Source organism: Triturus cristatus, chromosome 6, assembly GCF_964204655.1.
Source record: "Triturus cristatus chromosome 6, aTriCri1.1, whole genome shotgun sequence".
Classification (NCBI taxonomy): Eukaryota; Metazoa; Chordata; class Amphibia; order Caudata; family Salamandridae; genus Triturus; species Triturus cristatus.
The window spans coordinates 1446999721-1447071809 of record NC_140589.1 but is presented as its reverse complement, the minus strand read 5'-3'; positions in this window follow the sequence as shown (position 1 = coordinate 1447071809).

Genomic DNA, 72089 nt, shown 5'->3' with positions numbered 1-72089 from the left:
GATCCGAGTTGGTCGGAAACCATTCCCAAACTGATTTGGTTGGGAAGATTTCCAAACCACATCGGAATCGGGCCTTTGGTATATTTTCAACCACCTCATAATGACTGTCATGAACATATACTAAACCACGTCTTGTCAATGGATTTTTCCACTGAGAAAACTAAAGCTTAAGTCTACGTAATCTACTGCCTTTATTTCAAATACGTTCATCTCAATTTTAAAAATCTTACTCTACCAATATCGTTTACATCCATACAACATCTTTAGAGACAAACTTTGTGAAAAGCAAATTCATGGGTGTGCAGAATAATATTTGACTCTCACAAATAACTATTTTAAGAAAATAGCTGAACAGCAATATCTTTGCAAAAATATGTGTTGAATGACCTATTGTGAATAAGCAAAACAATCAAGGAGAGGGGAAGGAGAATGCTTTGAAGGGGGAAACACTCATACAGCTCATTCTCACTCAATTAATGTAAAATAAAATCAGGGTGCCAATTGAGTGGGTCAGACTCATAATTCCCTAATTTGGCAAGATTAGAGAACTGTGATTACAAATTCCTCATGCTAAACTCCTTGCTGGATATTTTTTTTAAAGGGTGTTTACCCTCACCCGCTACAAGCTGCATGCTTCCGCATCAGGTACCTCCTCACCACCTACATGCATTTAAATACGTAGCTGGCTCCCCTTGAAGCTGTTAGCAGGGTAGAGGCGTTTGGTGAAAATGCATGTGGTACACACTGGCACAATGGTGTGTAGCATGAACAAAGCTATCAATCTTCTGGTTTCCAATGTTTTTTTTTTTAAGTAGAACCTTTTCTTACATAAAAACAACTGTCCTAAAAGATGTATTCAATGCAAGCCTTTACTGAAGTTAAAATGTTTCTGCTCTCGTTTAAGGCACAAAATGGCTAGGGGCATTCATCAGGACAGGATCCTGCCCCTCCTTTTGTCTGTGTCCACCCTCCCCTACATAGTCATGGGATATCAACAACTGGAAAGGAAAAGAGGGGGAAAATAACAATAGCACCTATAAATACTAGTGCAAAAGCTTGTTACAGAGACATGTTAAATGAACAAATTGGAAAATATTTTGCATGATTCCCACATTCATCTTGACACATAAATTCTGTGTCTTCACGTGTTATCCATCAACATATACATCCAAAATTAGTAATCTAGCCTTAGATCAGTGCCTAATATGATCTACAGAGTGTCACTTACAAAAACAATGGTATCCTATCACTGCACACTTCTCACAATGTGTCACTGAAAATCATGCCTGGAGGAACAGCTACAGTCTTCTTGGATGTACAGTAATTGTTTAGCCAAGTAACAAGACAGCAACCCTTGTTGCACTGTAATGCGGAGTTAAGGTCATAAAGTCACATTTGCTGGTATTATAGTCAAAGTCAGTCATATTGTATGTATGTATATGGCATTTCCATAGCGCAAACGTTTTTTGACGGCACTGGAGCAGCATGCATGGTCAAAGACAAGCATTACGTCAATGAGTAGTAGGAGAGGAAGCTGGATTGTGGATGCTTAATGCATTGCGATGTAGTATTCTTTAAAGAGGCGAGTCTTCAACTTTTGCCATACTTAAGGCATAGAGGTAATTTTTTTACCACCAAAATGAGTGCAGCTATGTGGCTTGCCCGGTCCCTGAGTGGGTCTGCTAAACATGAGCAGAGAGTGCCCATCTAGTAAGTCCACTCTTTACTATTGCCATGCACAGGTGGGGCGTTACCTGTATTAGTACCATTGTGACATCACTACATTGCATTCTGTCATATTGCAGTGTATACTAGTATCCACACCCCTTCTGCCATCACTTATCGGTCAATTTATGCAGGGATACACAAATCATTGGCTGATAACAGTATTGAAGGAGGGCCATTAGTTGATATATGAAATCTTACCAACATACAAAGTGCTGGGTTTTGGCAAGATTATAGAATGTTTCCTTAACCGCTAGTTAATGTAGAATTAGTCATGTTCATAACATTAGAAACAGATACATCAGTGTTCGGTGCAAAAAGATTAATGTAATCCCTAAGTTTTGTTGGTTACATGGATAAATGGTAAGCCACAAATTCACCATTACAGTTAGTATATATCAGGTGTCTCAATGGCTTAGTGAGGCTGAGATCTAAGACTAATTGGGTTTTGGTAGTTCAGACCCATACTCAGCAGTAGTCTCTCCACCACCCTCATGTGCATAAGATCAAGTGATGAAATGATAACACAGCTAATTCATAGTATATAGAACATGTTGGGAGACAGTGGTGGATGTATATCAGGTTTTACTTTATTCCAGTGTTTCATAAAAATATGTGACTGAAGATTGCTACCGTTGAATCCTACTTTTTCTTTTTTTGCTAAGTCTTGGAACGTGTAAAACTTTTGTTTTTTTAATTTGTTTTTATGAAAGAAACCAATCAAAGTAGAATAATGAAAGTAAAACAGCCAACACACAGGCAGGAATTGAAGTTGAAAACAAGTAGTCGACTAAACGCCATATAATTTTGTATACCAGACAGTGTTAAGGTTCTAGTGCAACTCTCTAATAAACAAAGAAACACATTAACTGAGTGAATTAAACACAAGTGTGTATCGAAGGAAGAGGTTTAGGAGGGGAGACAAAAGAAATGCGAACTAGGAATAATCTGTCTAACACAGAAAAGCCTGCTTTTGCTGTCTAATCAATCAGTCCTTCCAGGGGGATAGCGCCACAAGGTCACAGGCCAAAACTGACGCTACCCCAATAGTCCAAATGCTTCTAGAGCACTCCTTGAACCTTGCAGAGAGCTCAGCAGAACTTTTCACATTAGACAAGATGACAATGACTGCTTCCACCTTTGCAAAACAATATTTATATCCCCTATAGTCCTCTCTTACCTTCAGAGTGATGCTCAGAAATACTCAAGCTTACAGTCTTTCCAGTTCCTCTTTACTTCTTCATTGCCACACTCTCTGAACTGGTAATGAGACTGAATATGAAGGCAAAAAATTCGAACTACATTAATATTGAGTGGGAAATATTGTGGAATGGAAATATCGAGTGCAAGAATATTGGTGTCAAAAATATCAATTTGAAGGTAAGTAAAATGGATTTTAAAAATATAGAAGTCATTATTATCGTTTCCAAAAATATAGTTGTTTAAAATATCGATTTTAAAATTAGTGTTATGGATTTTAGTAGATATTTTAAATATATGTAATGCATTTTTTTGTAAAAGTATTGTTTATGTTTTTTAATATATGTGATAAATTTCTAGAAGTTATTACAATTTTGCATCTTTTAGGTCCGTAGTCGGTTGTGGGTTTTTAGGGGAATAGGGTGGGAAGTAATTTAATTATATTAATTTAATGATTACTTTTTATTTAATTATATTTATTTAATTGATATTTAATAGTGTTAATTGTGCTTTAAAAGAAATATGGGTACATTTTATGTGTGGATAATGGGGTTCATGGGGGTAAAATGTGGAAAGTAATTTATTTTTAATTAATTAATAATTAGTTGATAATTAATTAATATTAATTAATTAATTGATAGTTAATTATGGTAATTGCATAATTTTGTAGGTGCAGGTTGTGGGGCTAATAGGGTAAAGGATGGGAAGTAATTTATTTTTCATTAATTAATAATTAGTTGTTAATCATTATTAATTAATTCATTGATTGATAATTCATTATGGTAATTGTGTGATTCTATTTTTTTAAGGTGCAGGTTGCGGGGTTAATGGGATAAGGGTAGGAAGTAATGTATTTTTAAATGATTAATAATTAGTTGATAATTAATATTAAGTGATCATTCATTATGTTAATTGTTTAATTACATTTTTGTGGGTGTGGGTTTTTGGTTTATAGGGAAGTACTTTAATTATAATTAATTAATAATGAATATTTAATTAATAAAAATTAATTTGTTGTTAATTATTATAATAGTGCAAATAATCTTTTACGTGCAGATTGTGAGTTTTGTGGTGTTATAGGGTGGGAAGTAACTAAAGTAAATTTATGTCATAATTCATGTTTTTGTTAATAAATAATATCTAAATAAAAGTATTTATTGTATGAAAATAATTTTTGTATTTCATTTATAATAATAATTGATTGAATTTTTTTATTATATGTATTTAACATTATAATATCTTTTTATTTCTTTACATTTTTAATATTAAATATATATATATATTTTTTCAACACGTTTATATATTTGTTTATTTACTTGGTTATTCCTTTTTTTTTATTTTGTTAAAGATATTATGTTTGTTTTTAATGTTGAATTGACTGGAGTGGGAATGGTAAATTTTACCCCTCCACTATCCAACACTTTCCCTACTGTTGCATTCACTAGAGTCGGAATAGTAAATTTTACCCCTTCGCAATCCAACACTTTCCCAACTGTTGTACTGACTGGAGTGGGAATAGTAAATTTCATACCTCCGTAATCCAACGCTTTCCCATTCTGTTGTACTGACTGGAGTTGGAATAGTAAATTTTACCCCTCCGCAATCCAGTGCTTTCCCTACTGTTGCACTGACTGGAGTGGGAATACTAAATAAGAAAAATGTTTTCTTTTTAATGCGGTAAGAAATATATATGTATATTTTAATTAGTAATAATATATTTTATGTTGTAATGTATATAATTATGTGTTTGATTTAGTATATAAATAATAGTATAATTTGCAATGTTGTTTCATTGTAACTTATTTTCAATTAAATTGTAAAATAAGTGTGTTGTTTAATTTTTATTTTAAATTACATTGATTCCCTTTTTTAATATGTACATGTTTTTGGTATATTTAAATATGTTTACATATATTTTTGGTAATATTATGATATGATATGATATCTAAGATGTTTTAAGTTGTGTTATTAATTAAAATGTTAGTTTATATTTTTTATATATGTATAATTATATATATATATTTATATATAAATATAAACATATGCATGTGTGTTTACATTTAAGCAAGCAAGGAAAGCTTTAGTCGGCTGCTTTTTGAAACAGACATAAAAGCACATACAAATCATAAACATTTCATATTAAAGTACAAAATATTAAAAAGCAATAGACATATCACAAGTTATACAATATAAAAATATTTACAGCAATTTTCTAAAAACAAGAGCACATGCCCGCAGGAAGAGGATGCCCAAATTACAACTCATCAGTTACACAACATTTCCTCTGTTGAAGCACCTTCTTTAAAAACATAGCTAATCTCCATGCAGTGTGCTCATCTTCCAGTAGCTGGAGTAAAATAAAGGCTGGGCGACACTGCCTCAACCCTCGATTTAATAAAAGTGGAATTATCCAAACTTTCCTTGGCTCGATATAAAATTTACAAAACAGGACTAAGTGAATAGTGGATTGTTCGGAACTTTTGTCACAGGGACACAGTGGTAGCACATGGGATCAGTCATTCAATTTTGGAAATGACTCTAATCTATGAACATTACCCAGTCTAAGTCTAGTTAAACGGAGTCTGTCAAAGGCCCCGGGTACAAAGGTTAGGTAAGGCTTCATCCCTACATTTATTAAAATATGTTTATTTGTTGTATTTGTTAAAATATGCATTTAAATATTATTCTTTATAAATTAAAGTTAGTATTTCATTTTTGTTTTTAATATTTTAAAATATATATATTTTAAAATTGATACTTAATAAAACTATATTATTACAAACAAGAATTTTTTTCTTATATTTTTGTACTTACCTGTTTAAGTATGGGGAGTCAATATTTTTGCATTCTATATTTTTACCTCGATATTTTTTACATCTATATTTTTGTGGTTGATATTCTGTTAGTGAACCCTCTGAGCTGAGGTCAGGCCTCAGAATTCAATCCATTAACGGACACCAACATCTCCGCGGATTTCCCAAATTCTCATCAAGAACAAAAGATGAACCTCCCAAAATCCTCAGTTCTACCACTTTCCACTGATTCTCCAGGATCTTCTATTTAGAATCAGTTATCATAATGCATTCAATTGCACACGTCCATTTGCTTCTTCCCTTCGATTCCCTTCCACAATGGTTCTAGTTTATTTCACTGGCATTCATTGTTTTTTTGATGAAATTGGTCTTCATGATCAGATCGTTATGCAGACCACTAAGAGTACCTTCTAATTTGCTATGAGGGGAACACCTTCAAAGAGCTCCGGCTTTAGCCAATCTTTCTGCTCCTTCCATTTCATTGTGATGAGGTAAGAGCTTAAAACATGTATCTCTCCTAACCCTAATCTTCCGCAAAGCCATATTTACACATTGTAAATGCAATGGGAAGAGTGGGCTATCTGAAGGTTCGAACTGTAGACAGGTTCTGCTCTTTGTTAAGTGTACGCAGTCAATAGATGCATAGGATATAAGCAGGGGTCTGCATTGGGCTATTACATTGGACTTGCGACTCAGGCCAGATATGATACACCTAGATGACAAGATAGAGAAGATCAAGGTCATTTCTTTGGGGAGTAATCTTCAGCTTTCCACAGGTCTGGCTATTGTAAGGCCCTCAGTACTTCCATCTTCATTGCCCACATACCATCTTAAACAGGGCTGTTCACCATTGAAGCCATTTCATGTGGCTGCAGAAGACTGGGCTTGCTATTGCTGGTGAAGCATATACGGAAATCTCAGTGTATGATGTGATCATAAGCCAAGCCTCCTCTGATGTGAGATCTTTTGCCTTCAAAGATTTATTCCTTTTGGAGAATGTGTTGTGCACCCAGATCACCATGGTGGTAGGGGATATAGAGTTACAAGCTAAAACTATATGGTATGGGATGGAAAGCTAGAGCTCATTGTACAGTGGTCATATTTGTTCCTGGATGGCCCCACCAACATTTAGCATGTTTTAGCTCTTCCATTAAGTACATTGTGTTTGTATTAAAGCACTAACCTTGTATTCTGAATCCAAAGGGAGTGGTACACTCTTCCATCTCTTACTGCCTCCACCCCTGCCCTCATACACTGATGATTTGAGAACCAAAAGCAGAAACTGGTAAAGGTGAGGAAATACTCCAGGATTACTTGTGTGACACTGACACTTCAATATGCCAAGGAGAGATTCACTGCTCCTAATTTAGAATATTACAATCTAGAGGGTCAGGCCAAATATATGTTTAATGGGATACATCCTGAGTTTCGACTCTCTCATGAAATAGAAAGAGATAAGGCAGGGAAGACTCAGTTGACAACTATCATTGCTCTTTGGGTGACCTACCTGAACCTATGCTCTGATACTGTTACTTGCACAAAATATGCCTGGCATATGTTGGCAGCCCTGGTGAGACTGCAAGAATGTTGCTCCACCTGGCTCTCCAAGACTAATAACCATGAGCTTCTGGTCTCTCATGAAACAACAGCTGAGAGACAACTGACAGCACTAGGGCTGAAGATATCATGTGATCTTTTCTTGATGGTCAGATTATCCATTAGACATCTTTAAACAAAAAGACTACACCTTTAGAGAAATGTCCATATTTTGGCACAAATACACATTGAGGGAATGCTTTCTGATCTTTCTAGCTATGCTACCAACACTACTTCCTCTCACACTGGTGTATGCTTTTATGGGTCCCCAAGCGCTAATAACTAAACTTTACAATGTGACGAGTGGGGCATCAAGGTTCCTGGAAGCATATGCTGTAAAGATATGGGAACAAGACTTAGTGGCTGATTACGATGTCATCAGCAAAGGCTCCAAACGGGATTCGGAATCTGCAAATCTGATTCAGGACCTATGTTCCTGACCGAATTGGTCACCTTTCCGGACAACTGAGTAAGATGCAAGGAAGCCGCCTGGGCTGTCCGAATTAGTTCTGAACAGGATTCAGGCAGCCCAAGTCGTTCGAAGCTGAGTCGTATGGCCAAATAGAGACAGTTTACGAACAAGCGGGTACGATGACCTATCGGATAGCCATTACGAATTGCTTTGACTGAGTGTAGTGCTAGAGGCACTCTTGTGGTTTGACACCCTGTGATGACCTTTGACTACAATTATTTTAATTGACCTTAGTGTGTTATTTTACCCTAGCCTGAATGAATGACGTCCTGCATATGTCTTGTTTATCTTAAAGGTTTATTTCTTGTAATCTTGCAGTCTTTCAGTGGGAACTGTCATGGAGTAGAACAGCCTTGCCTAGAACAGATCGTGTGGGATGTGTATTTGAAAGCTTGAGAGAGAGTGAGGTGTGGAATGTACTTTTTGGTCTCGAAGTGCAGTGTTATGAGCAGTGGTGCACAAATGTGCACTGTGTTGTACATTGAGAGATGAAGTATGTGATGCTATAAACAGTGGTGCACAAATGTGCATCGTGTTGTACATTGGAAGTATTATCAAGTTTTTACTATTGGCTTTGACATGGCCTCATGTCATCCTGAATTCTGACTCTGCCTGGCTTGAGCTTTATCTGCGTGCACAGCCACGCTTGCAAATTGTTTGGGTTAATCACGTTCAAGGATTGTTTTTGTGAGAGAGTGTTTAATGTACCCTGGAAGGCTTTCGTGAGCTTCGTCAAGATACAGGCTGGAACATGCAAGACTGTAGAGGGAACATGGGAACTCCTTCCTGCCATGGAAGCTGGTCAGTCCTAGCAAGATTCCTTTGGCGCAGGGGGAAGATTCTCGAACCTTCTAGTGTGTTTTGAGATTTTAGAGTTGAGGGTTGTTGACTTAGAAACTGGGATTTTGGAATCTGAATGGGGACGGACGCATCTACTTCGGTGCAGCGGAACTCTGGTTGCTGAGGCTCTTATCCCTGGCTGTTAATCCCCCGGTCAGGAGTGGGCTAAGATGCAGTGTTTGCACCAGGTGAAGAGTTGAGTTTTGATTATTGCCATTGTGATGCGTGGTTCCAGTGGCTGTGGTCATTTGAAGTGTTGAGTTTTGATTATTGCCTTTGTGATGTGTGACTGAGTGAGGTGCACATCCAAAGCAATAATTTGATGTATCTAGTGTATATATATATATCATTCTGATCTCTTGCAGGACGTCCCATAATATTTGCTTGAGTGTTCTCATATTATTTACTGCTTATTTATTCATGGTATTATTCATGCATTTAACTGTTGCATTTACCAAGTGTGTTCTTATTGCATTCATATAAACATATATATCTCTATGTGTATTTGAATATTGCGCATTTGGCATCTGGGAAAGCCTTTCTGTTAGAGAGCATTGTGTAAAATAAACCCCCAAGCCTTATTCTAAAAAGAGAATCTTTGCATTTTATAAAATAAAACCCTGTTCTAAAGGTGTTGTTGTTATGTCTCCTGCTTCGCCGTGGGTTTGAGCCACCGTGTGGGAGATTCTGTATTATCTGAAAGGCGAAGCAAGACACCAAGACAAGAAAGGCTGTGGGAATCGGACTTCGGGGGCCCGTAGCAGGTCCCCCCGTCAACCGTAGGCCTCCGGATAGGGTCAGTGGGGGTACTCAACGGACTACCCTTTCCAACCATGCACAGTGTGGCAGGCACCATGGGGTGCCCGCCACAGGGTGCAAGGTTTTCACCACCCACCCACATCATAATTGGTTGGTAGGACTCCCCGAATACGAATCGTTCAGAAAGCATTCCTAACACGATTCAGTGGGAATGCTCTCCAGACAACATCGTAATCAGCCCCTTAGATGTGACAATAGTTGATGACATTTGAAGTTAATGCTGTACGGAGAGGCAAAAGGTGTCACTGAACAGGAGGTGTAGATTGTTTATGTATATGTTTTTGTTGGGTCACAGCTAATCCAAGGACTGAAATGTAAGTCTCCCCCAAGATCACCTCAGACCATAGCCTGGTATTGCTTACATTTCCATTAAATAGCAGCAGCAGGGAGCATCACTGGTTTACTTTTCCTCTGTTTATCCTCTTCAACCCTGCCTATCGAACCTATATATCTGAGCGCCTTAGGACATTCTTTACTTCAAACTCCAAAACAGCATGTTGTGTAGGACACCATGAAGGCATTTATATAAGTGGTCACTGTACAGTTCATCCTTGATAATAATAAGTCAGAGCAGGAGGTGGTAATCAAGCTGTGTCAACAAATAAGAGAGTTGGAGCACTGGCACGCTCCAGCAATTTTAGATAGAAATCAAGGGGAGTCAGCTATCTATCTCGAGCTAGTAGCAAGCCGGTGTCTCTTTGACCGACGATTTAGGAAGATGGTTGCTGCCAAGTACCATAAAAAACACTTCAATATGAGTATGGGGAGAATGTTGGTCGAATATTAGCTCATCAGATTTCAGAGAGAAAATCTTACAATATAATACAAAGCATTTAGGAAAAGGATGGAATTATTCACTCTAGCCCTCAAGCTATCGCTGAACAGTTTGCTACCTTTTATAAGGATATTTACAGCCAACAGCAACCAATAAGTCAACCGGGTCTCTTGGAATTTCTACAGGGGAGCTGTCTACCTTGTCTTGATGAATGCCAGGCCTCGGCTCTGCAGGGGGATATTTTCTGTGTCTGAGGTCGAGGCAGTTATTAGAGCTCTGCCGTCCGGGAAGGAAGTCAGGGAAGATATCATTCCGCTTGAATTCTATCAAATATTTATCGGAATTCTCCTCCCGCAATTTATGCACCTGGTGGATCATATCGATAGAGGGGGAGAAATAATGGAACCTCACTATTATCATTGCCTTTCTAAAGAAAGATAGGCCATCAGAGGACAGAGGCTCTTCCAAAAATATTAGCCTCGTGGCTGGCCCCTTTAATCCAGTACCTGGTTTTGCTGCCACAGCACAACTTTCTGTCCGGTAGGGATACTACCAGTCATATAAACATGCCAATTGCTGTATTTGACGTTGTGGAAAGGTTGGTTAAAAGGGTCAGCATGATCCTGTTATACAGAGAGAAGGACTTTGACTGGGTCACATAGGACTTCTTTTGTGCAACGATGAGTGTTTTTGGGATTGGCGAAAGATTTAGTGTGTGGGTACAGTCACTCTATAAAAATCCTATGGGTAAATTAGTCTATGTTTGAATAGTTTTTCCACTCTACAGGATTTTCAGTGCCACCCGACATGGATGCCCACTCCCTCCACTTTTGCTCGCACTTTATATTGAGCCTTATTTATTGTCCCTCTAACTCAATCACGGATCAAATATTTATCTTTGTATATTACATTTTCCTTATACAGATCAAAATGTTTAAAAGTGAAAATCAAATGTAAAGATAACAGAAACCTGAAAGTGATTATAAAGAAAAATCAACTGAAAAGACACACATATCAAGTAAATATTAAAATTAAAATGTAAAAAAGTATTAGTAAATTGATAAGGGTAAATAAATATAAAAAATATGAAAACATCAACTGTAGACTGACCACCTCCCTCCAAGTCTTTACAAATGATATTTCTAGTCCTGGACTAATTTACAATAGTCTAATTAATGTTGGGTATTGTAGCCATATTTTCAGTGCATTAAACAAATTAAACTAACATCTCTAAAATCAATGATTCATCGATAAAAAGTTGAGGACTGTAGGCACTGTCTTTAATAACCCAAAGTGAGATGGTCACCCCAATATGAAAAAATAAAAGTAAAACGTAGTCATATTCAATTATTTAAATAACTAATTTGTATTTTTACATCTAAAACTTAAATCAGAAAAAAGCAATGAGAAAACAAAGAAAGAATTGTCATTGACTTTGAACAAGCCATGATACAAAGGGCCAGATGTGTGAAAGTATTTTGCGTTCGCAAACTGTGCAAATCACAAAATTCGACCGTTTGTGAATGCAAAATGGCCTTTCCTCATGTATGAAAGGCTTCAGGATTCGCAATATAGGTAATCGCAATCTGTAGTGATTGCCTCAATTGCGAATGCAAATAGGGAAACGCAATATACGGTTCCCTATTGCAATTCCCTAAAGCACATGTAAGAAGCTTTTCCTAAATGCAAACTGTGCATTTAGTAAACGCTATTACCATTAACTTAATGTTGGTGGTTACCATATGCGAGATTTGAAAAATGTAAAAAAATGAATTTTTAAAGTGCCATGTAGCACACACATGCCCCTAGGGCATGTGTGCGCTTTACATGTGCACAATTGTAATTTTGGGGCTGCTTCAGGGGGCCTTAGGCCCTCGGGCACCCGTGGCTTTCACCAATTAGGTAATCGTTAATTAGGTAATGCAAAAGCATTCGCACCTATGGGCCTTTCAGCCTATAGGGAACAAATGGAGTCATATTACCTCATAGCGATTCGCAATTTAGTGAATCGCTATTAGGTAATATTAAGAAGTCACAAAAATGTTACTAATTCCTACATACATAGCATTTTGCGATTACCAAATAGTGATTCTGTAAAAATGCTATTTGAGAATCACAAAATGCTTTTTACATACTTCTGGCGCAAAATGTTCTAAGAATCTAATCCCATACAGCAATACATGACTTCACTGTTTCTTCAATCAGGCCTTGTAGAGATAGTGCCTAAGATCATCACTGAGTATAGATTACTCTCCCAATGCCCAATTTGCATATACTATAGACATAACCTAACACCCCTGGACTATGTATCACTGACAGAAGAAGTCACAAACCACTATGACTTATTAATAGAGTCACATATTACCAAGCAAACAAAAAAAGTCTCCCCAACTAGATTATTTTAACACATTAGTTACAAATAAAAATAGCTAAATTCAGTACAGCAACAAAAGTTGCTCTGCTGCGTTATGCTAAGGGGAGAGAGCAGACCAGGGACATATTTACTACTGCTCTCTTCCCATGCACTGATGCACAAACAGGCTGCCTAGAGCCACACGCAAACACCTTTGCACCCTTGTGCAAAGGTGTGTGTGTGCTCTCTAGCCTTAGATTGTGTAAGGGAAGGGGTCCCTTCTAATAAATAATCTGATGCTTAGACATGTTTTAAATGTTTAATACATTGGGTATGTGCTGTAAAGTGCAGCATACATCCAATTAATTGTTAGTAGAGATTTAAGAGTGTCTCCTACTGAGGGGCCGATTCCGATCCGTGTCGGAAGGGCACCAAAAGCGATCCGGCCGGAAAAACTACGCGTCATACGCGTGTTTTCCGCCCGACTCGTACAGCTTTATGAGAGAGCAAGTACGATGGGAGCTACATGAAATTTACCGACCGACTCGTTTCCGGGTCCGAATCGCTCAGTATGTCTCAGTCGGAAGCTAACTGTGGCGCACAATGAATGAGATTCACGACCGAGCCAGTACGATGCACGCGTCGGACAGCCTGCGTCCGGCTCGCAAATCGTCCAGGTGGTTGCCTTTGGGGGTCCACGTCAGACCCCTGTCACCCGCAGCCCTACAACTCGGACACAGGGGAAGACCCATGGGTCTCCCCAACACAGGCATGTACGGTGCGGATGGCACCAGCGCGTACTCACTGTAGGGGGCGCACTTGTCCGCGACGTACCCATTCAGTCAATGGGAGCCCATGTACGCGTCGTACGACCGGCTCCCATTGACTTCTATGGGAGTCCGACCGAACCGAGTCCGACAGCATACGGCCGCATCGTACTTGCTCGGTCGGAAAACAGTCCGGATCCGACTCGGTCGGAGTGCTTTCCGACCTGGATCGGAATCGGTCCCAGAATGTCTGCCAGAAGGAGGCATTAATATTTTTACACAAAGACAGGTTTGTAAAAATAGATCTGGCTTTGAGTCAAAAACTATGGGTGTTAGGTTGGAAATTCCCACATACCACCCATAGCATGGTAGTGCAAAGCAGCATAAGTTGCAATGTAAATTCCTTTAATGCAATTTTTAAGCACAAAAATTGCTTTGTATTGGAATGTACATGCTTTGTCAAGTACTAGTTTACTTCACTTTTCATAACTGTGCAGCAATACAAAGTCTTGACAAATCTGCCCCATTATCAACACTTAACTCCACTTTGTGTCACTTTGTATGATTTTCTGGCAACTGTGTTGATTAATCTGCCACTTGGATTGGACGCATGAAGCGATCAGGTCACAGGCACATACCCAAGTTCCTCATCTCCTGGTGGAATGTATACAAGAATACACAAGAGTATAGTTATGAGGAGGCAGAAATAAACAATGCATTAAAAGGGTGTCACAACATCTTGTGAAGTACTCTTGGAAGGAGAAACCCATCACTATATAATTTCATCAAAATATTTAAATAAGAGCAAAGCTATCCATAATCAAGACTAACACAATAAGTAGCACAAACCTAGACCCACAGAATCTGAACAAATAAGAGAAATATATGACATACACTGCAGTAAAGTTCACCCATTCTGAAACGATTAAAACCATCATTATGTAATCCATCACAAGCACATTGCTTTAAAGCAATTCACAACACACAAAATAAACAATGACCCTGAATAACAATATATAATTATTAATCTTGTTGTATTTATTATAATATTAATTTAATTAAAATAATTCTGAATCAATTCAAAATCAAAATTATAAGTTAAAAAGAATCAGAATGAAATAAAATAAGATAATGTAATAATAGTTATTTTAAAAAAACACAGAACATGACACATTAGTAATTAAAACAAAAATTAAACCTAACAAATGTAAATACATACCACATAAATAATATCAAATGATAACAAATGATTCAATAAGATTTTCAAATACATTTCAAAATAACAACAAATCAGAATATCCATAGTACAATTAGAATATATAAATACACAAATTAATTATTCACATAAAATATACATACACCCACCCAACACTTCAAAGTAATGTAAAGTAAAACAAAATACTTACAAGTCAGTAGCTGAAGACCTTGTACAAGGATCCTAAACTCATAACTAAAATCGTAAATACACAAAACAAAATCCTCTAATACAAAAATCCACCAAACAATGCAAATAATTGATTCATCAAAAAAATCAATAGCACATCTTTCGACTCCCTACAAAACCTGAATAATATATAAAAAGACAAAACTCAAGGAAAACCTCAAAAATTAAAAAAACTAATCTTAAACTATGAACGAAAAATAGTCCAGCCTATATCAATAAAGTATTTAAATTTTTTTTAAATGCAGCCTGTTTTCCTTAAAGAAAGGTCTGGTGTAAGTCACAACCTTTTGTTTTTCAAAATATTTTATATAATAAACAATCTGTGGGTGTTGTCAAATTCCTTCAGAGATTGTCTTGTTTAGCTCCAAACCCTTCCCCCATTGGCATGAGCCTGTGTCAATCACATTTTGAATCAGCTGACATGTCCCAATGCCTTTCTATCTTTTTATTGCATGTAGATTTTTCCCTCTATTCAGTAAGGTATGGCCACTCATCAAGCTTTTTATGTCCTATTCAATTAGTGATATCAGACATGCATAAGGGAATCTTTAGCATCCATTTTCACATGTTTTTGTCAGTGTTAATGTGTGTAGCTCTCAGGCCATTACCGATTGATTGAAAATAGGAAAAGGTAACAGACACACCATATTATTTTTTAACATTCTGTGATGGCCACCATGTGTAGAATCAATGAGGCAGCCATCTTGTTTTCAATATCAGTGCAATGAACAGGGCAGACAAAATTTGGGCAGTGTTACTGCCGCATTTTCTAGAGGTGGCCATGCCCTTGTAATGAGGTAGTCCATCCCTCAGGACCTCATGTGATAAGTCAAGGTATGTAGAGCATGTGTATTATAAGACTATTTGCTGTACCTTGGCGCCAATGTATTACAGCATGTTCTTTCAAGTGATTTGGAGTGTTGGAGTGCCAGTACCATATTAACAGTTGCATGCACATGCGCCTCATGGTGAGTCTGCTTTAGCCAGGCTCTTAAAAAATACAGAATGTGTTCTCAGGTAAACATTTGAGAACAATGTTTCTTTTCTTTTCACAAAGAAATCACCCAACAATGTCACTTTGTGAAATATTATTACAGGGAAGGAAACATGCAATATAAATACCCATGGAAGACCTACCATGGTAAAGGATAGACAATGAAAGTGTACTTCTAATCCGCATTAACAATAAACATAGAGCCCCATATGATAGGAACTTTAATTAAATAATGATATTGCCATATAGCATAACGATCACATCATAGCATCAAAATATAATTGCTAATATTAAATTCCAAAGAACCATGCAACGACCATCGAAGTGACTTGCCTGTCTGGATTGGAGTATGGAATGTGGAAACATTTTTGTTATCAGACAGCCATCCCACTACCTAATAATGTTACTTTCCAGTCTACCTCATTCTGCTTAGTAAGTCTAGGAGAGAAACAATATTTACAAAAAAGGATGAATCACAGTTTCACAATGTAGGGCAATAATACACAGCTACAGCTGAAATCACTTATTCCATTATTCCAACTGAGGACATAAGCTAATGGGATCATCAGTCTTAACTATATATAGAAAGGCACAATAACGTGTAAACTGAAGATGTCTGACAGACACCTTTAGCTTCAAGATGTCCGTGTGTAGTTTAGATTATGACTTTATAACTCCTACCTTTTACAACTTGGGGCCCGATTCCAATGCGGTTAAGAAGTCCTCCTAACAGCATTTGCTCTGACCAAATCGGATCGGGAACATGTCTTTCAGACCGAATCACAAAGGTTTCCAACCGACTGGGTTTGATGCGAGTTATGCATTAGGAATATCCCAATCCAAACCCAACGGCATTTGGAATGACTGAGCCATACAGAGCAGAATTGTACATCTCTACAGGCCATATTTCCAAAAAACTGAGTACGATGCTGGATTCGGACAGCCTTTCCGAATCGTGCCTTCTGACTTGAATCGGCAGTCAGAATCAGACTTTGGGAGTCCATAGTGGGCCCCCTGCACCCGGAGCCTTCCCAATCGGGCCCGTGAGAGTACCCATGGGTCCCCCCTTACCAGCGATGCACAGTGGGGCAGGCACCAGGGGGTGCCCGCCACAGGGCGCCTGATTTTCCCCAGCCACCCCTTCTTCACTGGGGGCTTATGCATTCGGTTGGAACATAGGCTTCCATTGAAGTAAATGGGAGTATCTGGAAGCATCCAGATGCATCGTACTCGGTCGGTCGGACTCTCGCGATCCGAGTTGGTCGGAAACCATTCCCAAACTGATTTGGTTGGGAAGATTTCCAAACCACATCGGAATCGGGCCTTTGGTATATTTTCAACCACCTCATAATGACTGTCATGAACATATACTAAACCACGTCTTGTCAATGGATTTTTCCACTGAGAAAACTAAAGCTTAAGTCTACGTAATCTACTGCCTTTATTTCAAATACGTTCATCTCAATTTTAAAAATCTTACTCTACCAATATCGTTTACATCCATACAACATCTTTAGAGACAAACTTTGTGAAAAGCAAATTTATGGGTGTGCAGAATAATATTTGACTCTCACAAATAACTATTTTAAGAAAATAGCTGAACAGCAATATCTTTGCAAAAATATGTGTTGAATGACCTATTGTGAATAAGCAAAACAATCAAGGAGAGGGGAAGGAGAATGCTTTGAAGGGGGAAACACTCATACAGCTCATTCTCACTCAATTAATGTAAAATAAAATCAGGGTGCCAATTGAGTGGGTCAGACTCATAATTCCCTAATTTGGCAAGATTAGAGAACTGTGATTACAAATTCCTCATGCTAAACTCCTTGCTGGATATTTTTTTTAAAGGGTGTTTACCCTCACCCGCTAAAAGCTGCATGCTTCCGCATCAGGTACCTCCTCACCACCTACATGCATTTAAATACGTAGCTGGCTCCCCTTGAAGCTGTTAGCAGGGTAGAGGCGTTTGGTGAAAATGCATGTGGTACACACTGGCACAATCGTGTGTAGCATGAACAAAGCCATCAATCTTCTGGTTTCCAATGTTTTTTTTTTTTAAGTAGAACCTTTTCTTACATAAAAACAACTGTCCTAAAAGATGTATTCAATGCAAGCCTTTACTGAAGTTAAAATGTTTCTGCTCTCGTTTAAGGCACAAAATGGCTAGGGGCATTCATCAGGACAGGATCCTGCCCCTCCTTTTGTCTGTGTCCACCCTCCCCTACATAGTCATGGGATATCAACAAATGGAAAGGAAAAGAGGAGGAAAATAACAATAGCACCTATAAATACTAGTGCAAAAGCTTGTTACAGAGACATGTTAAATGAACGAATTGGAAAATATTTTGCATGATTCCCACATTCATCTTGACACATAAATTCTGTGTCTTCACGTGTTATCCATCAACATATACATCCAAAATCAGTAATCTAGCCTTAGATCAGTGCCTAATATGATCTACAGAGTGTCACTTACAAAAACAATGGTATCCTATCACTGCACACTTCTCACAATGTGTCACTGAAAATCATGCCTGGAGGAACAGCTACAGTCTTCTTGGATGTACAGTAATTGTTTAGCCAAGTAACAAGACAGCAACCCTTGTTGCACTGTAATGCGGAGTTAAGGTCATAAAGTCACATTTGCTGGTATTATAGTCAAAGTCAGTCATATTGTATGTATGTATATGGCATTTCCATAGCGCAAACGTTTTTTGAAGGCACTGGAGCAGCATGCATGGTCAAAGACAAGCATTACGTCAATGAGTAGTAGGAGAGGAAGCTGGATTGTGGATGCTTAATGCATTGCGATGTAGTATTCTTTAAAGAGGCGAGTCTTCAACTTTTGCCATACTTAAGGCATAGAGGTAATTTTTTTACCACCAAAATGAGTGCAGCTATGTGGCTTGCCCGGTCCCTGAGTGGGTCTGCTAAACATGAGCAGAGAGTGCCCATCTAGTAAGTCCACTCTTTACTATTGCCATGCACAGGTGGGGCGTTACCTGTATTAGTACCATTGTGACATCACTACATTGCATTCTGTCATATTGCAGTGTATACTAGTATCCACACCCCTTCTGCCATCACTTATCGGTCAATTTATGCAGGGATACACAAATCATTGGCTGATAACAGTATTGAAGGAGGGCCATTAGTTGAAATATGAAATCTTACCAACATACAAAGTGCTGGGTTTTGGCAAGATTATAGAATGTTTCCTTAACCGCTAGTTAATGTAGAATTAGTCATGTTCATAACATTAGAAACAGATACATCAGTGTTCGGTGCAAAAAGATTAATGTAATCCCTAAGTTTTGTTGGTTACATGGATAAATGGTAAGCCACAAATTCACCATTACAGTTAGTATATATCAGGTGTCTCAATGGCTTAGTGAGGCTGAGATCTAAGACTAATTGAGTTTTGGTAGTTCAGACCCATACTCAGCAGTAGTCTCTCCACCACCCTCATGTGCATAAGATCAAGTGATGAAATGATAACACAGCTAATTCATAGTATATAGAACATGTTGGGAAACAGTGGTGGATGTATATCAGGTTTTACTTTATTCCAGTGTTTCATAAAAATATGTGACTGAAGCTTGCTACCGTTGAATCCTACTTTTTCTTTTTTTGCTAAGTCTTGGAACGTGTAAAACTTTTGTTTTTTTAATTTGTTTTTATGAAAGAAACCAATCAAAGTAGAATAATGAAAGTAAAACAGCCAACACACAGGCAGGAATTGAAGTTGAAAACAAGTAGTCGACTAAACGCCATATAATTTTGTATACCAGACAGTGTTAAGGTTCTAGTGCAACTCTCCAATAAACAAAGAAACACATTAACTGAGTGAATTAAACACAAGTGTGTATCGAAGGAAGAGGTTTAGGAGGGGAGACAAAAGAAATGCGAACTAGGAATAATCTGTCTAACACAGAAAAGCCTGCTTTTGCTGTCTAATCAATCAGTCCTTCCAGGGGGATAGCGCCACAAGGTCACAGGCCAAAACTGACGCTACCCCAATAGTCCAAATGCTTCTAGAGCACTCCTTGAACCTTGCAGAGAGCTCAGCAGAACTTTTCACATTAGACAAGATGACAATGACTGCTTCCACCTTTGCAAAACAATATTTATATCCCCTATAGTCCTCTCTTACCTTCAGAGTGATGCTCAGAAATACTCAAGCTTACAGTCTTTCCAGTTCCTCTTTACTTCTTCATTGCCACACTCTCTGAACTGGTAATGAGACTGAATATGAAGGCAAAAAATTCGAACTACATTAATATTGAGTGGGAAATATTGTGGAATGGAAATATCGAGTGCAAGAATATTGGTGTCAAAAATATCAATTTGAAGGTAAGTAAAATGGATTTTAAAAATATAGAAGTCATTATTATCGTTTCCAAAAATATAGTTGTTTAAAATATCGATTTTAAAATTAGTGTTATGGATTTTAGTAGATATTTTAAATATATGTAATGCATTTTTTTGTAAAAGTATTGTTTATGTTTTTTAATATATGTGATAAATTTCTAGTAGTTATTACAATTTTGCATCTTTTAGGTCCGTAGTGGGTTGTGGGTTTTTAGGGGAATAGGGTGGGAAGTAATTTAATTATATTAATTTAATGATTACTTTTTATTTAATTATATTTATTTAATTGATATTTAATAGTGTTAATTGTGCTTTAAAAGAAATATGGGTACATTTTATGTGTGGATAATGTGGTTTATAGGGGTAAAATGTGGAAAGTAATTTATTTTTAATTAATTAATAATTAGTTGATAATTAATTAATATTAATTAATTAATTGATAGTTAATTATGGTAATTGCATAATTTTGTAGGTACAGGTTGAGGGGCTAATAGGGTAAAGAATGGGAAATAATTTATTTTTCATTAATTAATAATTAGTTGTTAATCATTATTAATTAATTGATTGATTGATAATTCATTATGGTAATTGTGTGATTCTATTTTTTTAAGGTGCAGGTTGCGGGGTTAATGGGATAAGGGTAGGAAGTAATGTATTTTTAAATGATTAATAATTAGTTGATAATTAATATTAAGTGATCATTCATTATGTTAATTGTTTAATTACATTTTTGTGGGTGTGGGTTTTTGGTTTATAGGGAAGTACTTTAATTATAATTAATTAATAATGAATATTTAATTAATAAAAATTAATTTGTTGTTAATTATTATAATAGTGCAAATAATCTTTTACGTGCAGATTGTGAGTTTTGTGGTGTTATAGGGTGGGAAGTAACTAAAGTAAATTTATGTCATAATTCATGTTTTTGTTAATAAATAATATCTAAATAAAAGTATTTATTGTATGAAAATAATTTTTGTATTTCATTTATAATAATAATTGATTGAATTGTTTTATTATATGTATTTAACATTATAATATCTTTTTATTTCTTTACATTTTTAATATTAAATATATATATATATTTTTTCAACACGTTTATATATTTTTTTATTTACTTGGTTATTCCTTTTTTTTTATTTTGTTAAAGATATTATGTTTGTTTTTAATGTTGAATTGACTGGAGTGGGAATGGTAAATTTTACCCCTCCACTATCCAACACTTTCCCTACTGTTGCATTCACTAGAGTCGGAATAGTAAATTTTACCCCTTCGCAATCCAACACTTTCCCAACTGTTGTACTGACTGGAGTGGGAATAGTAAATTTCATACCTCCGTAATCCAACGCTTTCCCATTCTGTTGTACTGACTGGAGTTGCAATAGTAAATTTTACCCCTCCGCAATCCAGTGCTTTCCCTACTGTTGCACTGACTGGAGTGGGAATACTAAATAAGAAAAATGTTTTCTTTTTAATGCGGTAAGAAAAATATATGTATATTTTAATTAGTAATAATATATTTTATGTTGTAATGTATATAATTATGTGTTTGATTTAGTATATAAATAATAGTATAATTTGCAATGTTGTTTCATTGTAACTTATTTTCAATTAAATTGTAAAATAAGTGTGTTGTTTAATTTTTATTTTAAATTACATTGATTCCCTTTTTTAATATGTACATGTTTTTGGTATATTTAAATATGTTTACATATATTTTTGGTAATATTATGATATGATATGATATCTAAGATGTTTTAAGTTGTGTTATTAATTAAAATGTTAGTTTATATTTTTTATATATGTATAATTATATATATATATTTATATATAAATATAAACATATGCATGTGTGTTTACATTTAAGCAAGCAAGGAAAGCTTTAGTCGGCTGCTTTTTGAAACAGACATAAAAGCACATACAAATCATAAACATTTCATATTAAAGTACAAAATATTAAAAAGCAATAGACATATCACAAGTTATACAATATAAAAATATTTACAGCAATTTTCTAAAAACAAGAGCACATGCCCGCAGGAAGAGGATGCCCAAATTACAACTCATCAGTTACACAACATTTCCTCTGTTGAAGCACCTTCTTTAAAAACATAGCTAATCTCCATGCAGTGTGCTCATCTTCCAGTAGCTGGAGTAAAATAAAGGCTGGGCGACACTGCCTCAATCCTCGATTTAATAAAAGTGGAATTATCCAAACTTTCCTTGGCTCGATATAAAATTTACAAAACAGGACTAAGTGAATAGTGGATTGTTCGGAACTTTTGTCACAGGGACACAGTGGTAGCACATGGGATCAGTCATTCAATTTTGGAAATGACTCTAATCTATGAACATTACCCAGTCTAAGTCTAGTTAAACGGAGTCTGTCAAAGGCCCCGGGTACAAAGGTTAGGTAAGGCTTCATCCCTACATTTATTAAAATATGTTTATTTGTTGTATTTGTTAAAATATGCATTTAAATATTATTCTTTATAAATTAAAGTTAGTATTTCATTTTTGTTTAATATTTTAAAATATATATATTTTAAAATTGATACTTAATAAAACTATATTATTACAAACAAGAATTTTTTTCTTATATTTTTGTACTTACCTGTTTAAGTATGGGGAGTCAATATTTTTGCATTCTATATTTTTACCTCGATATTTTTTACATCTATATTTTTGTGGTTGATATTCTGTTAGTGAACCCTCTGAGCTGAGGTCAGGCCTCAGAATTCAATCCATTAACGGACACCAACATCTCCGCGGATTTCCCAAATTCTCATCAAGAACAAAAGATGAACCTCCCAAAATCCTCAGTTCTACCACTTTCCACTGATTCTCCAGGATCTTCTATTTAGAATCAGTTATCATAATGCATTCAATTGCACACGTCCATTTGCTTCTTCCCTTCGATTCCCTTCCACAATGGTTCTAGTTTATTTCACTGGCATTCATTGTTTTTTTGATGAAATTGGTCTTCATGATAAGATCGTTATGCAGACCACTAAGAGTACCTTCTAATTTGCTATGAGGGGAACACCTTCAAAGAGCTCCGGCTTTAGCCAATCTTTCTGCTCCTTCCATTTCATTGTGATGAGGTCAGAGCTTAAAACATGTATCTCTCCTAACCCTAATCTTCCGCAAAGCCATATTTACACATTGTAAATGCAATGGGAAGAGTGGGCTATCTGAAGGTTCGAACTGTAGACAGGTTCTGCTCTTTGTTAAGTGTACGCAGTCAATAGATGCATAGGATATAAGCAGGGGTCTGCATTGGGCTATTACATTGGACTTGCGACTCAGGCCAGATATGATACACCTAGATGACAAGATAGAGAAGATCAAGGTCATTTCTTTGGGGAGTAATCTTCAGCTTTCCACAGGTCTGGCTATTGTAAGGCCCTCAGTACTTCCATCTTCATTGCCCACATACCATCTTAAACAGGGCTGTTCACCATTGAAGCCATTTCATGTGGCTGCAGAAGACTGGGCTTGCTATTGCTGGTGAAGCATATACGGAAATCTCAGTGTATGATGTGATCATAAGCCAAGCCTCCTCTGATGTGAGATCTTTTGCCTTCAAAGATTTATTCCTTTTGGCGAATGTGTTGTGCACCCAGATCACCATGGTGGTAGGGGATATAGAGTTACAAGCTAAAACTATATGGTATGGGATGGAAAGCTAGAGCTCATTGAACAGTGGTCATATTTGTTCCTGGATGGCCCCACCAACATTTAGCATGTTTTAGCTCTTCCATTAAGTACATTGTGTTTGTATTAAAGCACTAACCTTGTATTCTGAATCCAAAGGGAGTGGTACACTCTTCCATCTCTTACTGCCTCCACCCCTGCCCTCATACACTGATGATTTGAGAACCAAAAGCAGAAACTGGTAAAGGTTAGGAAATACTCCAGGATTACTTGTGTGACACTGACACTTCAATATGCCAAGGAGAGATTCACTGCTCCTAATTTAGAATATTACAATCTAGAGGGTCAGGCCAAATATATGTTTAATGGGATACATCCTGAGTTTCGACTCTCTCATGAAATAGAAAGAGATAAGGCAGGGAAGACTCAGTTGACAACTATCATTGCTCTTTGGGTGACCCACCTGAACCTATGCTCTGATACTGTTACTTGCACAAAATATGCCTGGCATATGTTGGCAGCCCTGGTGAGACTGCAAGAATGTTGCTCCACCTGGCTCTCCAAGACTAATAACCATGAGCTTCTGGTCTCTCATGAAACAACAGCTGAGAGACAACTGACAGCACTAGGGCTGAAGATATCATGTGATCTTTTCTTGATGGTCAGATTATCCATTAGACATCTTTAAACAAAAAGACTACACCTTTAGAGAAATTTCCATATTTTGGCACAAATACACATTGAGGGAATGCTTTCTGATCTTTCTAGCTATGCTACCAACACTACTTCCTCTCACACTGGTGTATGCTTTTATGGGTCCCCAAGCGCTAATAACTAAACTTTACAATGTGACGAGTGGGGCATCAAGGTTCCTGGAAGCATATGCTGTAAAGATATGGGAACAAGACTTAGTGGCTGATTACGAGGTCATCAGCAAAGGCTCCAAACGGGATTCGGAATCTGCAAATCTGATTCAGGACCTATGTTCCTGACCGAATTGGTCACCTTTCCGGACAACTGAGTAAGATGCAAGGAAGCCGCCTGGGCTGTCCGAATTAGTTCTGAACAGGATTCAGGCAGCCCAAGTCGTTCGAAGCTGAGTCGTATGGCCAAATAGAGACAGTTTACGAACAAGCGGGTACGATGACCTATCGGATAGCCATTACGAATTGCTTTGACTGAGTGTAGTGCTAGAGGCACTCTTGTGGTTTGACACCATGTGATGACCTTTGACTACAATTATTTTAATTGACCTTAGTGTGTTATTTTACCCTAGCCTGAATGAATGACGTCCTGCATATGTCTTGTTTATCTTAAAGGTTTATTTCTTGTAATCTTGCAGTCTTTCAGTGGGAACTGTCATGGAGTAGAACAGCCTTGCCTAGAACAGATCGTGTGGGATGTGTATTTGAAAGCTTGAGAGAGAGTGAGGTGTGGAATGTACTTTTTGGTCTCGAAGTGCAGTGTTATGAGCAGTGGTGCACAAATGTGCACTGTGTTGTACATTGAGAGATGAAGTATGTGATGCTATAAACAGTGGTGCACAAATGTGCATCGTGTTGTACATTGGAAGTATTATCAAGTTTTTACTATTGGCTTTGACATGGCCTCATGTCATCCTGAATTCTGACTCTGCCTGGCTTGAGCTTTATCTGCGTGCACAGCCACGCTTGCAAATTGTTTGGGTTAATCACGTTCAAGGATTGTTTTTGTGAGAGAGTGTTTAATGTACCCTGGAAGGCTTTCGTGAGCTTCGTCAAGATACAGGCTGGAACATGCAAGACTGTAGAGGGAACATGGGAACTCCTTCCTGCCATGGAAGCTGGCCAGTCCTAGCAAGATTCCTTTGGCGCAGGGGGAAGATTCTCAAACCTTCTAGTGTGTTTTGAGATTTTAGAGTTGAGGGTTGTTGACTTAGAAACTGGGATTTTGGAATCTGAATGGGGACGGACGCATCTACTTCGGTGCAGCGGAACTCTGGTTGCTGAGGCTCTTATCCCTGGCTGTTAATCCCCCGGTCAGGAGTGGGCTAAGATGCAGTGTTTGCACCAGGTGAAGAGTTGAGTTTTGATTATTGCCATTGTGATGCGTGGTTCCAGTGGCTGTAGTCATTTGAAGTGTTGAGTTTTGATTATTGCCTTTGTGATGTGTGACTGAGTGAGGTGCACATCCAAAGCAATAATTTGATGTATCTAGTGTATATATATATATATCATTCTGATCTCTTGCAGGACGTCCCATAATATTTGCTTGAGTGTTCTCATATTATTTGCTGCTTATTTATTCATGGTATTATTCATGCATTTAACTGTTGCATTTACCAAGTGTGTTATTATTGCATTCATATAAACATATATATCTCTATGTGTATTTGAATATTGCGCATTTGGCATCTGGGAAAGCCTTTCTGTTAGAGAGCATTGTGTAAAATAAACCCCCAAGCCTTATTCTAAAAAGAGAGTCTTTGCATTTTATAAAATAAAACCCTGTTCTAAAGGTGTTGTTGTTATGTCTCCTGCTTCGCCGTGGGTTTGAGCCACCGTGTGGGAGATTCTGTATTATCTGAAAGGCGAAGCAAGACACCAAGACAAGTAAGGCTGTGGGAATCGGACTTCGGGGGCCCGTAGCAGGTCCCCCCGTCAACCGTAGGCCTCCGGATAGGGTCAGTGGGGGTACTCAAAGGACTACCCTTTCCAACCATGCACAGTGTGGCAGGCACCATGGGGTGCCCGCCACAGGGTGCAAGGTTTTCACCACCCACCCACATCATAATTGGTTGGTAGGACTCCCCGAATACGAATCGTTCAGAAAGCATTCCTAACACGATTCAGTGGGAATGCTCTCCAGACAACATCGTAATCAGCCCCTTAGATGTGACAATAGTTGATGACATTTGAAGTTAATGCTGTACGGAGAGGCAAAAGGTGTCACTGAACAGGAGGTGTAGATTGTTGCATTACAAAGGTTTACATAGAGTATAGTATTTCCTGGCATTTATGAAATCTATTGAACTGGCTGTAGATCCCATGTATCCTAGATGTAATTACTTTAGAGTGGACTACTTCCAATTGGCATGGACCTGACCTCCTGTGACTAACTTCTGGGATATAATGATTGAAACCTTCTCTCAGATGGTGACACAGCTGACCTCCTCTACATCAATGGCACTGCTGGGTTATGTTAAATTTAACCATCAACACTCCTTCTCAATTCACACCCAGAGGATATCTGGGCTCCACCATGGACATATCTGTTGGAAAAGGGAATTTCTACACAATAACACTTGATCTCTCTTCCTTGTTCTCTAATTCCTATAACTAATGGTAGTGCTCTCTCCTCTTTTTTGTAAATGATTTCAATGATACTTACCTATCACACTGTTCTTTATGTAACTTGTTAGACTATCGTTTTGCAAAGAAATCAAACTTTACTGTAAGTGTCTCTATGCAACGGGCTCTCTGTATTCTGACATGAAGCTGATATTCCTTAAACTGAAGCATAACAAATCATAAGTAACTATATATATATATATATATATATATATATATTACCTACTGGCGGTCGCCAGTAGGTAGTTATAGTTAGGACCACGTTTCCATAGGAAAACCTCAACATTCTATTTTGAATAACTTTGGCGCCGGTCGACGAATCCTCGCGAATTTCTCAAAATAGGTGGGGCGCTACGCTCCGCTCCTACCCTGAAAGTCTCGGGGGGATCCGTCAAGCGGGGGCTGAGATAAAAGGGGGGTCCCAAAACGCGTTTTTCCCATGCATTTTTCCATAGGACCTTTAGAACGAGCTACAGCCCGAACGGCTGAACAGAATTACTCAAAATTTGGCAGAGAGGTAGTCCCTAGGTCAAGGAAGTGCCTTTTGTAGGTTTGGTGTAAATCTGTTCAGTAGATTCTGAGAAAATAGCCTTTAAATCAATATATATATCTGAGCCAGCTTACGGTACGCTTACCGTACGCTTACGGTAAGCGTACGGTGGCGTGCGCGAGCGCGATTCTGATTGGCTCTTAGATCTTAGTAAACATTCGAATCGGCCGAAACCCGGAAGCGGCGGCCGCCATTTTGTCTCTCGCACTGAGAGTGATTTTTAAAATATCAAGCCCAAAAACATGTAAAGGGGCTGTTTTGACAACTCCCTCCCACATAGTCATGTTGAGGGAGTCCCCAAACATCCCCCAAGTGCAAAAACGGTTTTATTTTTTTTTCGGCAATTTCGCGGGGTACGCTTACCGTACGCTTACCGTAAGCGTACGGTAAAAAAATAAAAATAAAAAAAACACTATCCACACTTACCCCACCCCCTGTGCTTTTGGTGGCCGAAGGCCACCAAAAGCACAGGGCTTATGTTAAGGGCAAAAAACACTATCCACACTTACCCCACCCCCTGTGCTTTTGGTGGCCGAAGGCCACCAAATGTACAGGGCTTATTATAAGGGAAAAAAACTTAGCATTTAAAAAACCGTACTAATTCACTGAAAAAACCATAGGTTTCACACACGTTATAGTTAGGAATTAGCATTTAAAAAACCTTGCAAATTCACTGAAAAAACCATAGGTTTCACACATGTTATAGTTAGCGGAAATTTTACTGATAAAAAACCAGTGAAATTCCCCCGTTATAGTTAGCGCAGGCAACTATAACTCACGCGACTGCAATCTTCTGCTGATGACATATGTGTCTTTATGAAAAAAAAATATTTGTAATATATGTATAGCTAAAAATGTATGGAAGAAGACATGGGCAAATAAGTGTCTAAATACAGTATTAGCATCAGCAGAGGATTGCGGTCGCGTGAGTTATAGTTGCCTGCGCTAACTATAACGGGGGAATTTCACTGGTTTTTTATCAGTAAAATTTCCGCTAACTATAACATGTGTGAAACCTATGGTTTTTTCAGTGAATATATATATATATATATATATATATATATATATATATATATATATATATATATATATATATATATATATATGTGTGTGTATATATAATGTATATATATATATATATATATATTCACTGAAAAAACCATAGGTTTCACACACGTTATAGTTAGGAATTAGCATTTAAAAAACCTTGCAAATTCACTGAAAAAACCATAGGTTTCACACATGTTATAGTTAGCTGTACATTTCACTCGTAAAAAACCAATGAAATTCCCCCGTTATAGTTAGTGCAGGCAACTATAACTCACGCGACCGCAATCCTCTGCTGATGCTAATACTGTATTTAGACACTTATTTGCCCATGTTTTCTTCCATTAAATTTTAGCTATACATATATTACAAATATTTTTTTTTCATAAAGACACATATGTCATCAGCAGAAGATTGCGGTTGCGTGAGTTATAGTTGCCTGCACTAACTATAACGGGGGAATTTCATTGGTTTTTTACGAGTGAAATGTACAGCTAACTATAACATGTGTGAAACCTATGGTTTTTTCAGTGAATTTGCAAGGTTTTTTAAATGCTAATTCCTAACTATAACGTGTGTGAAACCTATGGTTTTTTCAGTGAATTTGTACGGTTTTTTAAATGCTAAGTTACTTTACGCCATTCGTGGCGTGCGCGCCCAGTTAACGCAGTTCGTTCCGTGCGCGCACGGTGCGCTTCGCGCACCTTGCGCGCACAGTGAGCACGCGATGCGCGAACTTTACGCAGTTAGTGCCGTGCACGCACGGTGGTCACGCGGTGCGCTGCGCGCACCGCGTGCCCACGTTATGCGGGATGGGCCATGTACGCACGATGCGCTTCACGCACCGTGCGCACATGGGGGACATATTATGCGCATCTTTGTGAAATTTATTTGTTGTTACGTTCTTAACTCAATATAAGCCATGCACAAATGGTGTCCTTCGGGCACCATTTGCACACGGGGTGGGGAGGGTTTGGATAATTTTTTTTTTTAATAATTTTTACCGTACGCGTACGGTAAGCATAATCGGCAATTTTCGGGAAAAAACTGCCTCTTTAGACATTTTTTGGCTTCGTTTTTGCTGCCCAACTAAGAGAGCGAGAGAGAAAATGGCGGACGACGCTTCCTGGTTTCGACCGATTCGAATGTTTACTAAGATCTAAGAGCCAATCAAAATCGCGCTCGCGCACGCCACCGTACGCGTACGGTAAGCGCACCGTAAGCGCACCGTAAGCTGGCTCAGATATATATATTGATTTAAAGGCTATTTTCTCAGAATCTACTGAACAGATTTACACCAAACCTAGAAAAAGGCACTTCCTTGACCTGAGGACTACCTCTCTGCCAAATTTCAAGTAATTCTGTTCAGCCGTTCAGGCTGTAGCTGTGTCTAAAGGTCCTATGGAAAAATGCATGGGAAAAACGCGTTTTGGGACCCCCCTTTTATCTCAGCCCTCGCTTGACGAATCCCCCCGAGACTTTCAGGGTAGGAGCGGAGCGTAGCGCCCCACCTATTTTGAGAAATTCGCGAGCATTCGTCGACCGGCGCCAAAGTTATTCAAAATAGAATGTTGCGGATTTCCTATGGAAACGTGGTCCTAACTATAACTACCTACTGGCGACCGCCAGTAGGTAATATATATATATATATATATATATATATCTCAACCCTTACCTTTTATTGATGAAGTAACTAACTGAAGCTTTGTAACTATGTGCTCTCTGATGAAGATGAGCTTAGGGCCACAAATACAACAGAATGTCCCGTCCTGTTTTACCTTCTCTGTTTAAAGTCCAAGAAGCCATCATGTTACCAATGGTCCTCAACTGGCTCTGCCAGTGGAAACTTTTACCATACGGATATCGGAATTCAGAAATTCAAACTATTTAGGGGAGATGTTCTAATATACACTTTCCTGTCAGGCACCACCAGCGAAGCATGGTGTTCCAGACCAGGAAAACACAGAAATAACCCCCAGTCAGCCGCAGCCCATGCAGGTAAGAGAGGTGGGGCAGTGGAGCCGGGTTGGGGGGATTTTGACAGACAGTGACAAGGGAAAATCAACTATTTATTTAATTTTCCCTCGTCATCGTCCGTCGAAATCCCCCCTGACCCAGCCCACCGCCATGGGTGTCCTCAGGGGGGGCAAGGAGGGGCACTTCTCCCCCCTGGAGCACCCCTCCTTGCCCCCCCTCGTGTATGTCAGCCCGGGCTGAGATAGCTTCCCGGGCTGGCGACCGTCTTGTTTGTAGCCGCACCGAGTACTTCACAGGTCTTTAAAAGACCATTTACGTGTTAATGAGGCTTTGTTGTTTTTTCACCCCTTCATCTCCACTCTGCCTATGGCTGAAAGGATTAGCCCCCCCCCCAAATTTGTAGTAGCCTCCCCCCCCCCAAAATTTGGGCTCTAGTTGCGCCTCTGGTCTGAGACTAAATATATTTTCACGACCCCTTTTCTGCTGTGCTCAGAATCCGCTCCGAAACTGAAGCTAATTCCGCTGCTTCTACCAGGCCAGAGAGTGGCGTGCGTTGTACACCACAGATCACTGGAATTTTTATGTGAGGCTAACCGGCTATGAGTATGACTGTGATTACAAGTGCAAGTAACATTACTTGAGAGGCCGAGTGGATGTACTCAGACATTTCACGATGATCTGAGACTGACTAACTATATTGTGTACTGCTTACTATTGCCAATGATTTCGTACCGAAGCTTTCTGATGGAGTGGGTGTTCTCTTTTTGTTGAATCCACTGCTCTGAGTGCTGACATAAGGGCCAAAAAACTACAGCTGCTGTCTGATTGTGAGGAAGGGGTGTCTACTTTCCAGAGTCATTCGGGGGTACTTTTCTCAGTCCTTGCACTGGATCTGGCTTAATTACTGTACAATATGCCCAAACTACATAAAACCAGGAAGAATATGTTTTTATTCGATCCTCCCACTCTTCATTTCTCTTTTGGTCTTCTTATAGTACTGTTTCCAGTGCTATTTCCAGTACTTAATTTGTAAAAAAGTAAATAAATAGGTTTAAGGACCCAATGTTTTTTTCTTAGAAACTGCCAGCAGCACTGCTGAACACCAGGGTGGCCAAATACCAAGGCTTCTTACTCTTGATTCCAGCTCACGCCTCTTCTGTTTACCACCTTACACTTCTCTCTCTTTCTCCGAGTCTTGCCCATTCTTTTTCATCCCTGCTTCATGAACCCAGTTCATAAGTGGGGCTCTTATTTTGGTATCCGGGCCTTTTCTACACCTGTCTGACACTGACTGAGTCTCCCAACACTTCTCCCCCTCCTTAGAATTTAGATAGGGATCTCCCCTCAACTCTTAAACCTCCAATACGTTTTGGGTTTTGTCTCTCCTTTGTCAGTTGAAAAGTTAGATCTGTTCTCTGTTACTACAGATGATTCGAGTCCTGCAGTTATGGTAAATTGACAGTCACTTGGGCCATGTGCCACAAAGTCCACTGTAGAACTACAGGCTGTATAGCACTAGTGACGCTAGTCGCAGAGGCAGCAGTAGATGGGCTTTTTAAACAGGTTTTTGTAGCATCAGCCAGTCAAAATCTATAGATGTTAAATCACGCAAACAACCACTATATGGTGGCAGATACTGGAGGTGCCTGCATTCTCTTTCCTCAAGGACAATTTATTAATTTACAAACAGGTGCTTCTGAGTCACCTCTGCCGCTCATGGTCCAGGTGATGCTGTCTTTCATGAGAATGTTTCTAAAAGGCAGAGCAACACCCTGATGATCAGACAAAAAGGAACCATTAACTGAAAACAAGCTGAAAAACATAGAGCGCTATGGGGTCTTACATACAGCATAATTGCGCTGTGCAAATGTTGATGACCTAGTGTCCTTTCACTTTGCTATCAAGTGGCCCCAGTTGAGAGTCTCATCTCTGGGAGTCCTGGCGTTTTATCTTTTGTCCAAGTATTTCCCATAATATCAAGGCACATTTAGGCCATTTGTTGCAGTTTTTCACTTCCTCCTGTTCATTTGTGATAGTGCTGTCAAGTAACTGCCTGCAACAACCTTAATTTATATCCGGCAGCCGCAGCCTATGCAGGTAAGAGTGGTGGGGGTGGTGGGGGATTTCGATGGGCAATGACGAGTGAAAATGAATTATTTATTTAAATTTTTCTCGTCATCGTCTGTCGAAATACGCCCCCCCCCCCCCTACCCAGCCCCACCGCTTTTATCTGCACGGACCATGGCTACATCCGGCCCATTAAACCCTGATAATCCCAGCTTTAGTCCAGAAGCCATTTTCATTGCTTGCACCAGGGCCCAAGGCATCTATACTGCTTTAGTGGGATAATACAAAATAAACATATAAGGCAGCGGGAATTTCCATAGATTGAGTTGTATCTTCAGAGCAAAAACCTTGCCCAGAGAATGATGTGGTTGCCTAGTCTGCCAACATTCTGACTATTTGCTGGATCGGGCTGCACAGTACTAGTTCCAGTAACTTTAATGCATTCTACAACATCAGCATTACCTACTGGCTGCATATCTAGGTTACTCTAAGTGAACGGTGTTCTAGACTTACATGCATGGAAATGTCAAGGAGGACAGTCCCCTTCGAATATGCAAATGTTGTGTAAGCTTGTAGTGTTCAGCTTTTGGGGTGCCCAGGGGCTAACTTTAGGGTTCAGGTTGTGTGTGGGTTTCAGGGTGCCAGGGAGTCATTTTAGGGTTCAGGGTGGGTTAGTGATTGGGGTGCCAGGGGCTAATTTTAGGGTTCCAGGTGGGTATGGGTTTTGAGGTACCAGCTGCCAGGGGGGAATTTTAGGGTTCCAGGTGGGTATGGGTGTTGGTGTGCCAGGGGGTAATTTTAGGGTTCCGGGTGGGTATGGGTGTTGGTGTGCCAGGGGGTAATTTTAGGGTTCATTGCGGGTATGGGTTTTGAGGTGCCAGGGGGATAATTTTAGGGTTCAAGGTGGGTATGGATTTTGGGTTACCAGGGGGGTAATTTTAGGGTACAGGGCGTGTATGGGTTTCAAGGGGCCGGGGGGTTATTTTAGGGTTCAGGGCGGGTATAAGTTTTGGGGGCAGGGGTAAACTTAGGGTTCAGGGTGGGTGTGGGTTTTGGGGTGCCAGGGGGACAATTTTAGGGGTCTGGGCGGGTATGGGTTATGGGTTTTGGGGTGCCAGGGGACTAATTTTAGGGTTCATGTGTGCTCTAATTGTTCTCCAGTTTCAAATGCAGAATTCACCACTTTTTCTTTCTTTGCTTGTCCTGAGCATTACCAGATCCTGATTGTCTGCCATTGTAGCCCCGCCCCTATTGATTAACATTAGCCACGCCCCTTCATTTGCCAGGTTAGCCCCCCCCCGCCGGAAACATTTCTGCGGAGGCCCATGCCCACAGCTCTTACCTGCACCAAGGACATTTTTATTTTACAAAAACAAACTCTTACTTTCAGAGTTAGTACAACAAATGGCTTTTTTATGAGAGTGAACCTACAAAGCTTCAGTGCCTTCAGAGGAGTCATCTCCAAAGCATTGCTTTCCCATTATAAAGCAATGTGCATTAAAGACTTACTGATGCAGCCAAGGTCTCATGCGATTTTTCTGGCTCTGTTTTTAAGGCCGTTCAAATCGTGTCAGATTCTTTCTCGCCAGTAAATCCAGGTGAGGAAAAACGTATCTATATAAAATCACCAGGCGGAGCGAAATGAAAGCACACAAGCATGCATTAATTTCGTTCCACCTGACCCACATTCAGGCACATCATCATTGTGGTGCCTTGTAACCTCAACCTCTACCTTTTTGTTCTGAACCACAATAAAGTATCTGGGGAAGGTGGCTACCCAATCAGGCAGAGAGCTAGGGTGGGAGAGTGACATCGCCAGTGGTGCCTCGTTTTTATAGATTAAAGATCCTTGGGTAATTCAACTTGTGACTCACACTTTCATTCTCTGCTGGGAAAGAGATGTCTAGATATTCATTCCTTCATCTCTAACTGTTTTAACGTTTTTGGCATGGCTGTGAAAACTATTAATGGTAAGGATACAAAATGGAAAAGGTAACTGTGTGAAGAAATTAAAAATAATTCAAAGAAGAAATTAATTTGTTTTAAGGTAATTTATTTGGAGAAACTGAGAAATGATACATGCACACCTTCCTCATGCAACCCCTTTGTTAATTTTAAAATGTCTTTGAAATTCTAAAAGTACAGCTATTGGCGGCAGGGTCTTGGTTATTTCAAGCACTAACTAATTTGTGAACCAATGCTGGCATTGCAAGTAGTACACTGTAAACATACCACTGCTGCTCGCAGGGCTCGATATTACCATGATGTTTCTCCAGAAATTCATTCTGGAGAACGAAAAAGGCACATGCTAATCCATTTCAACAGGTGAAATTCATATGAGAATTAAACTGATCTTAGCTTCAAAAGATACAGAGCACCGTGTTCAATGGGATGTAAGGTCAGCTTTGAACATTTTTTTACATTTGTGGTTATGAGTTTATGGAGGTGTCTTCTGAGAGGCAGTCTCCTGGGGTTCCACGGTAATTTCTTTCACATCTGGGTAGTCAAGCACAGAAATGGCTGCATTCAATTTGCTTTTGAAACAGATATTCAATTCGCTGCAGTATATGTGAATTCATCACATACATTTTAAAACTAAATCTAGGAAATAGCACAGTAAGGGTTTTATACGGCTGAAAACAAAGAAAAGGCTTAACGTAAGCCTCACACCTGTTTGAAAGCAACCAAGTAAGTAAACATGGCGTGGTAATATAAAAATAATCTTGCAAGGCTAAGTAATCCAAAGCAAATTACAAGATATACTTCGATCCAATACATATGAGATATGATACAAAGATACAGCTTTATTTAAAATTATATTTTCTAGGAAAATAAAATGTTTCATTTTATTGCTCACGTGTGGATTGTTTAATTCCCAAAAATACCGGATAGAGAGCAGGTGATCTCTAGAGGTGAACAATCACCATTGTTGATCAGATTCCTGACAAAATACCTATTCATACTCTAATTCAGAATGTATATGATAAATCTTAATTATATCTTAATTGGAAAAAAATGGCGATGAATATGTACCTTGTTTAGTATTGGATGTCAGAAATTCCGTCACAACTGTGGCGGATGTCCAGCCTGCTGTATTATAAGTGCCACACTGCCAAAAGTACATATCTAGCAAGGTTAATAATATTAAAGCAAAACGTGCATATGGCATGCGCAGAAAGCACAAAAGCGCCTGCCTATGTGTAATCAGCATTTTGTTGTTCATGTGATACCCACGAGGAACCTCCACAACACAGGCGCAGCATGTGCCTCACATATGCATCACAAGATAGGCATGCTTAACATAAATGTTGCATGTGCCAAGTGTGCACTGGACAATGCACACCACACAGTAAAATAGCTGGCCAAATTCAAGTAGTATTATGAACATGATTAAAGGCCATAATAACTGAACTAAGATCATGTTGAGAATTGGAGCTCCCATCCATAGTATAAGTTGAAGTAAAAGAAAACATTCTTCCAGGCATCTGTCAATGACCTTAACTCTAGGGCAGGAACATCATTGTGCCTACCAGGCAGGCTGTGTGACAGGAGAAGACAAACTTCATGAATGCAGATCTTGTTTATAGGAACACTATGGCTAATGTCAAACATAGACCACAATATAGGAAAATTAAACTTGGCAGAAATGGCTTATATAATGCTGTAAGAGAAGGGGGGTTGCTCCTAGATTTATACTCTACAAATACACCTACATAAACACAGTTGTGCCCCCGGAAATCGAGTTAGGTATTGTGATGACACCAAATATTGTAAATACAACATAGAACAACAAAAAACAGTGAAAGTTAAGCATAGATCTTCTAAACTTAACTCCTCATACATGTATCTTGATGATATATATAGCTTCAAGGAGCATTGAGATGGAGTTAAGAATAGTAAATATATACTTCCTCTAAATGCATTTTTCTTTCCTTTTTTCTTTACTTCATTCCTTCTTTCTTCTTTCTTTCTTTCCTTCGTTCCTCCTCTCTTTCCTTGTTTCATTCTTTTTTCCTTCTTTCTTTCTTGTTTGCCTTCTTTCATTCTTTTTTCCTATTTCCTTTCTTTTGCCTATTTTGCTTTTGTCTTTCTTTCTTTCCTCCTTGCCTTCTCTACACCAAGACAGGCAGCCTGACAACAGTTACCCACATGTAAAGGGGAGTTAGACCACCCTGGCAGGTATTCAGCAGATTCCCCACCCTATGCAAGACCAGGTTAGCGGGCACTATGTAGGAGTGCACTATACAGAGTGCTTATATGCCCGCACATATTCACTGTCTGAAATGTTAATCTTTTTCACTATTTTTGTAAAGCTAATTACTCTTAACTGTTTCATTCTATTGATTACCACAGCACACATATTATATACAAGAATCACAATGCTTCAATAAATAACAAAACGCCTTGCTGAATATTTCTTGTGTATTTCTTTAGATATGTATGAGGGTCCAAACGACGCACATTTGGTGCCCTGTAAGGTTAGGGGTCCAGATGGTGCACTGTGGACTAGCAGGGAGATAGGCCAACATATCATGAGACTGTGAATGGAATCAATCTGGCACAATCCTGACGTTTATGTTGTCTGACAAATGCACAGTTTTATCGGTGAGGCGCAAGCCGTACGACTTGGAGCAACCCACATCATGGTTTGGGCTCTAATTTAATGGTTCACCTGAGTAGTTTTCTTTTGTATACCCAGAGACCCTTGGTGCTAGGGAAAAATCCTCCTCAGCTGAGCAGGTTAACCCTATGCATTGGCTGTATGTTGTTCAAGCGTGAACTTTACAAAGGATCTCCCCATAGGAGTATCCTCTCTGAATCTAAAATAAAATTCTTATGGCTGAACCAGCAGCATTAAACTTACCTGAGAACTGCCGACATGCAGTTACTCAGAAGCTGCTACAACATGATCTTGCACTTATGGGTGGGGACGTTGCCTTTGTGGTTGAGGCACACAAAGCATTTAGGACAGAGGTATTCTATTAGTGGGTTACATTACCAGCAGCAAACGACTGCACATGTCTTTTCACACTTACACTGCAACTGACGTTCCAAATAATTATACAGCTTACGAAGCACTAGAAATACCATTAACATATCATGAACATCAAAATTGGTTTGAAGGTGCCCTACCACACTCTATAGAAAGAAATTAGACTAGGTCGCCTTAGTAATGAGGGAGCACCATGGCCAGTCTTAGCCGGTTAGACACCACATCCAAACATAGCTAATATGACAGCACAACAATTACAGAGAAAATATCTTAGCCTAATCAGAATATATAGAAGTCTGACACAGTTTGTTATGTGAATTATGACAGTAAATCATGTGAGGGCTGCTCAAGGTGCACAATCACAATTGACTACACTAGGCATTAGTCCACAGACTATCAATGCTGTATGGGTAAGATTCCCACCAGTAGGGAGGAAATTCTGGTCTGGATTGCACAAAAAACAAGTCATCTTGAAGCAGTGTTTCCCCATACGGGTCCACATGAAAAACACAGATTTCTTCCAATATACTGGCCGATGGGGATGGCTCCCCCTGTGGAGGACTGCGCCACTTAGTGCACAGTCTTCATTGCAGTATATATCACTGTTATGTGCCCGGGTCAGGCCCATGTAACAACGTTGCACATTTTCTTACACTGTTCTCTTTTCTGCACAATAACATGATTGCTGTGACCTTTTGCACATATTTATATGTGTGACAATGTTGGATTAGTTTCTCTGAAACTGCTTTGCTTATACATCTGGCTTCACATACAATGATCATGATGCCTCGAATACTGAGTACAAGGCTTTACACGCACGATGTACAAATGTGGTTCTATCTTCATCCACGGAGCGACAGGGTTATCTATATATTGATAACAATGCTATTCTGCGTGTACATCGCAAGGATGCTTTTTATTATAAATAAAGAAGCCCTTCCAGGGGTTAACAGAGGAGACACTTGCACTGACATCGAAAGGTCCTGTATGCTGTGGCTTTGCAGAACAGCTGCCTGACATCTCTGTCAGGGGTGTCCAATACGTGACCAGGACAGAGTCCTACATTCTTTCCTGCCAGGTAATGGGGTTGGATTATCCCATGGGGGGATTCCTGGCTCTACACCTACACACACTCTAGACAAACACAGTGTAGTGATTGCATAGTAAGAGGATGCCGGATAACCATTTTGATTATATGCCTGCATATATGCACTGTCTTAGCACCATTGTGGAACTGAATCAGCTATTTACTCTTTTGGTTCTTGTAATCACTTTCATCTGCTTATGTCTACTGATTAAAGCAGTACATGTATTCTATACAAGAATAGCATTGGTCCAATAAATATATTGAAAACGTCCCATTGTGTATTCTCTGTATATTTCTCAGATAACAAGGGAGCACAAGTGACTGAGCTGAAAGGTTCTGAACTGTAACTACGATCCCTGAGGGGTCAGACTTGTCATGTTCAGTGGTTGCCAGAAATCTTTCGCTCCCTGTTTGGGTTAGGGGGGCATATGGTGGCACTGTGAGCTAGCTGGTCTATCGACCAACATATACTATGGGGGTGCATGGAATCAGTCTAGGCACCTCACCCAAACACGCAGATCCTACAGATATATGGGAACTACATGACACCAGTACCCATGGTACACCATCATTAGCTGCTTTGCCAGGTGTACTTATACAGATCTAAAATGAGTATGGGGCAGCCCCTGCCCTGGATTTGTGGATGCAACTGATGGGCAATTTTGCATCAGTATCCGCCATTATCGTGAGAAACATTGAAGGGGAAGCAGCAGCGTTGGTGGTATGCCAAGGACTCACAAACTTAACTATGAAGTAACATAAACAAGAGTTACCTAAAATTATTGAATAAACCATTTCTTCCATAGGTAGAGATAATTTGGGAGCCAAGCCTACAAAACAGCAAATTAAGAGTAATTCTGAAAAGTATAACTCGAAACAAGCACCCAATTCTTGCAAGAAGAAGTGGGAAAAAAACAAACCTAAAGAAAAGACTACTGAAAAGGGCTATATCCTGCGTAACCGTGATGATATTAAAACGCCTGAAAAGTATCAGGATACTTTAGTCTGCACCGACAGTTATATATACTTCAGCGCAGAGATACCCCTCTGGGGGTGGTTCGGGTGCTTTATAAATATAATATAATAATACTGAAACACGTTTGTCTCATTCATTTCAGGATACATCCAAAAAAGGTTGGAGAGAGGTGGACCGTCAGAATGCAGATCAGAGGAGTACATGAAACAGGGGGACTCACAATGCTCTTCTGACTACATAATAAAAAAAGAAGCTAAACCCAAACATTCAAAGCCTCAATTAAAAAAAAAGGAAGTAGATGGACTGAAAGTCAAGCATGCAAGGGATCCTGAGGCCACTGCTTCTGAAAGCGAGAGTGGGCTCTGACCATGCTGGACAGCACGGCAGAAGTCACGATAGTTCACCGGAACCTGATGGATTGTCTGGGGTGAGTAGCATTTAATTACTATAACCAGGAGGAAACACCGGATAACAGGGCAAGTGTCCCTCATCGTACCTATAAACATTAATATTCTCTTTTGGGAGAACTTGTCAATCAGCTATGATATTCCTTTGGTCAAAAAGGATTGGCCACCTGAATCTGTGATGGATTGCCCCAAGGGAGAAACTGTAATTTTACTTCCTTTTTCCGATCGCGTCCCAGAATCAGTTATAAAACTTCATATGCCAAGGAGTGAGCATTAGCGCTGGCTCCTGCATTATACCTCAACCATGTGGGGGTGGGATGATGGTTCCCCTTATTATGTAATACCAGTGAGGTCGACCCCACAACCTCAAAGACAGTATTGCATTAAAAAGTAGGCTAAAAAATAAGTTAGAGAGATCCTAACACATCTTGAATACCAAGATGTAATAGGAAGTTGCACCTCTCCTATGAATGAGCCCTTGTTTCCAGCAATGAAACCAGATCATTCATATTGTCTAGTGTTAGATTACAGACATTTAAACACAGCTACATGAGCAAACACTGTGCAGAGGCATTTAGGTTGTTGAAATATAATACTTTCTCCCCAATTGTATTTGCGGTGTCACGCTTCTTACTCTCTGTGTGGTGTGTGCGTAAGTTGCTTTTGAAAACCAATGTACAGAACTAAGCTGACAACACTTGTCTTTTTTTTTTTCTTATCTTTTTTTAATCGGCCCTGCTAATTTTTAAGGGAATTTATTTATCTGTGCTTTTATAGATTGCTCTTTTTTTTTTTTTTTTTTTTTGTCGTCATCTCACCAAAAACTTCCACAGATTTAACAAGCCAGGTTTTGTTCTCGATTCCTGAGGGCCTCTTTGGCTCACTGTTTCTGTCTAGGCCCCATGGCCTTCCTCCCGTGTTAGAGGACTGGTGTAATCATAGGACCATGGGGGAATGGAACATTTTTGGGGATATTGCCTTAATCCATCAGATCAAATACCTTTGTTGTGCCCAACGTATCAATGGTTGCCAAGTACTGGGTTGGTTGTCTACTCCAGTGTCTTGATCTAATCGTGCCGATTTAAGGGCGGCTCTAAGCCACTCTTCATTACCAGGGGGAGTTTTGTCTTTCCACTTGATACATATTTCTCTCCTTGCCAAGATGATTAAATATAATATTAAGGCCATATGCTTCTGTGAAGATACACCACCAGTAGAGTCATTTTTACCAAAGAACACCAAAGAAAGATCTACTACTATATCCACCTCTAGAATAGATGTCAACACTTCTCCCACTCCTTTCCAAAATGTGGTTAACACCGGACACTGAAAAAAGATATGTATGTCGTTTGCATTTGTAAGACTACATCTTGGACACCTTGGAGGTGGGGTAGGAGCAAATTTGGCTATTTTAGCCGGAGTATAGTATAGCCTGTTTATTACATAAAAATGATTTTTCTTCAAGGAAGCAGGCTCTTTTAGTGTTTTAATAATATGAAATGCATCAGCTTTATCTCTGCCCAAAAATTGTACATTTTGCTAACAGGGCATTTTGTATGTGTTATGTATTTTGATTATTTATTGGGGTGTGGGATAATGGTCTTCAATTTTAATATAGGACTTTGGGGTTTTGAGCCTATGCACTGGTGGATGTTTGTATGTATCAGTCTATTGCACTTGCACTTTTATGGTCTAACAACCTCAATAAAGTATTTGATGGACATGAGCATTCGCAGAACAAAATGCTAGGAGCGGGCGGAGAATCTGCTCCGCCAGCGGAGCGTGCGGAGATTTGCCTACTCTGCATTCTCCGTGGAACGCAGAGTAGGCAAATCTCTGCACACTCCACAGCAGAGTGGAGTTGGCCAGCCCTCTGCCTCCACCCCCCCATTAAAATTTATTTACACATTAATTAAAACAACAAAAAAACTCTTACCTGTATTGCGGCATCCCCGGGCTGCCCTCCTTCTCCTCCTCGCCGTCTCTCTCCTACATTGGGTGATCATTGCGAAAACTGAGCATGAAATGAAAAGTTTAATTAATTTTTAAAAGGGGGGATCGAGGAGGGTGGCGAAACGGAGTTCCACAGAGTTTGTTCCCAACTCGGTGGACCTCCGCGTAGTCCTGCTCTGCCAGCTCTGCCCTGGGTTACAAAATGCACACAGTGCAGCACTAATGAACAATATAGTGCATAAAAAATTTAAAACTACATTAGATATCTCAAATGGATTTTTCTGCCAAAATATAGTGCCTGAAAGCAGGTATTTGACAAGCTTCAGTGCTCTGGGTTCTCCAAAACAGTTTTGTCATTTACCCCAAGGGTATAAAAGCAACCCTGAGTTGTTTTCAACCCAGGTTACAGAACTTTTACAAAATGTTGACAACCAGGCATTGTCCTATGTCGATGACATTTATTTGACAGATGATGACCTTTCTACACACTTGACAAGAGTAGATCGCATAGTACTGGGATTTGCTCACATGGGCTACAAATTAAAATGTAAATAACTCAATGATTGCCTTCTCAATGTCCTGTTTCTGGGATATGAGCTGTCAATTAAAGGCAAAAGCCTTGCAACACACTTCTTAGAGGAGTGTGCGCTCTTAACAACCACCAAATACATTGAAGAAACTTCAGTCCATATTGGGACTCCTACATTTTGACAGAACATACATTCCAGATTACACAGAATGGGTTAAACCATTCTACAACTTGATTCATCCAGATTTATCAAGCACACATGGACCACTGAACACACACAGATGCTACACCGATGCTGAGATGCGTTTTGCACTGACAGAAAAGATTCTGACGGTGGTACAGACTGCTGTGGTGAGAAAGAGAGAGGCCATTGGCTTAGGGGGAAAAATAATTGTCGTGACTCCAGTGCCTGCCTTAGAGGATGTTCTGCTGTACAATTGGTGAACTTGGTTTTAACACCCCATTCTTCATCACACAAAGTGCCCTGCTGAACATTTCTGCTGTTCCGGTTCCTGGTGGAATTGTTTGGGATAGGGTATTGTGTGGCATATTCAGTCCTACTGAACTTTTCCAAATTCCTTATGTGTATCACATTTCTTCAAATGATTTTATCACTCCTACTACTGCCTCGGATGATTTGAACATTATTACAGTGCAGGAAATGCCAGAAGATGTAGAGTATTCCACTTTTTTAAATTCTGAGAAACTGCATGATGGCACATCTAATTATTATGAAATGTTTTTGAACATTATGGTGACCACTTCTTGCGTACAGCAAGTAGTTCATTTGTAGTATTTAATTACATACAATAGGAACACTATCCTACACCACTGCGGGCTAGCTCACAAATGTCTGCACAGAAGTCTGCATATGTTTCTGGTCACAATACAACAGACCCAGTGTCCTAAAATTATAGACTCACACTATCACCAGCAAAGGAAAATATGCTCACTAAACAAGGCTGATATATTCTGAATCTTTTCTTTCCCAGTTGTCCACACTGGGGTTTAACTTTCAGAGAGACACTGTTAATTTAAAATCACTTGGGGAGCTAAAGGTTGGCAGGTTCAGGGGAAGGAGGCACAATTTAGAGCATGCCAGATACCACATCTAGGGCCTCATGTAGGTGGCATACACTTTACCGATTCTAAAATACCGAATCATACCGATTCGGTATTTAAGAATCGGTAAAGTGTATGTAGGTAAAAATTCGGTAAATGTTACCGAATCGGAGTGAGTCGGTAATTACCGAATCGGTATTTACCGATTCGGTAATGAGGCATACCTTCCCACTGATGGGAAGGTATGCCTCATTACCGAATCGGTAAATACCGATTCGGTAATGGGGGGGGACATGCAAGGGTGGCAGGGTGTCACATTGACACCCTGTTGCACCCCTGATTCGGCCATGTGTGCACATGTGGCACACATACATGCCCTAAGGGCATGTATGTCTGCCACATTGCACACTTCTAAGCGCTATTAAATGCGTTTACACATCCATACTTTATTAACCACCAACTATTAGTTGGTGGTAAATACCGACTCCAAACAACACCCACACACTCCCCCTACATCTCATTTCTGTATTCGGAATTTACCGAATCGGTAAAATTACCAATTCGGTAATTTTACCGATTCGGTAAATTACCGAATACAGAAATGAGCCCCCTACATGTCACAAGCCTAAATACCGGTCGGTAACGGTATAATTACAAAAAAGCGTCCGTTACCGACCGGTATTCGGCTACGTACATGAGGCCCCAAATGATTCCACTGAACAAAACTGTGCAGCAGGCGTCACATCTTGGCTTGGCTAAGATAAAAGATTTAAATACACCCAACATTCCTGCATTTGCACGAGTTCACAAACATTAGACTTCATGCTTTGCAATGGTTCATACAATTCTTCATGGACCAATCAGAGGGGATGGTTAGTGTATTAGTTAAGTGCACTCTTCTAACTGCAGTGAGTTGCTGTGCAACCCCATGCAAAATCACAGTCCAATAGAACCCCAGTGGGTAGTTGGGCATCTCCTGTTACTCCGCAACAAATTAATGCCTCCATAATCCACTCTTGTCCCGAAAAATGGTTCCGCCGGTTGACAGCACCACCGGTCTGCTCACAATGCAGTGGGACTCCTTGCACGGCTCAGGTCAGCCGTTCAACATCATACCGCAACGTTACCCACAAAGGAAGGGTCCACACAAGTAGATTTCGCTTTCATGTTTTAATGGAGGCTGCCGATTGAGTCTCGAAAAAAATGACAAACACCAAATGAATTGTTTAGCCCAGATGCGTTTCATGCTCCTGCACTTCTTCAATAGGCTTACAGCAATATGAGCGTGCAACGGCAGTTTAAGTACACCTTATTACCATCTTGATACCTGCCTCAGTGGGCGTGGCCGCTCTCACGGCCTACTGGTATCTGAAGTGCACTCTTCGTTTTGTTATTCGGCTTGGTGCCTTGAATAAACTCACCCCAAGCACTAATAGATTGTGCCTTTATTTTGTGGAAAGGAGTGTGCACCTAGCAACTACGTTGCGAAGTGAATCAGAGTTTGTTACAGGGTATCCTCGGACCCTGGCGCGCACCACAATTGTTGTGTCCCGGCTTTGGCGAGGCAAGTGGAGGTGTTGATATATATATATATAAGTGTGTGAACTGATATATATATATATATATATATATATTTATTTTTTATTATTATTATTATTTTTTGTATCCAAGTTTTGCACGAAGCAAAATGAAAGTGCACTCTCTTGGGAGTTGCTTACGTTTTCTTTATTTGTGCAAAAAGCCCATTACCTTGCCAAATGCATTTTGGTCCTATCCTCGGACCTTGATCACTGGATAACAATTTTACAATTTTGGGCATTATTTATTTCTATTACGCTGATTGGTTCCTGTTTCCATTGTATGCTGGTACAAGTAGTTGGCACATTAATAAAGTGACAATGTGCTTAATAAAATCGTAAAGTGCCCAAATGCTCAATGTGCAAAAAGGTGCAATAGAATTCATTAAAACAATTTTACCCAAAATCACTATGTACATTTTTGAGGCATTTATAAAATTAAGATATTGTTTGTGGTCATCTACATTACATAATTTCCTCAAATGGATTGACTTAATCAAATTCATATTCTTCAATTGTTTTATTTTTATAGTTCATAAATCACAAGTACTTAATGTCTGTTCCAAACTTCATTCACTCTTCTTCCTGATTATTTGCTCTCTAGTGAGCTGAAGTATTCCTTGCGGTTATTAAGTTGGATTTCATAATTTCCTCCAGTGGATCCTCAAAGTCAAGTTTTTCCTGTAAATTCAATTTTTATAATTCCACCATCCCAGTTACTTTATGTTTTTCCGGATTGTTAGCTCTCTATTGAACCCAGTTATTCTCTCTTCTTTTATCAGAGTATTTGCTCTCTAGTGAGACTGATAATTCTCTTGTTATACCAATTCTCCACTTTGTATTATTTATGTTCTTATATGCTGGATACAGGAGACATTTTCCTTTTTCCTATAGATGAAAATAACGTTTTTCATCCTGGTTAAGACCTTTCGGACTCAATGTTCTAATTGATACAATATACTTGGATCCCTTCTGTTGCAAAAACTGCTCCCTGTTACCTCCTCTCTCTGACACGGGTACTTGTTCAATGGCATGGTATTGTAAATACTCCCATTTGATGTTATGAAACTTTTCAATATGCTTTGTGATAGCATTACTTCGATCCTTATTCTTTGTCGCTCAAATATGTTCCAGTATCCTCTTTTTTATTTCACAAATTGTGCTTCCAACATTTGAGTTTACAGGGACATTCCACTATGTAAATCACAAATTTGCTCTTACATGTTATATGTTGTTTTATTTTCCATTTTGTGCCATTATTCAATTACACCTCCTTTTCGTGTACAGCTATTTTGCACGCTTTACATTGCTTACATGGCCAAAAACCTTCCTCCTTGGTCCATGTACTATGTTGTTTGTCCATGTAAAGCGTGCAAAAATCATGAAACCCAAACAGAGATGGCTCATTCACTAGCTACCTTTGGGACCTTATTCGGCCTCCAAGTTAATGCAGACAAATCAGATGCATACTCCTTTACTGGTAAACATGCTGAACACAACCTAAGATTCGGGGAATGCACAATTCCAGTTGCCATCCACTTTCCTGTTTCTCGGGATACAAATATACAGAGATAGTCCTGAATTACTAGAAGGCAACCTCTCATGCACGATGATCTTGATTAAATCACAGGTAACCTTTTGGACAATATTGCCCCTAACTGTGTCTGGTCGATTGGCACTTGCCAAAATGGTAATGTTGCTGTGTCCACTATACCACTTTGTGAATTTACCTATAGTGATTCTGGCAGGGATATTCCAACAGCTCAATACTTTGTTGACTGATATGATATGGGGAAAGGGACATCACAGAGTTAGTTTGACTAAACTCAAACTTCCAACAGATAAGGGCGGGCTAGGTGCACCAGACTTTAAGGCGTACTGTATTGCCAGATAACTGCAATGGTTAGCATATTGGCTCACTGGTCACAACCTGTTAGAAATAAAGCTGACTGAGACACAATTAGAACGTGGCCAACTCCAGCGGTTGTTATGACCTGGAGCAACAACATTATCCACACATATGTTATTATTATGTATTGCACTGTCAGACTGGAAGCTGGCATTGAGATATTCCTCAGTTTCAACACCCTACGCTCCCAATATACCCTTACAAGGCCTCCCCCCTGCCTCGGGCACACTAACTAATAGGAGACTTACACCTTGGGAGCGTAAAGAAGTAACCACAGTTGGTGGCCTATTTGCAGATAATGCTCTCATGCCCCATGAAGAATTCATATACACATAACCTCCCAGACACTCTTTTCTTAACATATGCCAGTATCATTCCGTATATGCAACGTCATTGGGCAACTGATGATCACAAACCAATGAATATGAATTATTAGTGCGCTATTTATACAAAGGACTCCGAGTTCACCTCAAGACATCACTTACAGCACTGAGACGGAAATGGGAAGTAGGCATCGGTAAGACATTTTCTGATCAGGAATGGATGAAGCGGTTGGAGTACCCCAAAAAGGTGTCACGTAATTCAAGATTCAAATTTATTCAATTTGCCATCCTACATAAGGCATATCTAACGCCATATAAAATGAACCTGATCTACCTAACAGCATCCCCAATATGCCATTGTTTCTGTGTAGAAGGGAAAGACCTACTCTACATGATAAGGGCCTGTCCACAGCTGTCAGATTATTGGGCTGGAGTATCGAAAGCATTGACTAAGGTAACAAGCCGGACCTCTTGGGACACCGCGGAGAGATGTATCCTGGGGTTATCGGTGGGTCCCAGAGGTTCCAAGGTGGGAACGCACTTTGCATATCTTACACGGCTGCCAGAGAAGCGCCTTCTTACTAAGCGCTGAAAATCCCAGAGAGCCCCGAGATTATTAGACTGGCATGAAGACCTCTACCACTGGGACCTTGCCGAAAGCTTGGCCATTAGGAGAGAGGAATTAGTAAAACCCCAATCTCCATGGGATGGGATCTGTTACTAGAGAGTTTTAAAGCACTTGCCTTGGATCCTGAGCTAGAACTTGGTTCGCAAAGAGCAGATATCCATTGGTTTGGTAATCGCCCTCACCTGCATCAAATTAAACTATGGCTCCTGTTATCACCATATAGAACCCGCATTATAAATGTAATACACAACACTTATATGAACATTCCCATTCCCCCCACCCCCTCCGCTTCCATTATATGGTTGCCTCTTAAATGAATTCAAAGAAAGGGAAAAGCGGACGATTATTTATCCAGGTCCAGCATACAGGTCCGTTGATAGAACTATAACAAAAATAGTATGCAGTTCCTAATGTGCAAGCAGGCGGAATGTGTTAAAGAATGAACTCTATTGAGAGTAAGTATTAGAATGAAGGAGGGGAGAAGAAACTTCTCCTTGTTGGAAAAAGACCCTCACACACCCAGCCAGCTAGGTGTCATGCTTCATCATCGGGTCTGCTCCTTATCGGGGCGGCGCTGCAATCCCCGATCCGCACCCGAGATGGGGCCTTCCTGGCGGAGATCTTTTTTCCAGAAGCCGGTGGGTGAAGTGCGTGTGAGGGCCCTAAAATAATTTTAAATAGGGGAGAAGGTCCACTCAGAAAATTTTAATGAACGTGGCCACTACCCTAATTAAAAATAATAAGACAAAACAACGCTAAATCCAACTCTAAGGATGTCGGTTAATTGCGTCTGTCAAGTGGTCAACATGTTTCTTGCCCTTGAGTCTATTTGATGGCAATTCGTCAGGACCAGAAAGAACTACCTACACTTAAATGGTGGTGGTCTAAAGTACAATATACAAGTGACCACCCTTACAGCACCCAAAGAAAGTGTGGTACCTGTAATTCTAAAAACACAGCCTGCAAAGTAAAAAATGGATTTACAATATTAGAAAATCAAGTCATAATGTATAACATTTGTTAACGACAGAACATGCAGCATAATGATGCAAACCTCATGCTGTATAAGATTGCTCGTGACATGCATATTGACGTGTCTGTCATACAGTTTTAGAACAGTGAGATAAACCAAAACGGAGGCAGCAAGAGGAGCACACAAAAAGAAGTTAACTCACCCCATTAGGGTCATGGATATGTGGTATCAGATCCGGCTAGTGGAGACACTAAGGTGTAGTGTCCTAATATAAAATGAAAAATAAATAAAACGGAGAGAGACATAATTGATAAATGAGGACCTATACAGAAAGTCCCGGGCTATTGCGCCCAGGGTCGAGGAGGTCACACAGTGAATCTGCGTGTCCAGTAGGTCAAACAATAGGTTCAGTGTGAACTATAGTGGTGCCAGGCCTCCAAGGTGAGGCGCACAAAGTAAAATCAAATACAGAACCCAGGGGGACGTCGCGTGGTACCCCGGTAGGCATGGTCGCCACCCCCATCCTCACCGTGGTGAGGTCAGGAGTGCAATCAAGGTGCCTATCAGTGCCCTGCGCGGGGATGTCAACCCAGGACTGTAAAATGAAAAAACACCGTGTATTAACGATGAAGGCAAAGTGACCACGCGGGCAGAATCGGGCGCAATCACCAATACAGCGGAAATTATGGTTATGAGGCATCGCTGGTACTGGCCGCCGTGAGAACAATGCCGCGGGCCCGTGCAGTCAACGAACCCACACAGTGCGGTGCCAGGTCTGTGGGGGGGCAGGGCACGTAAAACCATTACCTGGGGTTGTCAAGGATATCTGGTACTCACGGTTTCCAAGGAAGGAGGTGGCGGTAGACCTACCCCCACGTCGCCGGTCCGGGAATTACAAAGGAATACCGACAGCTAGCGTGTAATATACCCGTGGCTGGTGTACAATGATGGGAAGGACTTCCGGGTTACCTTACCGGAACAGCGGGCGAGGCTAGAATGTAGCCTGAGTATAGGCGCCATCTTGGGAGGGGAAAACACTGAGAGTCCTCCGCGACCACACAAGCCAAAGCCCAGGAATCGCCGCATCCCCCATAACCAGTCATGCCGCTACAACGCAAGATAGAATAGGCGAAGGAGAGCCTCGCGAGTAAATTAAGAATTTAAAAATTTGGAGCTCCGAATGAACAAAGTGTGCAGCTCACAAGAACACCCTGCGGTGTGTGTAGAATACTGACTCAGTATTTTCTGCTTGTGTTGTGCGAGTTGCAATAAGATGTAAAGGAGGTGCCAACATATATTGATAACCCCATGTATTAACTGTGAAGGGTAGTAGCAGAGTAGGGTTTACAGACATTACAGAACAGAAGGCAGCTCATGGAAGTATATCTGTAGTGAGCCTAAGCAGAGACTAGGTGCCCAGTACCCATGAAGATGGAAACGTGATAATACACAAATTGATTCTATTATGTACTGTGTGTCTCCAGAGGACAACGTTTGGCAAGGGTTAGGCCCTATGGCTGTATTAAATACCATCAGGTCATTGCTTGTTGACAGTAGTGGTTAATGTCAAATCAGAGCTACATATAACAAGATATCAAAACGATCACAATTTGACTGATTTAAGTCAGAAGGCTCCAAGGTATGTTCTCGTTTAGCCCAGTTTTATCAGTGGCTAATCGTAGGACCCATCGTTGCTCAATGCGGAATAAAGCATTTTTTGTTATTCCAGGATGAGTCTCTAATACACCCCATTCAAAAGAATCTGGTGAATGTTGTGTGTCTTTGAAGTGTGTGGTCATTTTGGTGTTACTCTTCAAGCATCTGAAATTACTCCTATGCTCCATTATACGTGTTTTTACCGGTCTTGTGGTCATGCCGATATAGAGCAGGTTGCATTTGCACCGCAACAAATAGATACAATTGGAGGAGTTGCAGTTGGTGTGTGCATTGATGGTCCACGAAACCCCATTAGGAAACTCCAGATTTTTTGTCGCCTTGGTGAGGTGACAGACGGAACAAGGGTAATGTCCCGTGACCGGGGGAAGGCCCCACAAGGTGCTTTGGCGAATGATTGGTTGTTTCTTTGGCCTAGTGTGGATAAGGATATCCTTAATGTTACTTGTTCATTTGAAAGCAAAACGAGGAGTAGGTAGATTAAGTGTACCTATGTTCAGGATATTCCAATGTTTACGAATAATTTTTCTTATTCGGTGCGAGTCAGGAGTAAATGTTGTGACACAAGTTTTCGCTGGATCTGGTACTTTGACCCTGTCTTCCAACAGGTTATCGCGGTTATTGTTTAAGGCTCTTTTGCAAGCAGTATCAACAATCTGTTTAGGATATTCACGCTGTAGAAGGTCTTTCTTCAATGTGTGCGATTCTTTTTTGTAATCGGAAAGATTACTGCAGTTCCTTCGGATGCGAAGAAATTGTCCGAAAGGTAAGTTCTGTCTCAGGGTCCTAGGATGGTGACTTCTAAAAAGTAGGAGACTGTTCCTATCGGTTAGTTTACAATAGAGGGTGGTTGAGATATTATCCCCCTCTAATCTGATCGTGAGGTCAAGAAAAGGGATTTCTGAAGGAGAGATAGTGTTGGTAAATCTCAAGTAAGGGTTCAAGGTGTTGATCCATGAACAAAATTCAACACATTTTGCTCTTTCCTCTTTCCAGAGGATTAAGATATCATCAATGAACCTTTTCCACATGCCAATGTTTTGCAGATAGGGATTCCTAGTGTGGAAAATCTCCCTATCTTCAAATGCCGACATGTACATGCTTGCCAGGCTCGGCGCAAATGTGCTGCCCATTGATGTACCTTGTGTTTGGTGGTAAAGTACACTATTTTAGGGCCCTCACACGCACTTCACCCACCGGCTTCTGGAAAAAAGATCTCCGCCAGGAAGGCCCCATCTCGGGTGCCGATCGGGGATTACAGCGCCGCCCCGATAAGGAGCAGACCCGATGATGAAGCATGACACCTAGCTGGCTGGGTGTGTGAGGGTCTTTTTCCAACAAGGAGAAGTTTCTTCTCCCCTCCTTCATTCTAATACTTACTCTCAATAGAGCTCATTCTTTAACACATTCCGCCTGCTTGCACATAAGGAACTGCATACTATTTTTGTTATAGTTCTATCAACGAACCTGTATGCTGGACCTGGATAAATAATTGTCCGCTTTTCCCTTTCTTTGAATTCATGTTTGCACGGGCGCAGGCTCGTGGGATTTTTGATTAGGCTACCAGGAACATATCTTATGTTACTCTGGACCATTTCTTCTGTTTTTACAGAGTGTGATTCATCCTCTTCATACTACTTTTTATTTGTGTTAGTCCATTAGTTCCTCATACCAACCATATGGAGGACTACCAGGGACTGAGCTTTGAGAACGAAGCAACAGCTGAGATTCTGAGAGCACCATCTCTACTAGGGCCTGATGGCAGCGTAGCCTCTAGTAGCCATTCAGAGGATTGGGCTTCATTGAAGCATGAGTGGCTCAAGATCACTCTACATGGGGCAATGATGACAGAGTACCTTAGAGCCAACATAGCCCCCAACAGCCTGATTGTCAATAATGTCCCACGTTTATTTCTTGAGGATACTCTTTTCAAAAAAGAATGGTCCCTAGTTGCATGGAAATGCACTAGAGACTGGCTGATTCTCATAATTAATACAGCCAAGAGAATCGCGGATGCCCTCTTGATCAGGATCCAAACAGCAGAAGGGGCTATTAAAGTCATTGTCCAAACAGCAGCATACAAGAGTAAGCTGGCTGAGATAAATGCGGAAATAGCAGACAATCGTGAATACTTTTTTTTTTTTTTTTTTATTAAAAAACTCCGTACCAGATACTACAATACAGCACAGCATGGAATCCATCAATTAATAGTGAAAAAAAAAAATTAAAAAAAATAAAACAATAAAGAGAACAACCAAGAAGATCACATATTATAAGTAAGTAGCTTCAATGTTACCTCATAGAACTTTCTTTTAGATAGGGTAATCCAAACAACATGACATAACAAAAAAATGTTTACCCCATTTGATCTTTCCATCTCCGTATTGGATCCCAAATTCTCAAACCCAGTTGTCTCCCCTTTCGTCCTTTCCGTTCATAAATCCCTTTTTCTAAGTTATAGACTGACAAAAGAATAGACAACCATTGATTCCTTGTGGGAGGTACCTTATCAAGCCATGCTCTTGCTATCACCAGCCGAAATACTGCCATAGCAACAAAAACAAACTCTCGATTAGTAGCCTCGCTCTCTGTTGTTATTCCCAAAAGAACCACAGTAGGTGTAATTGTAATTCGAATTCCTACGTTTCTTACCAGAAAACCCTCCACCTCCCTAATCAAAGTATGGAGTCGAGGACAGGTAGCGAAAATGTGAATTAAATCCGCTTGTGAATGATTACACCGTGGACAATTTGTCCCTAAAGTACCTCCCCATTGTGCTATTCTTGCTGGTGTATAATACAGACAGTATAAAGTTTTATAATGCTGTGATTGTAATGGTGCCAAACATAGCACTGTACGACCCAGATCCAATGATTCCTGGAACCAAGTGAGCTCAATACCCAACTTCATGGCCCATTTGTTACCATATTTATCGAGATCATCTTTTTTACCATCTAAAAGGCATGCGTAGAAGCTGCGTATATTACAGTCTCTCCCCTTCTCGATCTTATCCAAGATTTCATTATTCTTAAACCCTATAAATCCTCCTTGTTTAGCATTCAGGAAGCTTCTCACCTGCAAATATTTAAAGAAACTCCTACTGTCTATTTGAAATTTAGTTACTAAATCCGAAAATTGCAGCATTCCATCCAACCCAAGAATATCCCCTGTCCTTCTAATCCCATTGTGTTCCCAAGATGCAAAGATCGAGTCTGCAAATATGTCCCTTGGCCAAGACTTATTCTTAAACAGCCGAGTATATCTGTTATATCTACCCATCCCAGATTTTTTCAGGAAGGCTGTCCAGATATTTACAGCGGCAATAACTGTCTTAAACCTCGTTCTTTTGAAATAAGCAAAATCCGTACAATTTAAAAAGCAATTCTCAGCCTCTGCCCCCAAGACTATAGCATAGACCTCGGTTGACATTCTAGAAATTCTAGGATGAGCCCCGCCGCCAATTAATTCCTGCATGTATTGCAGCGCTGTAGCCAAATAGTATAACCTAAAATCGGGGGCACCCCACCCTCCTCTTTCCCTTGGAAGAGTCATAAATCTATATGCTCTCCTGGTCTTACCATGAGCCCATATAAATCTATTCAGTGAGAGTTCCAGAGCCTGAAACCATTTTGCCTCAAAAAACAAAGGAATTGCACGAAATAAATAGAGAAATTTGGGCAGTATAATCATTTTAATCACATTTGTACATCCTAGTAAAGTTAGGTGAAGATTATTCATTCTATCAAGATCTAGTTTTACTTTCGCCATTAGAGGGGTTATATTCTGGTCGACTACTTTCTCCAGCTCTGCTGATAATTCTATACCTAGATATACTGCCCAACTAACTACCCTATTATCAGTGCATACTACATGTGAGTTCTTTACGATCTGTGTTTTTGATTTATTGAGACAATAGCCTGCTACCTGACCAAAATCCTGGGCTTCCAATTCAACTGCCCCCATAGCGAGGGTGGGGTTGGCTGTAATAATAGCGACGTCATCCGCATATGCCTGTACTTTAATCTCCAAATTATTAACTATTATCGGTGGGATATTAACATTACCTTCTAATCTGCGCAGAAAGGGATCGATATACAACGCGAACAAGAGGGGGGAAGATGGACACCCTTGCCTAGTCCCTCTTTCTATTTGCACTATAGCTGAATGGCCTCTGTTAACTCTAATTCTAGCCGAGGGTTTATTATATAGGGTCTGAATTGCTCTGATATAATTCTCGCCAAAGCCGTACCACCTCAAGGCAGCCCATAAGAATTCCCAGGAGACCCTATCAAACGCTTTTTCGGCATCCAGAAGTAGCACCGCCATAGGATCTCCTGGGATCTCAACAGCGTCAAAAAGCGTAAAGACCTGTCTAATATGCTGCGTCGTGCCCTTACCCGGAATAAAACCATGTTGAATAGGACTAACCAGGATCTCGATTATAGTTGCCAATCTCTTCGCAAGTATTTTAGAATAAACCTTGACATCTGAGTTCATTAGGGTAATGGGCCTATAGGAGGATGCCGCCAATGGGTTCTTTCCTTTTTTCAAAATAACAACAATATCGGCTCCTCCCCATGAATTAGGAATAGAGACCCCTCTCTGTGCCAGAAGCATAATAAATAGCAGTTCATCACCTATTACATCCTTAAATACTTTATAAAATTCGACTGGGATCATATCCGGACCCGTAGCTTTACCAGCAGGGAGATCATTTAATGCACCCAAGATTTCTTCCAAATTGAGTGGTCCTTCTAGAAAATCTCTATCCTCTTCGGAGAGAAGCGTTGGCCTAATATTACTAAGATAGTTTAAAATTTCCCCCGAGGCTAAATCCTTATCAGATCTGTATAGGTCCTCGTAGAACTGTCTAAACACTTCTCATACCCCTTCAGATTCCGTAACCGTATTGCTCTGAGCATCCGTAATCTTTTTAATCTCTGCGGCTGAAGCTTTTTGTCTAGAACAAATAGCCAATATATGCCCCACTCTCTCGCTCAACTTATAGACTTCCTCTCTCTTTAATAAGTATCTGGCTGCTGCTTTACTAGCAATATTCTCACATACCCTCGCTTTTAAGCTGATTATTATTAAACTCTGCTGCTCCACAGACTTTTGAGCCTGTATTGCTAAATATAATTCTTCCTCCGCTTTGGCTAATTCCAAAATTGCTTCGTTATGCCTTGCCCTCTCCTTTTTCTGTTTATACAATGAAAAACTCAGCGTTTCACCGCGTATGCCTGCTTTAAAAGCATCCCACACCATTCCGGGATCTGCCGTCCCCCTATTAATTTCCCAAAAATTCCTAATCCAAGACTTCATATGAAGAATATATGCTTTCTCCTTTAGGAGAGTCCTTTCAAATGTCCAAACAGAATCCTTCCCCCGCAAGTGGCCCATTTTAACAGTTAAAGTCAGGGGATTATGGTCGAATACGATCCGAGGATGCTTCTCTACTTGTGATCTGTTGACCAAGGAATTAGAGATAAAAAAATAATCTAGTCTGACCAAGACCCTGTGTGGGGCAGAGAAAAATGTACTGCCATCTTTCAAAGGATGAACAGCGGCCCAAAGGTCTGTCAATGAATTATGTTCTGTCAAGTCTGCCAATGCCCTATAGGACTTTTTTTTCCTACCAGTATATCCCGTTGAACCAACGTGACAATGAATGTTAAAGTCCCCACAGCAAATAATAGGTTCAGGCCACAAAGCTAATTCTATATCTAAGAATTGGAGCATTTCAGGATCATCATCAGTAGAGCCATAGACCGAGACCAGCGTGAACCTTTCCCCTCTGAATACAATTTCCAATATCACCCACCTACCCCACTGATCTTCCTTTTTTCTGATTATTATCATATCCCTATTTTTTCCCAACACTGCAACCCCCCTAGTTTTAGTCCCATGCTTAGTATTAGCCAATAAAGAAAACCCCAGCTGCTCCAGCAGGAATCCTCTGGCTCCCTCTATATGTGTCTCCTGGAGACATACTAAGTCCAAATTCATTGTTTTCAATAGGGCCGAAACTCGTAATCTTTTATGAGCGTCATTGAGGCCACATACATTGATTGAAGCTATTTTACATGTCATTGGAATACATCATGTGTTAATCTTATCTTACCCACTAATGAAAAAATCGAACCAAGAATAAAACAACTTATGCTGTGCTGAACGAATCCAAATATGCTATATTTTTTATGCGCCCGCCCCTTCCAACCCCCCACCCTCCATCCTGTCCTCCCCCTGTCCCCCCCTCCCCCCCTACAGGCAAATAGGTCAGACATGACCTATGTGTGATCGCCTAGGTGTGCAGTTGTCGCCTCCTCCTCCCAGTGTGAACAATCCTATCCTCCTGAACTAACCCCCATTTTTTCCCCCTCTTTTTTTATTCCTTCCCCTTTTAGTGATCCCCCCTATCCTTATAGCCCAACACCTCTACCATATATTCTTTCGCTTTTATTTCAGAGAAAAACATTTTAATCTGGCCTTTGGTAATTATCTTTAGTTTAGCGGGATAAAGCAAGTAAGCTTCTGAGCCTAAAGCTTGTATTGGTGTTTTCAACTGCCTCAACCTCCATCTTCTTTCTACAGTGACGTGACAAAAGTCAGGTCTTGCGAAAAAAGATATACCATTAAATGTGCGCTTAGAGTCTGGCTTAGCTCTATCCAAAATCTGTTGTCTTAATAGGAAATTACCTACATATAAAAGTATAGCTCTAGGTCTAGAGTCCTGTCGTGGGTTGTAGTCTTTCCTAGTCCCTAAAGGAAATCGATGAGCTCTCTGGATTTCGGTTTCCCACTGCCATTCAGAAAGCTCTGGGAATGCGCCCTTTAGCAAATCGACGACAAACATTCTGACATCTTGGCCTTCCAGCCCCTCTTCCACTCCCAAAAGTCTTATATTATTACGGCGCTGTCGATTTTCATAGTCCTCCAGCTTCCACTGCATGTCCTCAGAGACTTTACTTTGCTCTTCTTTGAATCTCCGTATACTGCTTAAGTCGTCTTCGAGCCTCCCCGTTCTTTCTTCCACCTGAGTAACTCTCTCGGAAACCTCCTCATACAACTTATTAATTTTCCTTAACGAGTTGTGTATTTTATTCAATCCTTGCCTTGACCTCCGAGCCTCAGTCCTCGCCTCATTCTGCATACTTTTAAGAGTGCTAAATAGTAAATCCATTGAGGTTTCTTGTAATTTAGATTGAATTGGTTCCTCCCCTCCAGAAGGGATAGCCATATTAGTAGCCTCCTGGTATGACTGTGAGGTAGCTGAATAGTCCCATGATAATTTTTTCGTGGGGTCAGGAGGGCTTCCTGGAGAGTTCGGCTTCCTACGCGACCTCCGTTTCTTTAAGGTACATTTTTGGGGAGCTGAGCTAGTTTCTGAGGCGGAGGACTCATCAAAGCTATCCTCGCTTTGTGTTATAGGCTCTGAATCCTCATTAACCGAAAAAAAATTGTCTGGTGAAACACATCCCCCAGCTAGTTCCCTAGTTAGCGAGGATACTGAAGTATTCTCCTCCAGGGATAACTCAGATTCAGAATCTGTCTAGTAGCTTGTTTAGCCCCCAGCTCACCATGACTTTGTATTGCAGGATTCACCACAGCCTCCAGAAGCTGACTCGATTTACTATTAACCTCTGTTAATAGAGCTACAGACTGCACAGACTCCAAGTTGTTTTTTCCCGAGGAAGCAATTTCTGACTGCTCCACTTCGTTAGAGTCGCCCAGAGCAGTGCGCGTCAGCTCCAATACCGGCGCTTGGTCCAGTTGCCTAGCAACCTCCGTTTTGCGGGGATTCCGCGGCTCCACGCCACTCTCTTTTCCTCGATTCCCGGCGTCTCCTCGCTCCAGGCGACCCATACTTTTCACCGGGAAGCTCTCTGATACCGAAGGCTGCCTCAGAAGCGTTTCTCTTCCCCCCGCCTTATTGGATCGCAGGGATCTTGAACCTCGAGGATCGCTATGAACAGACGACCCATCGGAAAACTTTTGCAGCTCGCTATTGCAGTGTGCCTCATCAGCCTTTTTTCCAGTTAATCTCTTCGTGGTAAGTGCGTTGCTGGCTCGCGAAGCTGCTCCAGAAGTTTGTTTTACCTCCTGCTTGTCCCGGTTAAACTGCTCCTTTGTTGTATTGTCCTTGCCTCCATCATTCCCTTTGATTATGCGGGGAGGCATTTTGTATCGCTCCAAGGCTGACGCTGTCACTGCCAAAGACTTCTCCCAAAATAGCTGAATTATCCTCCAGGGTGATCCGCTCACAACATACTTCCTGATTAAAGCCAAAGTGTTCTTGAGATCTACTCCTCCCAGACAATACCCAACTTTCATTCCGTTATTTGGGAGGATTTATCACATCTCTGCTGCAGTCGGGAGGAGGAGTGGGATGCGACTGCTTACTGCAAACCACCAGCGGCCATCTTGCCTCTCAACAACATCACAATCGTGAATACTTAATGAAACAAAAGATTTCCAAAATTCAGAAGGAAATTCAGAAATTTTCTACTGAGAAAGATTATCCATATCTTAAGGCGGATTACATCACCACAGTCACAAGTTATTCCTCAGATGAAGGCTCTACCTCATCACATAGGGGGTCCTCTACCAACAGTGACTCCAGCACTGGGAGTTGGAATAACAGACAACACAGACCCTTTCAAAATCAGGGATATGCACCCTACAATATACCACCATATCAGGGACCTCCCTTCTGGCAATTCCCAACAAGGTCCCCCGCCCTTCTTCCAACCTGGGGTTGAGCAACCACCTTTTTTAGGCAGAGGTTGGGGCAGAGGAAGAGGGCGCAGAAGAGGACAAAAAGGAGTCCAATGGCAAGATCAACCAACACGATCAGTGGAGACCAGGAGCCAGACAAGGGGGAAGAGAAATTAATCATCAACCTCTCAGCGAGAACCTTAACAACAACAGAAGAGAGGGTCCTACAAAAAGGTCTGGGATTTGTCCCGACCCCCAGGATTGACACATTTCGAGACATATGTGAGGTACAGGGCTTCTTCCGCAAAATTCGCTTACAAGCCTTTTTTCAAAATCAAGCACCAGTATCCAACAATGACTCAGGTCTACATAGACCATCTACGTTTACACCTAATAACAGCATGGTTCCCAACGAAGTACTGACTTTTGAGAAAGCGGTACTCCAAGACCTTAAGAATATGACTATCTCTACCCCTTTTCACAACCTATCTCGTGATGAAAATACTGCCATTAAGACCTTGGCAAGTGACACAAGCATCACCATCAAACAGGCTGATAAGGGTGGGGCAACGGTCATTGTGTCTACTTCTGACTACAACGTAGAGTGCAATAGACAACTGAGTGATAGAAGGTACTACACTCCAATAGGAGAAGATCCCACTCCAAGGTTGAGTAGGATAATCTCTACAATGGTTTTCACTGCAGAAACTCAGGGGTGGATTACCAAAAAAGAAGCGGATTTCCTTATAACCAAGGAACCTACAACTCCTTACTTCTATTGCATTCCGAAGATTCATAAAAACACCACCCCGGTCCCAGGACGCCCCATAGTCTCAGGGATCGGATCAATTCTGGCACCATTGTCTAAGTTTGTAGACCACTTTATACAACCACTGGTCAGGGCAACACCATCCTTCATCAGGGACACCACAGATATGCTCCGTCTACTGGAGGGGATCCAACATCCAGAATCGATTGACCTCCTGGTCACACTGGATGTTGAGGCATTATACACCGATATCCCACAGAAAGCCCTACTTGAGTTGATTGAAGATGCCTTGTCCAACAGTGAGTGGTGTTCACAGACACCAGTAGCCTTCATACTAGAGTGTGCTACTCTAGCATTGACAGAAAACTACTTTTAGTTCAACTCCCAACTTTACCACCAAACACAAGGTACATCAATGGGCAGCACATTTGCGCCGAGCCTGGCATGCATGTACATGTCGGCATTTGAAGATAGGGAGATTTTCCACACTAGGAATCCCTATCTGCAAAACATTGGCATGTGGAAAAGGTTCATTGATGATATCTTAATCCTCTGGAAAGGGGAAAGAGCAAAATGTGTTGAATTTTGTTCATGGATCAACACCTTGAACCCTTACTTGAGATTTACCAACACTATCTCTCCTTCAGAAATCCCTTTTCTTGACCTCACGATCAGATTAGAGGGGGATAATATCTCAACCACCCTCTATCGTAAACCAACCGATAGGAACAGTCTCCTACTTTTTAGTAGTCACCATCCTAGGACCCTGAGACAGAACTTACCTTTCGGACAATTCCTTCGCATCCGAAGGAACTGCAGTAATCTTTCCGATTACAAAAAAGAATCGCACACATTGAAGAAAGACCTTCTACAGCGTGAATATCCTAAACAGATTGTTGATACTGCTTGCAAAAGAGCCTTAAACAATAACCGTGATAACCTGTTGGAAGACAGGGTCAAAGTACCAGATCCAGCGATAACTTGTGTCACAACATTTACTCCTAACTCGCACCGAATAAGAAAAACTATTCGTAAACATTGGAATATCCTGAACATAGGTACACTTAATCTACCTACTCCTCATTTTGCTTTCAAACGAACAAGCAACATTAAGGATATCCTTATCCACACTAGGCCAAAGAAACAACCAATCATTCACCAAAGCACCTTGTGGGGCCTTCCCCCGGTCACGGGACATTACCCTTGTGGTTCTTGTTCCGTCTGTCACCTCACCAAGGCGACAAAAAATCTGGAGTTTCCTAATGGGGTTTCGTGGACCATCAATGCACACACCAACTACAACTCCTCTAATTGTATCTATTTGTTGCGGTGCAAATGCAACCTGCTCTATATCGGCATGACCACAAGACCGGTAAAAACACGTATAATGGAGCATAGAAGTAATTTCAGATGCTTGAAGAGTAACACCAAAATGACCACACACTTCAAAGACACACAACATTCACCAGATTCTTTTGAATGGGGTGTATTAGAGACTCATCCTGGAATAACAAAAAATGCTTTATTCCGCATTGAGCAACGATGGGTCCTACGATTAGCCACTGATAAAACTGGGCTAAATGAGAACATACCTTGGAGCCTTCTGACTTAAATCAGTCAAATTGTGATTGTTTTGATATCTTGTTATATGTAGCTCTGATTTGACATTAACCACTACTGTCAACAAGCAATGACCTGATGGTATTTAATACAGCCATAGGGCCTAACCCTTGCCAAACGTTGTCCTCTGGAGACACACAGTACATACTAGAATCAATTTGTGTATTATCACGTTTCCATCTTCATGGGTACTGGGCACCTAGTCTCTGCTTAGGCTCACTACAGATATACTTCCATGAGCTGCCTTCTGTTCTGTAATGTCTGTAAACCCTACTCTGCTACTACCCTTCACAGTTAATACATGGGGTTATCAATATATGTTGGCACCTCCTTTACATCTTATTGCAACTCGCACAACACAAGCAGAAAATACTGAGTCAGTATTCTACACACACCGCAGGGTGTTCTTGTGAGCTGCACACTTTGTTCATTCGGAGCTCCAAATTTTTTAATTTTTAATTTACTCGCGAGGCTCTCCTTCGCATATTCTATCTTGCGTTGTAGCGGCATGACTGGTTATGGGGGATGCGGCGATTCCTGGGCTTTGGCTTGTGTGGTCGCGGAGGACTCTCAGTGTTTTCCCCTCCCAAGATGGCGCCTATACTCAGGCTACATTCTAGCCTCGCCCGCTGTTCCGGTAAGGTAACCCGGAAGTCCTTCCCATCATTGTACGCCGGCCACGGGTATATTACACGCTAGCTGTCGGTATTCCTTTGTAATTCCCCGACCGGCGACATGGGGGTAGGTCTACCGCCACCTCCTTCCTTGGAAACCGTGAGTACCAGATATCCTTGACCACCCCAGGTAATGGTTTTACGTGCCCTGCCCCCACATACCTGGCACCGCACTGTGTGGGTTCGTTGACTGCACGGGCCCGTGGCATTGTTCTCGCGGCGGCCAGTACCAGCGATGCCTCAAAACCATAATTTCCGCTGTATTGGTGATTGCGCCCGATTCTGCCCGCGTGGTCACTTTGCCTTCATCGTTAATACACGGTGTTTTTTCATTTTACAGTCCTGGGTTGACATCCCCGCGCAGGGCCCTGATAGGCACTTTGATTGCACTCCTGACCTCACCACGGTGAGGATGGGGGTGGCGACCATGCCTACCGGGGTACCACGCGACGTCCCCCTGGGTCCTGTATTTGATTTTACTTTGTGTGCCTCACCTTGGAGGCCTGGCACCACTATAGTTCACACTGAACCTATTGTTTGACCTACTGGACACGCAGATTCACTGTGTGACCTCCTCGACCATGGGCGCAATAGCCCGGGACTTTCTGTATAGGTCCTCATTTATCAATTATGTCTCTCTCCATTTTATTTATTTTTCATTTTATTTTAGGACACCACACCTTAGTGTCTCCACTAGCCGGATCTGATACCACATATCCATGACCCTAATGGGGTGAGTTAACTTATTTTTGTGTGCTCCTCTTGCTGCCTCCGTTTTGGTTTATCTCACTGTTCTAAAACTGTATGACAGACACGTCAATATGCATGTCACGAGCAATCTTATACAGCATGAGGTTTGCATCATTATGCTGCATGTTCTGTCGTTTACAAATGTTATACATTATGACTTGATTTTCTAATATTGTAAATCCATTTTTTACTTTGCAGGCTGTGTTTTTAGAATTACAGGTACCACACTTTCTTTGGGTGCTGTAAGGGTGGTCACTTGTATATTGTACTTTAGACCACCACCATTTAAGTGTAGGTAGTTCTTTCTGGTCCTGACGAATTGCCATCAAAGAGACTCAAGGGCAAGAAACATGTTGACCACTTGACAGACACAATTAACCGACATCCTTAGAGTTGGATTTAGCGTTATTTTGTCTTATTATTTTTAATTAGGGTAGTGGCCACGTTTATTAAAATTTTCTGAGTGGACCTTCTCCCCTATTTAAAATTTTCCCTACACATCACTATCACCTACACTATTTTAGGGCCCTCACACGCACTTCACCCACCGGCTTCTGGAAAAAAGATCTCCGCCAGGAAGGCCCCATCTCGGGTGCCGATCGGGGATTGCAGCGCCGCCCCGATAAGGAGCAGACCCGATGATGAAGCATGACACCTAGCTGGCTGGGTGTGTGAAGGTCTTTTTCCAACAAGGAGAAGTTTCTTCTCCTCTCCTTCATTCTAATACTTACTCTCAATAGAGCTCATTCTTTAACACATTGCGCCTGCTTGCACATTAGGAACTGCATACTATTTTTGGTATAGTTGCCTCTTAAGTGACACATAGCTCATATATGTTTTGGGTAGGGATCCGGGTAGGGTGAATTTGACATACTAATAATTGATCACTTGTTCAAGATTATTTTTGTTGTATTACCCGATACATTTCCAATTATAATTGATAGTACCCAATGTGTAGATGCATTAAGTATAACATAAGTGTATATGCTCTACTATGCTTGGACATCATTATCCTGTAATATCTTCTATGCCATTATGAAAAATTCAATAAACTTTGAGTTTTAAAAAAAATCAATTTGTTTTTGGACAAAGTCAAATAAAACAAAACATTTACTTCTGATGTATTACTTGAAATAGAACAAGTCAAATTCCAGTTGAACCCAATTTATGTGGAAGAGGTGTGGCGCAGCGGCCAGGGCGATTGACGCCAGATGCTGGGGATCACGGTTCAATCCCCGACACCGGCGGCAGGGGTCTGCCCAGCACCATGTGACTCTGGGCAATAGCTTGCTTGATCTTCCCGATGGCCCCCAGCGCCGGGAAACCCACGGGTAGCTGTGCGCTTTACAAATACAGGATTATTATTATTATTATTTATAAATGCTACGGTCTTTTCACATCAGTGAAAGGACCTATGAAAAGTAGGATTGCAGGATACAGGCTCACCAGTCTCACACGAACATCAGTCGCCTGAACAAAAATGATATCCTAGGGAGCAACAGATGGGCCTGACATGATTATCACTCAAGGATGAGTCTGTTTCAATGTATTATTTAGCCAATGGGCTCACTGGGGCATTGGGTGCAAAGACATCCCCATGCCGTGGCAGTAGGATGAAGTCCAATGGCTTCGGGGACAGGTTAGGTTTGGCAGCAGTTTGAAGGTTCCTGTTCTTGAAAGGCCTGCTATTTCTGTCCTCCCTGTCTTCATGGCAAGATACAAATGCTATACTCTTTCTCTCGCTTAACAGAGAAAGTACTCTCCTCTATGGGCATTTTAACACTGATGTCCTTAAGCAACAGCAGCAGCAGTTCCCTTATCTTTGTTCTTGGAACAAAACATACCTTTAGAAGGGCGACAGACAAGATTTCCACCACAGGTCCTAGTCCTCATCTACAAAGGTGAGGTGAGCTCCAGAGGTAGGCGGTGAGCATTGGATATGCGTACAGGATAACAATCCAATCTGTGAGGGAGTTGGCCCAGAACTTTTTAGTCAAATCCAAAGTGTGCCTCAAAGTTTTATGTGGAACAAAATCACAGCAGAATGCATTTTCTTTTCAACGGACCACAACTCCATGGCATTCATCTCCAGATGAATCTGAGATTACAAAGAGTATCTTTTGAGCAATTGTGAAGGATTGAATGATACTCCAAGCCCTTTGTTGACAACAGCAAAACCACTAAAGTTCCATAGGCAGCTGAAGAGTGTCTTGTTCCTCCAGGCATTCCCAGATCAAAATTCTTCGACTGATTTTCTACAGATTGTAACTGTTATTGTATCCCGAGACTTCATGCCAAACTGATATATGCTTGTTGGAAACACCATCTGAGGCATGTGATCACTGTCTCCTTTAACAAAATACCTATTTTTGTAAAGTTCATGTTCAAAACTTGAGGCAGCTTGGCATTAAATAACAGGCGTTTTTGTTACCAAACACCATGGTACTCATTTTATTGACCTCTAAACCATGAAAGGCATGAATTGAACCTGTTGCAATGAAGCCAAACACAGATTTCTAAAGTGGATGCATTAATCCAAGGAGCCACCAGGAGCCTTTTGGGTCTCATTGGAGGAAAAAAACACTGGAAAACAGAACATTGACTGATACTATGATATATGATAAAAGGTTTTTATCTTGCTTAGTATTGCTAAAGCAAATTTTATGTGCAGACAAAATTATTTTATAGAAAACACGCAAAATTATACAGTTAAATAAAACATATATTAAACGCAAGTTTTGTGGTAGGCAATCACACTTCATTACATACATTTAAAAGTGAAGCAATTAAGTGCTGGCTTAAGTTAGCTTAACTGTCAGGGCCATGTTAACTGACACCTTATTCCCAATTACTTAGATTAAGCAACTTCCTTTATGGAACACGCTTGTTGCATCATTACAATATTAACTGCCATTATACCAAATATTATATTTTATAATCAAATATCAAATAATGGATTACATTATCTTTTCATACTGAAAGCTAAAAAGATTATACTAACTGACTAAATCATAAAGTATTAAACAATTTGAAAAATAAACCCTTTAACTCAAACAAACTCTCTTTATTGACTGTACTAAAAGTCATTAATGATTTATTATGATTTTGAATTGATGTGCATGTTTGTTCCTTTTAATTTCTCCTTGTCGATAAATAAAAGTCTATACGACCAGTGGCAGAGCTTATTTCATGATTACACCCAAAGATTAAGGTCTAGACAACCCCACTCCCTCAGTATCAAGTAAACGTAAATCAGCATGTTTACTAGGCCTGGGCTAAATTTCCGTTCCGCTCACGGAAATTGCGATAATTTGACATTTTTGCGTTCCGCGGAGAGCGCGGAAATGTCAACATTTCCGCATTCCGCAGCTTAGCGATAATTTGTTTCTTCCTCGCGCTGTAAAATAATACATTCTCGCGCACGCGCGATCGCCTTACCTGAATCCCCGCGTTCCCCGACAAGTTTTCCCGATCCGGTCGCGTTCTCCACGAGATGTTGGATTGTTGGTAGCCATTTGCGCTGTCTCGCGACAGTTTGCGCCCGCAGTAACATCATGCGTCGCGCGATCACGTCTTTCTTCTCGCGATCATGCACCGCAAGATGAGTGAAAACAAGATGGCCGCGCCCGCGAGCAACCGCATGGGTAAGTTGGAGAGCCGCGACCACGCAGAAAATACCGCGAACGGGCGGGAAAAAAACTTCCGCATCTTCGCGAAATTTCCGCGTGTTTGCGGAGATTTTTAACATTTTCGCGATAATTTGCGAAAGTCGCTTTCGCAAATTCCACCCAGCCCTAATGTTTACAGACAAGTAAATAAATAAATAAACAAATAAATATTCACAATGATGTTTTTCTGGTCACGTTAACCAGAGGATTTTGCCAGACATCCTGACACAGATTTAGATGGTGTGTTAACTTCCGGAAAAAATTATCTTGTGCAGACCCCCCTGGAGGTGAAAATCTACTTTATACAGAGTTGTTTGGTTCAAGTCTTCTGCCATTCCCAAAACGTTGGAGCATTCTACTTCCTCTTCTTCTGGCTATCAGATCCCTGGCTACTACTAAACAGCATAAAACATTATACAGCAGTTGCAATCTTTAACACCACTCTCCTTTTGGGAAACCCCATGCATGGAACCTGGCTATCAGCAATGACTGTGCTATCCTCTCATATCTTCCCAAACTTGAAAAATATGTCTCAAAAATATATCCATTCTAGAGAAGTCCCATAGGATATTTTTCTTTGATCACCTTTTGATATGGTAAAGCGTACACTTCTCTTCACCTGCCCTTTCCATTCTACCAATGTTCTAATGGGCATATTAAAACTGACATTACCACAAATATTGAATCTGCCTTAGATCAGACGTGTGCAACTTTGATTACATAAATGTATACATTTGCCCAGATACATAAAGTTTGGCCTTTCTTTCCCAAGCCACTTACTTCCCTTATCTCTATCCTATTCCAGTGTGTGGAGTACAACATGGCTCTTCGAAATCTTTCTTACCTCCAGTTAAAATAAAAGGAATTTTATTCTTCTGGGATATATTGCACCTGTTCACGAGACTTTTTAGGGATTGCATTAATTAACAGACTGTTAGAATTTGTATACCCTCAGATCTTTCAGGTACCCAAATTTACCATTCCCGCGAGGCCTGGTATTGTTGAAGTGGGGAAATTACAGGGAATATGGATTTTGGGGTAATGACATGTGAAAACAAGATTACAGAGCCAATTTCTGTATATGTTTCCGATATTTGACTTTAGATGCTTGCGACATATGAAATCTCTAGATAAAATTCCAGTGAGCGGCAGTGTTCCCACTTAACTCATAATTCTAATAAGCCTGATAACTCTTGTAACTGGGCCCATCGGAATTAATGGGTCATGTTACTGAGGCTTATTCTTTTCTGAAACCACAATACCTATCATAATATATTGCCATTCATAATGCCAGTTCTTTTAACATGGGTGATATTAAAGTTTAATGTTTGGTATTAAGATTAATTCTGTGTACAGTAAACTAGATTGTTTTCAATAGTGACATCATGGGCATTTCATCAGTGAAAATTATACAATCCATCATAATGTTTTGGATTGCGCTGTTCTACAGTCTCTGGTGATATGAAGACTATAAGCTAGTATTTGTTCAAATAAAGGCCCATTAAGAGCTAGTCGACTGTAAAGTATCCCAGAGGAGATTTGCAAAGATTGTATGCACAAGTTGATTGATACCTGCCACGCAAACGCTATTCATAAGTAGCAAATTCAAAGCCAATGCGAAAACAATCTTAATTTAAGATAAAGTAATGAATGTGCATTAAAATATATTCTGCTGTCAAATTTGGAACACATACAACACAACATCTTATATAGAAAGTATCGCACACGGCCTCCACTGCACAGGTGTGCAATGTACTTTGAAATTTGATGGCCAGTAGATTGACACTGTGGCTCTCACTGCTAACTCTAGTTAATGCACTCACATAACATCATATGGGCAGTGGACAAGCCAATTAAGCGCTTTTAGTGAGACCTCCAGCCACCCCCATTAAACTTCATAATCCATGTATTATTTATTAAAACAACCCTATTACAAACAATACAAAAACCACAAACACTGATTTTACAGCTCATAAACTGACAAGGTTTGGATGAAGCTGTATGCCTCAGAAGAAAAAATGTTGAATTGGGTGGTGCTGCAAGGCTCCTTCCTAAGTCCCACACTCTTCAACATTTACATGTCTCCACTGGCACATTTGGTTGAATCATTTAACATCAAGGTCATCTCATATGCGAATGATACCCAACTCCTGCTCACATATGACTGGGACTCCATAATTCCGAAGGATGCATTTGCTCGCTGTATGGTAGCATTGCACGACTGGCTGAAGGCCAATAAATTATAATGCAACCCTGATAATACAGAAATCCTGTTGTTTAGCTGGAATCCTTTTCCAGGATGGGGTGGAGTTTGGCCCGACACGGTTCCTGCTGCGCCCTTCAACAGCAGTGATTAGGAACTTGGGCATCATGTTTGACGCACAACTTTCATATGAAGCACAGGCATCAGCAGTAGTGCAAACATGTATCTAGATTTTCCGCATGCTAAAGAAGTTTCTTTATCTGCTCCTGCATGATGCTCAAGTCACAGCGGTCAGGTCACTAGTTCTATCAAGGCTGGACTATGCCAATGTGTTATATCCGGGCCTTCCGTATTATCTGATCCAGCGATTACAAGTTGTGCAGAATATGGCTGCCCGCCTACTGTATATAATACCGAAATATACATCAGAATCATTATTTCAGGAGAGCCTCCACTGGCTGCCAGTTTGGAAATATATAATGTACAAAGCACTGACCCTGACGTATCAAGCCCTATATAATAAAGGGCCAGCATACCTGAATGAAAGAATTAAGGAATACAGCCTTGGAAGACCCCTGCGCTCTAACAACGCCGGCTAATTGTGGTTCTCCGTTATAAAGGGCTATGGAGTGGAGGTTCCAACTTCACTGTTGAAAACTCTCCTATTCAGACTTTAAGGATGACAGGAGATCAGTGGTGTGTGCCTCCTTTCCGCTTTGAGTTGCCTAAACAGCACAAGGACACTCGCTCTGAGTAGCTGTGCGCTATAGAAGTACTCATCATGTATTCATTCATAAACCTAACCAGACTCGACCCATGTTTCATGCTCTGAAATTAGGGCGAGAAGCTGCTGGTTCCCAGTGGTAGTGAAAGGCAATACTAATAGGTAAAACTTTTTAAAAAACTGTGATATCTAAAACACTGTTCATTATTGTACTTAACTATGGGTACTGCTTTAAGATCTGCATTGTATTTTAATTACACTTAAATAAATAACACATCAGTGTTTTTGTATGTTTTTACTAAATCTGGATAGAAATCTCCATCCTAGTTTGTGTTTTTCTGTCCATAAAGTCCATGTTGCGCTTCTATATATTGTGAGCTATAAGCAGCGGCAACGATGCCTAAAGGGAGACATTAGTCTGCGGTGTGCTGATGACAAACAAAAAATACTCGTTAAAACAAGCTTCGTGAAAGGCACACTTCGAAGGAAATAGGCTGGAATGTAGAAATGTATGTATAACGACATTGCACGTGATCAGTAGAACGTACATCTCCGTGCACAGGCAGCAACGGTAATATTATCATTTCTACAGTAAAGAAGCAAAGGCCAACGCACCAACGATAATGAACCAAGGAGGAAATCAGTATAATGCCACAGTTCAGTGGCTGAGCACCTTTCAAAGAGAGCCCAGGAATCCTGCGGAGCTGTCTCTAGCAGGGCTTTGATCTTTCAAGAAGGCCTATCTTGTGTCTCAGTAATTGTCCCCGTAAAACAAGGCTCCCCGGCACGTCAAGAAAGCCGTCCTTTTATTAAGGGTATGCACCGCACTGGCTGCAGTGGTGGAATGCGCCGCGATAGGCATCCTCCGTCCGCGCGCCATGCCCATGAAACAAAATAGTTCTAATGCGCGCGGCGCACATCCCACGGCCAGGGGACAAGCTCGCGGCCTGCTGACAGCCTTGATCTTCCCGTAAGCAGCCCTGAATACTTGTTTTAAATGATTGACTGAAAGCTTAGGAAGTTATGGCTCAAATCTTGGTTGAAGATGACAGGAAGGGGTTTTCGGTTACCTGAGGCAGACTCGGGGATTAAACCAACAAAGCCCCCTCATTGTTATCAGGTTTCATAAAAGGCAGTCCTCATGTCACCGGTTCACACTTCGGCGACAGCGAAGATTCCTCATTACGTTGTTTGCCAGTCATATTAATCTTTATATTTGGTGATTTATATCATGTTTAATTAACTGATTGAGGGCTCCTGTGGTAAAAATGGCATCGCATTAGGCTCCGTCCGTATGGCAAATGTGATTCACGTCTTTAGCCGCGCGCAGATGAAATATCACGGGACCGGTGGATGACAGGATGCAAGTCTCAAATTCGGTCCCTCCTGTTGTTCCAGAACCCGGTGAGGGTGGCTGCCATATGCTCGTGCGCTCCAAGGAGAAAAACAATGCAGGATAAAAGAAAGAAGCGCGCCACTCCTTCCAATATGTTCAAATCTCCGATGGAAGATGTTGTATGGTGGGTCTGAACCAAGGCCAAATTTTGTTTGGGAACGAGCAACAAACAAAACTTCAAGGAACCATGTGAGAAAATATAAATACAGCTAAAGGAACACCAAATAGTTATTTCCCTGTATATATTGCCTAACGTTATGCTGCGGAAAAATTACACAAAATGGCGGAACCTGTAAAGTGCAAAAATAAGTCTGTTGGTCTACTTGTAGATTCGAAAACAAACGTGTGCGCCTTTTCGGTGCTCGTACACAGGACTGCACTTGCTGCAATCGCTGGTGGTTTCCTGCAAGTCGTTTGAAACGATCATGCGTAACAATGCAAGTAGTATGCTCCGTGAAGACAATAAGGCTAGCCAAAATACACCAGGCGTTCATTAATGAAGACGCCCTAGGGGGCTATCAACAAGGTGCAAGCAACCTTCGTGGACCTAATAGCTTTGCTGACGAGGAGCAACAATCCATCTAAAACACGAGCAAACAAAGTTTCCTCTTTAAAGCTCCACCACCAACCTGAGAAACCTAAAACCACGTAAGATTTATACCCCTCGCACATTTTATGTC